The sequence below is a fragment of the Phodopus roborovskii genome, unplaced genomic scaffold (genome assembly GCF_943737965.1).
Source record: "Phodopus roborovskii unplaced genomic scaffold, PHOROB, whole genome shotgun sequence".
Taxonomy (NCBI): domain Eukaryota; kingdom Metazoa; phylum Chordata; class Mammalia; order Rodentia; family Cricetidae; genus Phodopus; species Phodopus roborovskii.
In genome coordinates, this window is record NW_026125546.1 from 1,947,451 (window position 1) to 2,019,539 (window position 72,089).

Sequence of the window (72,089 nt, forward strand, 5' to 3'; positions counted from 1 at the left end):
TTATTTATTGCTACTTCATAACTGTAATTTTGCTGCTGTTATGATTTGGGATGGAAATATCTTAAATGCAGGATATCTGATATGAGACTCCTATGAAAGAGTTGTTGAGAACCACTGATCTACTGCAATAAGAAGCTTCTCTAATGAGGTTTGTGGATGGTCTGGTCTGTGTCTTCTCTAGTGTGGCAGCTGTGGTCCCCAGGTGAGAGAGGTTCTGTGGTTGGCAGAGTCATGAAGGATTGGAGAAAGGCTGAATTCCAGTCTGTGTGACAGCTGTGGGTCCCTGGAAGACAGTAAATCTGTGTGTTATTTATGCAAGCAAATACTCACCATCTGTCCAGCATGGATGATGATGCTGACTGAAGTATGTTTATTATATTAATAAATATTACTACCTATGTACTTATCAAATTCAGTGAGGAACAAATGAACATATGGACATCAAACCTCATCAGAGAAGGTAAGCCCACACACTGGATCAATGAAGACACAATTGGCTGAATCACAAAGAGGAGGGCATGTGTCACTGGGGTTTTGGAACAGACCACACCTGTCATGAAACCACGGGTGCATGCATCATGGGCTCCACAGATGATGAACAGGGAACTGTGTCTCTAACATCTCAGTGTAACACTCATTCCCCCTGCTGATGGAGTTTCACGAAGCAGCCTGGGCCTTGCTGTCTCTCCTCTCTTGCCCTCACAGAGCTCAGAGACTTCCTCCTCCCAACAGCTTCATGGTAGAGTCCATTCCTGTCTTATCTAACCAGCCACATTTACTCTTTCTATTTATCAAGGCCTCTTTTAATTTTGAAACTTGTATTATCTTGCCTGTGCCCAGGACCTGATGAGGGGGACCTGCTCAATGTGATGGGTTTCTGGAGGGTGAGGCTCTTCTTGCCTTTCCTGTGAGTTCAGCTTCCAAGCAGGTTTTAGATGCTTAGCAGTAGGTAGGAGTAACGCGGTTGGGAAAGTGACCCAAATGCCCACATTAACAGTAGCTCTGGAGAGTCTGAGTGTGGCCTTCACCAGTGGCCAGTCTCTTGAAGGCCCTCCTAAGCTTAACAGGCAGTCTCCATACTGTTTACTCTTAGCTTTCTGGGGAAAGAATACAGCAGTGAGTGCCATTTGTACTAGTTTCTACCAAGAACACCTGTCTCCACATGCTGTTACAAATCCTACTTTGCCTGGGCAATGGTGGCATACACCTTTAATCTTTGCATTGGGAGGCAGAGGTAAGTGGATCTCTGTGAATTCAAGGCCAGCCTGGTCTAAAGTGAGTTCCAGGGCAGCCAGGATTGTTACACAGAGAAACCCTGTCTCAAAAAAACAAAACAAAACAAAAATGTTACCTTGAAATACTGGCTGGCACCTATTATGGTGGCCAAAATGGGTTAAGAGTGAAAGGATTCTTTAACTGGTGCCAGGTTGTACTGAGGTCTAGAATCCAGCAAACCATTGTTCAGAGTAGTACTGGCTGAGATGCTATAGTTTGGGTGTCCATAGCTGCCAGCCTTAGGAACTACTGGTAGGGTATTTTCTGAGCCTGTAATACTCTAGCAATCTAGACTCTGGAATACTATGCTGGAGTGATATTCTTAGTGTTTTACCAGATGTTGAAATCCAACTAGCTTTTTCATGGGATGATATTGTTATGACAGAGTGTCAGTATCGTGTTGTTTCTTCTGCACCATTTTTCTCTATAACACTTCTTTACTCTTACCTGTATGTTATACTCTCTCAATTTCAGTTCTGACAACAGGGATTATAACTACCAGAAGACAAAGGGGATGTTGGCCTGCTCTCTAGCTACACATGAACTTCCAGCACCTAAAAGTCCCGTTCATCCCTCTTGTGTCTGAGAACAGCGATAGGTCTGGTGTGTCTCCTGGAGAGATGAGGGTAGACATCTCAGGCTGCAGGGCTCACCATATGACCTTGGCTTTCAGGCTGCCAACTCCTGATGCGGTGTCTATAAACATCTTGACCATACAGGGTTCAGGGGCCTTTGCTTTGAGAAGATCTGTTTTACTATTGTGTTCAAGGACCTGGGCTGAGGAATCTTCGGTACCTTGTTTAAGAGCCACTGTAAAATTGCATCTTCATCTCTCATGGAAACACCCATACCATCCATTTCATACTTCCATAGCTTAATATCCAGACTTGTTTCCCCAGCCTCTTTATGTTCTCACTTCTGGCTTTCCTTCTTCCCATTCTAATAATTATATTCAGCCACTGTAAATTAGCTTACGCAGTCATAAACAACTCCCAAATCTCAGGTGCTTCATGCATGTCGAGAGGCAAACTGTGGCATCTTCCCACTCTATTGTCATCCCCAGCTCTGGCTTAGTGGAGCTTCTCCTGCCTGAAACACTGGCAGAAGGAAAAGTTGAAGGCAGTGAGCCACAGGAATGTTCATAATGACACTTGTCACTTCTGTGCACATGGCATTGGCAATTGCAAATAGCATGCCAACAGGCTAACAATAACATAATTCCCCTCTTGGGAGGAACCTTGAAATGTTTGAGCAAATACAGACTCCAACAAATGTGCTCCTGTTGCTGAAGCACACTTGCATGCTTCTTCCGTGTGTGTCAGCTGTCTTCCTTCCAACATGCTTGACCAAACCCTGATCTCTGTGTTCATCTCTGTGGCCTGACTTGAGCTCTTAGCCTACCTGTTAAGATAGGACTGTGTATGTCTTCCCTAATTGTCCCAGGACACACATCCCTTCCTTCACTGGACCACAATCTTTTCTCCCTCACCCAATTCTCTTTGACATTTGTCTGTTTTTGTTTGGTTTAGTCCCCTCCCCTTCTGAGCCCCTCCCTCTTTCCTTTCTTGCCCCCCCCTTCCTTTCCAGGTCTCATGCTTCCCTCAAACTCAGTATGTAGCTGTAGATGACCTTGAACTGAGCCTCCTGATTTTGCCTTCTAAGTGCTGGTGTTGTGACCACATCTGGCTATTATTTCAAAGGCTTTTATGGTTTGTTGTCCTCCTTGTTGGCTTCATATTCTTTTTCTATAAGCACAAAACCTCCTAAAAATTCCCGTAAGCCTATCCTCCTTTGTTCTCGCTGTTTTTCTATATTATTTAACATCATTGTTTAAACATTAACTGACTGTATAGATGTGTCTGTCTCTCTTGCCCCAACCTCCAGGTTTACCACACACACCACCACCTTTTCTTTTTTCCTAGAGTCTCAGAGAGAAAGTTTTTTTCCCCCTTCCCAAATGCTTTTGCAAGCTCCCCCTTTCCTACAGCACCCACTAGGCTCTGCTCCATTTGTTTCTTTGTTTTCTTTACTAAAAGGGCATCTCTACATTTCATTAGCTTCCCCCACCTGATCCATGGATGGGCTCCAGCTGTCCTCAGGGACACCCTTTCAGGTTCCCCTTGCCAGTTTCTTGCAAGCCTCTTTATCCTCAGAGGAGCACTTTCATCAACACACTGGAACCAGAACACTTGGCCAGCTGCTCAGTGTGGTGTGATAATCATTCTTTTTTAGTCATCCACTGTGTTTTTAACTGTCAAAAAGAGAAGAATAATTATTTGATAAAACCTAGATTTGATGTACAACGGATATTTTCTCACTAAAAGGTGGAAGTAGCATGCAAATTTCTGCCCACAGGTTATAGGCTCTCTGAGCTCTACTCTGAGCCACACTCACTCAGTCACTCTCTGTTCACAGCACTGTCTTTAACTCCTTAAATCACCAACTAATCTGATTTTAATTAGTGGCTTCCCTATCCATCTGCAACCTTTTACATCAACATAACCACACCCCATTTCCTCATTCCCCAGTCCTTTCAAACGCACCAAGGCACTTACTTGGCTTCTTTTATTTTAGACAAAAAAAAAAAAAAAAAAAAAGTTTGTGAAACTATGCAGTTTCTACTTACATGAAACCAGAGTCTCACAAAATGATTACCTTCATGGTCTAGGTTAATAATTGCACTTTTGTTTTTTAAAGACCAAACAGCAAATTCTAGAGTAGCATCAAGTAGAGTTGTCTTGCTTGAATACCTCCCAACTGGGAGGTATGAAATTGGAAGAGAAGCAGGAAAGGCACATGGGAAGACCAGAAGTCCCATGTTGAACTGCATTTCAGCATCAAGTGAAAGGGCTGGTAAATATACGACCAAATCTCATAGACAGAAGCGAAGGCTTCTTTCTGTGGGCCACCCCGACAGCTCACCAGTGTAGAAGACAACCAGATGCTTCTGATGAAAGGAATCAGTGGCTTGTGGACAGTCTCTGTGAGTTCCAATAAAAGGGGTCAAGCTTCGGGGATTCAAAGCGAAGCTATTTCTGACCTAGAGGTAAATCCATCTAACCTTGGACTAAAACATTTTCACTGCAGAGGCTGAGCAGGCTGATAAACTAATTCTGTTCCATGGGATGCCAGTGCTATTCTTCAATAGGTGATAGCCTTAGAAGTGTAAATGGCTTCAAAGCAAAACAATGCACCTTTGTTTCAATACGTTATTAATCTCAAAGAAGTCCTTTGTTATGAGTAGACTTAACCTTCACAAAGGATAGCTATCACTGAGATTGTATTGTATGCTTGATTACCATACATTAGAGTCAGAAAATGGTTTCCCTTCAAGGGACTCTTTGAGAAGAACAGATTCAATTTGTATTTAAAGGAATGTAAAAGAGTTTCGTTAAAAATTGATACTCTCAATGCTGAATAACTGTAATATTCCTTGTCGAAAAACAAACCCAGAGGCTTTTCAAGCGTTGGCTAAAATCGGAGCTTAGCAAGCTTCACAGTACAATTTTATTATTTCTCCATTTAGTGCTGATGTTTAGTAAACTGCAAATTCATTTAAGGGTATTGTAAAGTCAAAGTATTGATTTTGAATCATGGTGCATTTTCTCTACCAAAGAGAATATTAATAGCATACTACCCTGTTTGTGGCGTCGAGCTGAAAAAAACTTTTTTTTTTTTGAGGTGCTGAAAGGAATCTTTGTATGTATGTTCATGTGTATGTGTATGCATGTATGTATGCGTGTGTGTGTGTGTGTGTGTGTGTGTGTGTATGTATGTGTGTGGCCTCAAACTCTCTATTATAAGAGAATAATCTTGAATCCTTGATCCCCCCCCCAAGTTCCCATCCCCTGTGCACTTTAGGCCTGGACCACTACTTACAGCCCTCTAAAAGAGGTCTTGTACTTAAATGTTCAAGGTCTACTGATCTATTCGAATTTAATGTATCAACTTGATGTAGACTGGTTTGCACAAGTTTCTTAGGACAAGCCTTTGTTTATACTGTACTGTTTGTACCAGTTAAAGACTGCTTTTTTAAAAAAACATTTTTTGTTTGTTTGTTTTTTGGGTAGAGAATGGAAGCTTACATCTTTAATCCTAGCATTTGAGAAGCAGAGGAGGGAGGACCTACCTGAGACCAGCCTATGTACCAGGCCTTTTCTTTTAGGCCACCAACCAGGAATGAAGTTATGAATGCTTGGTCTAGCTTAGGCTCATTTCTTGCTAGTGCTCTTCCTCTACATTTTGCCTTGGGGCTTTTTACCTTTCCTTCTGTATGTCCTGCTCTGTCTCTGCAGGCTGGCAGCTGGCTGGCTGACCTAAGAGGTCTCCCTTTATTTCTCTCTCCTCTCTCAAGCCTAGGATTTCTCCTCATACTTATTCTCTTTGCCTGCCAGCCCTGCCTAATTCTTTCTTTGCCTAGCTTTTGGCCAGGCAGCTTTTCTTTTCATTAGACCAATCAGGTGCCTTAGGCAGGCAAGATGAAACAGCAACACATCTTTTCATAATTAAACAAATGCAGCAGAAACAAATGTAACACACTTTTACACAGTTAAAGTGATACACCACAGCATAAACAAATGTAACAGATCTTTACATTAAATATTCCACAACAAGTCAGCATAGCAAGTTCCAGCACAGCCAGACTACATAGAACAGTAGTTCTTAACCTGTGGGTCTCAATACCTTTGACCTTTCACAGGGTTTGCATATCTGATATCTTACACACCAGATATTTATATTATAATGTATAACTGTAGTAAAATTACAGTTATGAAGTAGCAATGAAAAAAATTTCATGAGAAACTGTATTAAAGGGTAGCAACATGAGAAAGGTTGAGAACCACTCACATAAAGAGACCTTGTCTCAACAAACAGAAAAACAAAACAATTTCAATTCACAGAGATTTGTCTGTTTTTACCCCATGCCTAGCTGAACATTTTTTAAAGTGTGTGCGTGTGTGTTGTATGCCACAGCTCTTGTGTAGAAGATAGAAGAATTCCCCCTCTACCATTTGAGTACCCTGGAACTCAGGCTGTCAACATGCCATGCATGGGCTTGGCAGCAGACACTTTTATATCCTGCATCATCTTGTCAGCCCTCAAATGCTTTTAAATGGTAAGTCTCCCTCTTAAACTCCATGTGAGGATTATGGATTATAAATAAGAGAAATGTCTAATTGTAGGACAACATTGTAATCTTTAAACAAAACCTGGAAAAGAAAACTTTCAGCTCTAAGATGAAACTTCATGCCTAGTGAAAAATCACTAGGTTATGCAGCTTCTTGTCCTTTTATTAGTGTCTCTAAGACAATCCAGCTATTTGGATAATGAACATGTCCAGGTCCTGGCATAGTAAGGGTGTGAGGATGGTCTTCCATTGGTCTCCAGTGCAAAAAATCCCCATAGCACGGCTATTTTGAGCCTTTAAGAGATAAACTGTCTTTCTAAGGATGAAAAAATGAATTTCTCTCCATGGATACCAATGCTCTCCCAATTTAGGATGTAGACTTTCAGGTCTGGGAAGACACCACTTAATTTCTTTGTTCTTTATTTTAAAGAGGAGAACCTAGGAATAGGGGTGTAGGTCAGTGGCAGATCGCTTCTGTAACAATGCAAGACTCTGGGTTTCATACCTAGAGCTTTCATACATACATGCATGCATGCATACATACATACATACATACATACATACACACACACACAGCCCAACAAACTCAAGACAAAGGAAAAAAGAAAAAGAAAAAAAGAAAAGAAAACCTAACCCCCTAAAGTGAATAAAAGACAGTTGTAAGAGGCACCAAAATTATCCTAAGTCATAGTAAAATTCAAATAGAAATTCAAGTCTTTTCTTAAAAGTGATACATCAAAAATTAAATACAGCAATGAGTCAAATTGAATTATGTATGTTTAGAATCTAGCCAGTGGTATTCACTCAGCTGGGGAATCCAAGGGGGAAGTCATAAATAAATACAAGGTCAAAAGCTGGCTACAACCAGAACACAACCACATTTTATGTTTGTCAGCCCTGCATATCCAGAGGAAGATTTTTCACCCTGCCTGTAAGTAGAGCATAACAAATCCACGTTATACATTTAATCAGTGTATGTGTGTGTGTGTGTGTGTGTGTGTGTGTGTGTGTGTGTATGTGTGTGTGTGTGTGTGTGTGTGCGCGCGCGCTTCCAGCTATTCCTATCTGCATTACAATCTCATTGTTTCACCAAGTATTTATGCATCCGCATCTATGTAATAGACACTCTGTTAGGGAGGGTTGAAGACTACAATTAAGGAGGGGGAGATCTACTGTTGATGGGAGGATGGGACACTGTATTCAACTGATGATGAATTCCCTAAAACATCCCAAGTACGAGGACTTCTCATTGGTCAGCTAGGTAACCTTGGGGGTAATCAGTGAGGCCCTGGGCCTGACCTATGAGGATATCCTGCACACAGGGTCACAGCACCTAAAAGAACGGAAGCGCAGGCACAGAATATCTCCTAGCTCTCGGCCCCAGGGTGCCTCTTCGCAATGGCCTCAGCCCCGCCTGGCGTCGCACGTCAGCACTGCGGGCCACACCCCTGCGCACGGGTTGGGTCCCAGCGACATGATGAAACTTCCCGCACGCGTTACAGTAGCTAGGCTGCTTGCTATAAGGTAAGAAGCAGCCTCTACCCCGTCTTGTCACTGTGCTGCCTCCGCTGCCCCTCTGGCCCTAGCCACTAGAGCGCAGGTAAGCGGGACCTGATGCTCGGCGCGGTGCGCTCTGCACGCCCGGGAAGCCGGAGGATGCTCGGTTCGCGCGGACACACAGGTCCAGGGCACGCGGGTACCAAACACACCGGCCGGCGGGACAGATGCGGTGCAGTGGGTGCCAGGGCGGGGCGGGCGCGGGGCGATTGTTGCGCACCTGGGACGGAGATTGCCAGGAAAGCTGTCCCAAGAGCGAAGTGCTTCGTGGAGGTTGGGCCGCTCCAGACCGGAGACAACGGTGGCCTTAGTCAGGACACCATAAATGTTATTATTTTTTTAATGTCTGACGTCTGAGCCTGGGAAAGTTCCGCGATCCCAGGGCCTTGCCTGGGACCAGCTGGAAGCCTGAACAAGACCAGCCGCAGTTGGGCGCCCCAGGCTAGTCTCCGGCCTGGTTGTTGCGCGGAACTGAGGCTCTCCCTAGCTTTAGAGCGAGGCTCTCTGGGGGGTGAACTGTCTGGATCCTGCTTACCGAGTCCCCACTCATCTTGCTGCCAGGCCCCCTCCCCCACTTCAGCTCCATACTTGCAAGACCGGCAGCCCCACCGAGGAGCGATCTGTTTAAGGTGACAGGCGGCCAAGTACAGAAAAAGGCAAAGGCATGCTTTTCCTTAATAATGGGTAGCTGTTCACAGGCCTAGTTTCAGAATTAACAACTTTTAAATACAAAGACAGGCTTTATTTTTCTTGGCCCGTGGCCTACAGCTGTTTAACAGTTAACTTTTCGTTGATTGTGCATAATATTGATGCAATATTAATTAGAAGTAAGAGTTGCACAAGTCCACAGGTTAATTATTGAGATTTTAAAATGAGATCCGGTGAAGTTTAGGTAGATCACCAGTAGAACAGAATTTCTGTTCAATGCATCGAAGTGGCGCTGTCCAGCTGGGGAGCCACAAGATCCATGCACTTGCATGCACTGACCTCTAGAAACACTGGCTAGTCTGAACTGACATGCATTACTAAGTGTAATTTTGATGATTTTGAAAACCGAACTTCTATCACTTTGGTTGTGACCCTTAGAATTTAATGTCTGAACTATTTCTCTAGCCTGGTTTTATTGATTTAGGTGTAAAATATAATCAATTTTGATTATATTGTATTGATTATTTTGTTTGGAGTGTGCATGTTAAGGTAAATTTAAAATTTATTTCAGGACTTTTGCCTTTTTAATGGAGTTTGTTAGTATATTAAAATCAAACATCTGATTCACATTCCCTCTGGGCAACATCATTATAGAATTTAACCATGAATGTGGGAAGCCACAGGGGCAGATAACAATGAGGAAAATGAGATACAAGGCGGGCCTTTCCCTGCATAGAGGCCTGATTCCAATTACAAAAAACGTTTGAATTTCCTTATTCCTGATAAAGGAAGATATTTTAAACTTTTCTTTCCACTTATAAGCGGCTGGCATATGTTTTGTATAACAGACAATTCATTAAAGAGGCGTAAGACCTAAGTAAACGATTTCCTGGTGATCACACTGATTTTCAAAGTGCATTGCAAATCCACTTTCTTTCTCCCCTTTTACTAAACACAGATTCTTTCCTCAAAGAATATAACTGGAATGCACTTTCATCTCCTTCTACCCCTTCTAGTTTCTCCACACCTGCTTTCCCATCAGGATCCACTCCCTTCCTATCTCTCATTAGAAAAGAACTGGTCAAAGAGATAACAGAACATAATAAAATAAAATATAGTAAGATAACATGAAAACCATCATATAGAAGTTGGACAGCATAAGCCAACAGAAAGTTAAAGCAGCCTCAAGAAAAGGCACAAGAGTCGAGATCCACTCATTTACACACTCCAGAGTCCCATAGAAGTCCTAAACTGAAAGCTATGGTATATATGCAGAGGGCCTGGTGCAGACCTGTGTGGACCCTGTGCTTGCTGTTTCTGTCTCTGTGAGTTTATATGAGCTTTGCTCAGTTGTTTTAGAGGGGCCTTGTTCTCCTGGTGTGTGGCTGAGCCGCTTTTCATTGGCATCGAGTCAAACATCGCTTATTAACAGCCACCCCTCCTAACTCTCTGCATTTTCCTACTGAATGTACAAACCCATCGTATTGTCGTTTGGACAGCATTGTGGAAGGAACTGCATGCCACTTGCATTTTGTCTTCGAGTTGCTTGGCTTGATACCATTTTTTATCATTGGATCTGATTTTGCTCAAAGTGCATCAAGCCTTCGAAACAGATGAGATATTTGGAAGGTTGTTCAGAGTGGCTGATGTGAGCGTGTGTTTTTAGAGGGTTTGTTCCTGTTATGCTGCCATTTCTTGCAGATGTTCTTTTTTAAGCAGATACAGTACTATTTGCTAGTTGGAGATTCTTTCTTAAACTATTTTGAGCTGGCAATATTCAAATGACATTTATATGAATTACTTCCTTCCTGGCCTACAGGGATCTAAGTTGCCCCTTCCCCAATGTTGCTTTATCTCTGTGTATCTCAACTATTTCACTCGCTAACCAATGCAGCTTTAAGGTAAATATTTGCGATTTTTTTTTTAATGAGGACATTTTGATACTGAACTTTTCTGTTTGTTGAGAAGAGATCTCATGTAGCATAGGCCTTGAACTCCTGATCCACACAGCTTCAACCCCCATCCACATGCTAGGATGATGTACCACAATACCTAGCCATAGCAAATATTTTATATCCTCAGTCAGCTCAAAATGCTTTTCTTTCCTTCATCACACTTAAATAAGTCATTTAGATGTTAAGCTAGAAGTCGTGTCATGATAATGAGATGTATTCTTACTACATAACAGTGTTTATAAGCTGCTATTTATTCCCTCTATTTTTGAACTTCACAAAGTGCAGATAAAGCAAGATCATTTAATCGTAGAGGCTCAGGAAGAGGCTGTACTAACACAGAGAGTCTCCCACAGCTTAGATTTTTTTTTTTTTTTAAGATTCTCATCTGGAGAATAATGAGGTTGGGATCCCTCTCTAGCTTGGAGCCAGCCAAGCCAGCCATTGACCTTGGGAGCAATCCTGGGCTGCAGAGACAATGTGATCAGGATGTTGTTGGGTCTAACTCCCACCAAATCCTAAGGTGGGAGACGTGGGCTTTGGCTGGATGCTAAGCTTATGTGTCTGGTTGAATATAAAAGTCATCTGTATTTTTTAATATTTGTAAGCAAATTAAGTCATTCTCGTGTGCCTGCCAACCCAATGGAAAACTACTATAAATAGAGATGGTTTGTGTGCAACTTTTGGAGAGACTTGTGTGAGTTTCTGGAATTTCGCTGGGTACTGAATTCGAGCCTACTGTGCTTTCCTCCACAGAGTGCCTGCAGCATGTGTGGCATTTGGGCCCTCTTCGGCAGCGACGACTGCCTTTCCGTGCAGTGCCTGAGTGCAATGAAGATTGCACACAGGGGGCCAGACGCATTTCGTTTTGAGAATGTCAATGGATATACCAACTGCTGCTTTGGATTTCACCGGTTGGCTGTGGTTGACCCCCTATTTGGAATGCAGCCAATAAGAGTGAAGAAATATCCTTATCTGTGGCTCTGTTACAATGGTGAAATCTACAACCACAAGGCGGTAAGCAGAATGAAGCTGGAGGTGGCCATCTATAATTAAACCTCAGATGTAGTGGTTATGGTGTGTATATATTGTGTCACGCTTTGTTAACCTTTTTGTGTGTTCTTACCTCATTTCCTCTGGTCATGTAGTTATATAGAAAGGTAAAATGACGTAGAAATATATATAGTTATATAGAAAGTTATATAGAAAGGTAAAATGATTAAAAGGGGATGCCAGTTCATTTCTTTTCTATTAGAGATTTTAATGTTTATTAGGGCTGTGTTATGTTCTGTTAGGTGACAGAGGTGAAAAAGATGGTTAGGGCTATACTGCAATGGACTTTGTTGTGCCAGAGACAGACAGTTACTGTATAATGGACTTTCTGAAAGAGCAAATTTAAAAGGGATACACATGGGAGAGCTATGTGCAGGAAACTTGACTTGGGACAGTCGCCCGAAAAAGCAAGACTTAAACTGAGACCTAATGGCAGAGAACACTGGGCAGTATTTCTCATGGAGAGGGGTAGCGTGTGTACAGCCCTGGAGTGGGTCGGGGAAAAGTGGGGCTGGGAAGACACAATAGTTGGTTTTGCACTGCTTGAATCTGGTATACCATTCCAAGGGCACCAGCAATTGAGAACTTAAAGGAGGGATAGAGTTGAAAACCTGGGAGGCGATGATCTTTGTAGCATTGTATAATACGGCCACTGAGAAATTTATTGCAGTCCCACACATAGTAGGAGCCAAATGGTAGAAAGGTGGCTGGAAGCAGTAGTATGTTAAGTAACTCGGCAGTGTTAAAGTTAGAACAACTTTCTACTCTGGTCTTAGAACAGGAGTGGGTGAGGGGATAGAAATGTTGATCCTGGAAGCCAGACATGATCTGAACCTCCCAATCCAGGATTATTTGAATAGTTTTTCATAAGGGAAAAATTAAATCAGTAATTCACGTGATTGCACAAATATAACTCCTTGCTATATTTCCAAGCTCATTAGCCCCTTCCTCAACCTTTAATTGCTCCAAAACAATGTGCATGGAAATTGATAATTGTTAATGTCTGCCTGTATTTATTTTATCTCTCTTAAGGTCTGCACATTCTTTTTATGCTGAATTATTCTAGTATTTCTCTACACTATGTAACTATTTGCCTGTCAAGAATTAAGACATTCTCTTAGCTAATACTAAACATAGACTCTATAATATCTATTATCTAATTCATGTTTAAGTTTCCACAAGTGTTCCCTAGAATATATTTAACAATGTTTATTTTTGTTTTGCTTTCCCTTTTTTTTTTGATGTGTATTTATGTGTATGTGCTAACTGGTGCAAATTTTGTGTGTGTGTGTGTGTGTGTGCAGATTTCCATCAAAGTTTAGTCATTTGGTTATAATGCTTCTTGGTAAAGTTTGAAATTATTTCTGTGCCTATTCTTCACTGGTATGCTTTCTATCCTAGCTAATCTTGTTCCTGAACTAAAGTTTTTATTTGCCAGGTTGCTTGCTTGTAGGAACACTTTGAAAGTAGGGTTTGACCAGTTAGCACATACGCTTTTATTAAAGGCTTACTGTATACAAAGCTAAATATTTGGAGATTAAATGGTAAACAGGGAAGTTAGGAGTGGAGGAAGGGAGTGAATTAGGAGGGATCCCGGTAGCAGTAGGTCAGGCTACTAAGTGGTACTCTGACAGTATTGCCCTGCGTCTCCCTGAAGTGAGGTGGGAAATATCTTGGTTTGTCTGAGTTTAGGACATACCTTGGTTTATTTTGACAGCATTGCTGTTTATTAATTTTGTTAAGATGTTAATATCTTTAAAAGTATATGTTATATTTGCAAAAACTTTCTTCTGTTTCTATCAAACATCCTAACATATGCTAATGAGACAGCTAGAAACTTGTTCAAGAGTAGAATGAACAAGTTTAATCTTACCTATTTTCAGAATTATAGCTTCAAAGTTCTGTCTCCATCCCCTGCTTTGATGATAACACAAAACAGCATTTGCTGGTCTAGGAGACAACAAAGATAGACCAGGGGCCTACAACAAGTCACATGCCAATGTGAGTCTAGGATGGTGGCAGGATATGGGTGCAGTATGTGCAGTATAGGAGCATCATTCCAGGAGTTAGAGTTAGTACTTGGGAATTGTTAATCAATGGGCACCTCTTTTGGGAAAAAAGAGAGGAAGTGGTGCTAATTATTTGCAAATGCTATAGGGTGTTTTTAGCCAGGGGGTAGGATTTCAAACTCCACCTCATTGAGTTAGGATTACCCTGGTAGTTCCTTAGTTGAGATGAGTGGCCAGATGGCAGTGTTGTAGAGAGGCACCACAAACCCATGTTTTGGCAGTTCTGTGCATGCTGTACACAAAGGACCACATCTTTGAGATGGAGATACCTGAGGCATATTTACAGGGCACACATATAGACTGAAAACACATTACAAGTCTGAAGTGGGGATACGATGGCTTTATTGTCGTGTTGGTGGTGTGCTTGTATAGTAGAAAGTCTTAGAATCTGGGTACAACTCAAACCTTTTCCCTTTGCCAGAGGTGACAGTAAAAGGCTCATTGCTCTTCCACTGGGGCATATGAACTGATGATAAAGCCCACGGTCATTTTGTCTGTCCCTGAGAAGGAGCTTTAATGTCACCACTGCCAAGGAAGATCTGACTGTTTTCCACCCCTAGGGACCAACAGCTTGGGTTTGGACTGTGTCGTTGTAATGGGATCATTTATTTGGCAGCAAGGAGGGGCAATTAGTTTTGTTCTTTCCCTTTATATTTTCAAGGGAGGTCTTTGACAATGAGCTAGAAGAACCTCAGCTGATTTTGAGTCCTAAACCAAAAGTTAACAGTTGCTGAAGACACGTTTTTAGTGACATGGTTACTAGGCAAACTGTTCTAGTCTGCTGGACTATCCTTAACCATATCCTTGTATTCTATCTTCAATGATAAGAACACAAATTCATGGAAAATGTTTGGTAGAAAATTATGTCTATACTGAACATGTGCACACATTTTTATATCCTACATGATATTGCATAACAATTATATTCTAAAGCATGTTGTATTAAGTATTATATATCTAGAAATGATGTAAGTATACAGGGGGAGGTGTGTAGGTTATATGTAAATAGCATTATAAAAGGCACCAAACCACTTGTCGATTATTATTTTGGGGCTGGGGTCCTTGAAGTAAAGGGTGACTGTGTATATAAATGTACATGTGTAATTACATTGTGTGAACCATGGTGTGTAATGCACTTGGATTTTTTTCATGCGTCACTGCTCTGATGCCTTCCCATCGTATCCTGTTTATCAGAATGCAGTTTTTGCCTTTTGGTGGAGAATTTACAGAAGTATGAGTTGAGGCAAGGTAGATTGTGATAATGCCACTTTTTTTTTAAATCATCAAAGCATATATATTGATTATAGGACATAAAAGTACTGAATCAGGATTATTAGTGGATGCATAGGATACTAACATTTTGCTTGCTCTGCTTTCTTAAGCTACAACAACGCTTTGAATTCGAATATCAGACCAATGTGGATGGTGAGATTATCCTGCATCTCTATGACAAAGGAGGTATTGAACAGACGATCTGTATGCTGGATGGGGTGTTTGCATTCATCTTGCTGGACACTGCCAACAAGAAAGTGTTTCTGGGCAGAGATACCTATGGAGTCAGGCCCTTGTTTAAAGCCATGACAGAAGATGGATTTCTGGCTGTGTGTTCAGAAGCTAAAGGTAATAATGGTGTTTTACTATTCTAGGTTTCTGTTTCTTCCTGAATTATATTGAAAATCCTGTTGGTGTCAATCAAAAATTTTACAAATGATGAGTAGATGGATACTCAGTGTGAAGAGGACTTGAAATCCTGATCACCCCTCTCTTACTTACTTTTTCGCACCTGTGTGTGTGCTCATGCATGCATGTATGCATGTGTACATGTAGAGACGAGAGACTGACATTGAGTGTCTTCTCTTATCACTCTTCACCTTTTTTTGTTTTGTCTCACTATTTAACCCTGACTGTCCTGGAACTCACTATGTAGATCAGGATGACCTAGAACTCACAGAGATCCACCTGCCTCTGCCCCCCCCCCCCCAGTACTGGGATTAAAGGTGTGTACCACTATGCCTGGCTCCATCTTAATTTTTGAGGCAGAGTCTTTGACTGTACTTAGAGCTCACTGATGTCACTGGGCTCCAGACCTCCACATGTCTGCCCTGTCCTGCCTGCCCTTCCTGTGCTGGAGTTAGAGATGCAGACTACTTCTACCAGGTTTTGCATAGGTACTGAGAATCTGAACTCCGGTCCCCATGTTTGCTTGATAGGCTCTTTATTGACTAGGTTTTCTGCAGCCCCTGACTCTTCTGGTCACTAGGAGGTGAGCAAGTTTCTTCTGCATACAGAGTAGTTCTGCCATGGTTTACAGATAGGGCCAAGTGACCATGGGCTTTGTCACTCTGACCCAAATGCTTAAGCTAAAATAAATATTCCCTCTAAAATACTTTATCTTGGGTATTTTTTCTCACAGCAACAGGTACCTTGCTAACACACATAGCATTTTCTGGCAGCAAATTTGGTAAGCATCTTTTGTCTTGACTAGTAGCAAGTTTCCTATAATACATCTTTGCTATTTATTGAATGCTTTACCACTTAGTTTTCAGATTTAATGTTGCTTGGAACAAGGATCTTGATCTGTTAAAGAATTCTTAGCACACTAACTATAGTTTGGGTATTAACAGATGCTTTGTTTGATCTATCAACAAGCAGCACAGGGCATTACTCATCATTTATCTAAAGTCCTGTTAGGGAAATCTGGCAGGAAATCAAAGCAGGATGGACTCCTGCTTCTGATGGCTATCCTCTGGACCCTTAGACCTAATGGCTCTTTGATAGGAAACTAATCTCATCAACAATTTATTCTCTGAAGTTTGGTTGTTTTCTGCATCCTTAACTCTGTCCTTCTCCTGACTGTCTTAATTGCTTTTCCGTTACTGTGATAAGATGTTATGACCAAGGCAAGAGTTCATTTAGGGCTCACACATTCAGAGGGTTAGAGTCATTATGGGGAATGTGGCAGGCAGGCAGGTAGGCAGGTTGTGGCTGAGGGCTTGCATCTTTATGCACAAATATGAGGCAGAGAGAGCTAACCGGGAATGATGTGGCCTTTTGAAACCTCAAAGACAACCTCTAGTGATGTACCTCTAACAAGGCCACACCTCCCAATTCTTCCCATACAGTTCTATCCACTGGGGACCATGTATTCAAACACGAGCCTATAGGGGCCATTCTCTCTTGAACCACCACACAGACTGAATGATACCACTTGGAGGGCTGCATTCCTTTATCAGCTTTTTAAAATATCTCAGCAGAGTTCTCTGCTTATCCCATCAGTGGCCCACATCCTCTACTAGGATGGGCAGTATTTGAGCTCTGCCAGCTAATGAGAACTTCCTTTGGCTTCCAAGTTCTGTATACACAGACTGGGTTAAGATACTCATAATAAATTATAAAAAGTATCTGTGTAGATAGGGTATTAATTTACTTACAGTGAAACATTGGCTTTTTGTGTCCGGTCATGGTGTCATAATGCATCTATATAAGAACTGCTTGAAGAAATTAAGTTATATGGCTTTCTCATACACATTATGTGGCAGCTACTAAGGGAGAGATGCCAGCTTCTGAGTGCCTGATAGTGGCTCATTTTGCTTGGTAAAGGTATGGGGACTATGGGTCTTTTCTTAAAAAATGTCTCAACGATGACAGAAATGCTTGGCAAGATATCATGATGTTAACATTTTGATTTCTCTATTTTCTCAGACTTATATCTCTTCTTGTTTGTTTTCTGGTAGAAAATTGACTTTCCTTTTAAAAAGTTTCATCCTTCGAAAATGTTATAGGCATCTAAAAAAATAGGTTTCCTTGATTTGAAATTTCCGGTAGATGCTGGAGATTTAAATGGAGGTAGCAAGGCCTTTCAGTGGGGGAGGGCATTTTCTGAGAAACTGTTACTGTAACAACTGGACAAACACAGGTTAAAAGGTGAAGTCTGAAATTTTTATCTCACACTATATTCAGAAATGATCTTGAAATGGAAGCAAGAGTCATTTTCTTATTGCATCAAATAACTACCAGTCCATGCAGTTTGTGTTCTGTCTCCATGACACTCTGGGTTTTGCGTAATTACTTCCTCTCCCGCTATTTTGTTTTTCTTTTTTCTTTTTGTATAGTGGACATATATTTATGTTTGTATATTAGAGGATGTTAGCCAACTGTAAAGGCTGCCGGGAAGCTCTCAATGGCATGTGTTACTGTTTTGCTTCTACAGGGCTCGTTTCCTTGAAGCACTCCACCACTCCCTTCTTAAAAGTGGAGCCCTTCCTTCCTGGACACTATGAAGTTTTGGATTTAAAACCAAATGGCAAGGTTGCATCTGTGGAAATGGTGAAATACCATCATTGCAGGGATGAGCCACTGCACGCCCTCTACGACAGCGTAGAGAAACTCTTTCCAGGTGACTGGTGCCCATGCCTATCCCGGAAAGCACACGAGCCATTCACACCTTCTGAATCATTTTGATTCTGAAATCTGTTTGCTCTTTGATTTGGAGGCGGTGGGATCTCCTTGAGTGATGGCCATCACCGTGGTGGAGGGGACTGCATGCCATACCTCAGCAAGCTCAGCTAGCTCGGCTTCTCGGGGCTGTTTCATTTACTTTCTGTGTTGATAGGCTTCGAGTTAGAAACAGTGAAGAGCAATCTTCGTATCCTGTTTGACAATGCTGTCAGGAAGCGTTTGATGACGGACAGGAGGATCGGCTGCCTTTTATCAGGTGAAGTCAATGTAAAGGAACATACCATCTTGCTGGTATTTAAATGAAATGCTGCTGTCCCTGAGCTATGTTATAGATGTGTTTATAGGCTGTATTAGTGTAAGGGCTGGTTGGTACACATTGCTTATAATCTAGTATACTAATTTCTTTTTTTTTAAACCACGTTAGATATAGTTACCATTGTAGGGACCAGTAAAATGTATGTATTTACTTGCCAAAGTTGATTTCAGTTTACAAAACTTGGATATCTTAAGAGGCAAACTCCAATCCAGATGTTTAGCAGGCATGTGATTACCTTTGCCTTGTCTAATAACCGTTGGTCTTATTCTCATGGTGTAGGGGGCCTGGACTCAAGCTTGGTTGCTGCCTCCCTGCTGAAGCAACTCAAGGAGGCTCAAGTACAGTATCCTCTCCAGACATTTGCCATTGGCATGGAAGACAGCCCGGATCTCCTGGCCGCTAGAAAGGTACATTGTAACCTGCCCGTTGTATATTTAGAACTTTAGTCTTGTTATTAGACTCAAAATCAAGTTGACATTGTCCTAATTTGCCTGCTGTTATTGTGCGATAAAGGCCAAAACCAAAAGCAACTTGGGGAGTACAGGACTTGTTTGGTTTACATACTCCCTGCCACCGTCCATTGAGGGAATCTGAGGTGGGGATGTGAGGCAGAAACCTGTAGGCAGGAACTGAATCAGACCATGGAAGAGCACTGTTTGCCCCTCCTGGCTCCGGATTCTTAGCTTTACTTCCCGAACCCTGAGTTCTTGCCTTGGTAATAAAAACCAAATGAACTCTTCCCTCCCCAAGTTGATTTTTTTTGTCACAGTCTTTATCACAGTCATAGAGAACAATCTAGGATAGAAATTGGTACCTGGATTGTGGGCTGTTGCTGTGACAGACAGACCTGAGTGTGCTGTCTGGGAGGATTGTGGAAGGACTCTGGAGCTTTGGGCTGGAGTGTTCAGAGTTCAGTGAGCTAATGTGGAAACTTGGGAGAAAACGCTGAGAGCCGTGTGCATGATGGGGCCTGGTATGTGAAGTTTCAGAGGCAGTTGTGATAAGACCCACAGCACTTAAACAAAACAATAGTGTTGACAATAGTGTTGCTTCTGTTTCTGCTGCTGGCCCTGGTATTTATTTCTAATAGAACTGAAGTGTTAGACTTTTATCTACTGGGTACTTTTGTTTTTTTTTTGAGAAAGAGTTTCTCTGTGTAGCCCTAGCTATTCTGGAACCAGGCTAGCTTCAAAGTCAGAGATCCACCTACCTCTGCCTCTGCTGGGATTAAAGGCCACTACTGCCCAGCTCACTGGGTACTCTTATCCACAGTGTCCCAAAGAATCTTGTCAAAGACTCAGTGATTACCATTTTCTTCTGAGAGTGAAGGTGTGGTCAGTGTTAACACTGCAGGCTTTGAAGTCTACTCAATGATTGAACTGTGCAAGTCTTCACTGTCATATAACAGTATTTGCAGTAGTATGATGAGATTGTATGTGTGTTTGAGTTTGAGGCAGGATCTTATACTTAGTTCAGTCTGGGCTGAAACTCACTTATGATCTAATGGCTGTAAGCTCATAGCAACCATTCATCGTCAGCCTCCCAAGTGGGAACTCCCCATGTTGTGGGATCACGGGCATGAGCCACCACACACAGGTTGCAGTGGGATAGTTCTAAAGTTAAAATAGGTATCATATGAAGTGTATGACGTAGAACTTTGTGTGTAGCTTAAGCACTTTAGTGAATGTGAGCTGTAATTTCATTTTTTATGAAGCGTTGTGGTATTACGAACTGTAAGCAGGGCATACCTTGTACCCACAACTCTCTGCAGGTATTGTTCTAGCTCTGGAAAGACCTAGAGTGACTGATAAAGGTCCAGAGAAGAATCCCAACACATGGGTATATGCTGGAAGACAGACAAAGAAAGTAGGAGACTGTTTATGTAGGACCAACATGCTAGCTATAAAATTAGGCATTTCATCTCAGCAAAAACTATGTTTAAAAGGGGACCATGTTGGACTAGAGAGAAATGGGGTAGGTTAGGTAATGTAGGAGAGATTGGTGCACTGATTGGAACTTGGACTGTCAGGCCCTAGCTTTGATTTGGAAAGAGCTGGTAGATTTGCTTCTTGTGGTTGAGTGGGGATGAAAGCCAGGCAGAGGCATTCAGCAAGCTTTAATTAGCATGTGGTGGTCTGTACTGCCTCTTGCCATGGTGTTCTAGAGAGATCTTCAGTCTTTTGCTTTGTTTCTTTTCACTATGTTAATTCAGAATTCAGAATGCCTTGAGAGGAACTGGCCTGACTCACTTTCAAAAGTAACCCTTTAACAAACATATGAATTTTTCTTCACAATCAGGTGGCAAATTTTATTGGAAGCGAGCATCATGAAGTCCTTTTTAATTCTGAAGAAGGCATTCAGGCCCTGGATGAAGTCATATTTTCCTTGGAAACTTATGACATTACAACAGTTCGAGCATCTGTAGGTAATGGATTTTGTTGTCATGAAAAGAGTTAATACTGACCAAGGAGAAGGTTTAAGATGATTTCAGTTTAAGAAAGATTGTCTAAATATGAATATAAGCAAAATTTCTATACAGTTATTAATGTTATATGTGTTTTTTAGTTTTAATAAATTTTATTTAAATTAGAAACAATCTTATTTTACATAGAAATCCCAGTTCCCTCTCCCTCCATTCTGCCCATGTCCCCCACCGATCCCCCCATTTAATATTATATTTCTAAGACTGTTTAAGAGTGTCCTGAATTTCTTTTCAACTGGAGGAAATGCTTTTAATGAATATAACCATATCTTCTGAACATCGAATTTACAAGGTCACTCTGCCTACAGTCTTAAAGAATGTTTCATAAAAATAAATAACATCTCACATTTACTAAGCACATAGTACATGCTAAGTTCTGTTTCCTACATTTCATATGAACTATTTATGGGTACTTCCATTGTAGCCAATATGTAGACTCAACACCTGTTGGGTGGTTCAGCACCCAAGAGACTGCTGCACATCTGGCATTTACGGCATCACTATAGGATGGATACATATTTGGGCTCCCCTTTCTTCCATTTTCTTTGTTTAAAGTATCTTGGATGATGTAGTTTGGTCACAATACTAAGCACCTTGACTTAGGAATATCTTATTGCTCTTGATGGTCTAAGCTGTGGGAAAATGATGCAGTATATTTGTGTTTTTTGCAGGATTGACAGTCTTTTAATTTTTAAGAAATGAACTTCCTCTGGAACAATTGTGGTGGCCTACATTTTCAGAGGTTCAGTCCATTATCAACATGGTGGGACATAGTGGATTGCAGGCAGCCATGGTCTGAGTCACACTGAGCAAAAAAACTTGAGCAAAAGGAGTCCTCAAAGCTCACCTCCACAGGGACACACTTCCTCCAATAAGCCCACATCTATTTCAATAAGGCCACACCTCCTAATAGTGCCACTCCCTATGAGCTTGTGGGAACCAATTACATTCAAACTACCACAAAAGCCAAACACAGTAAGATGAGATATGCCTGTTTATGTGTATAGGTTTTGTGCAAATACTATCACTTTTTAAGACGTTGAGGTATCTGAAGATTTGGGTAGCTGAAGGGAGGTCTCAGAATCAACCCCAAATGAATATTGAGGGAGAAGAATTTTTTTGTTTGTCTTGATTTTTCTCTAGACAGTTTCTTTATGTAGCCTTGGCTTTCCTAGAACTCACTCTGTAGACCAAGTTAGCCACAAAGTTACTAAGACCCACCTGCCTCTGCCTCCCAAGTGCTGGGTTTAAAAATGAATACCACCACTGCCCATCTGGGAACAATTTTTTATAAAATGGGGAATATAGATCTATACTATAATACATTTTCCTTAAGGAGTTCTTATGTAGATGTATTGTAATACTCCATTACACAGCTTACCCATTGCTAGTTATTATTTACATTATTACTTAAGCAGGTCACGTAAGCGATACTAGTTGTAGTTGGTGAACACATTCTGAGATTAACAGTGGACCACAAGTCAGATAGACCCAAGGTTGTTGAGCCTTTAAAATGCTACTAGCTGAGTAGGCCTCTCTTAAAACTCACTTTGGAGTAAAAAAAAAAAAAAAAAAAAAAAAAAAAAGCCCTTGAGACCTTGAGTATTAACAATGATTTGGCCTTCTGAAACATAGTTAAACAAGCACATTTATAACATGGCTGTGATTGAATTTTCATGGGGTGGAAGCAGAGTTAGGAAGGAAAAAGTCCTAAGAATTGGAGGTGATGGGAGTGTAGAGAGATGTAAAATGGGTACCAAGCAAGCTTGTTTCAATACCATGCAGAAGCTTAATCAAATGTGGAATTTCGAAGTGAGGAGTGACAGTGGAAAAGAGTAAAACAGTTAAAACTAAGTGTTTCCATTAGTTCATTTATCTGTTACTATAATGGATAACCTCAGGTGAACAACTTTTTAACAATGGTTCTTTTCTTTTTAAATTCAGAATTTTGTGGGCTGAAAGTCCAAAAGCGTGGCACTTGGTGGGTGACATCAAGGAGCCACACATGAGGGAGAGGTTTCATAGTGAGGCCAGAGGCCAAGAATAGAGAAGGGTTAGCTGGGCATTGGTGGAACACCCCTTTAATCCCAACACTCGGGAAGCAGAGGCAGGAGGATCTCTGTGAGTTTGAGGCCAGCCTGGTGTACAGAGCCAGGACAGGCTCCAAAACAATAGGGAGACACCCTGTCTCTTTAAAAACAAAAACAAACAAAAGAATAGGGAGGGGTTCTGTTTTAAACAATTAGCTCAGGAAAACTAATTTGGTTTCCTCTGGGAATTGCCTTAATGACTTCAAAGGCAAGATTCTTGAGGACCCAAGTAACCCCAAGCAGGCCTTACCCATCACTTCTCTCCTCACCATGGACCACACTTCCAACATCAGTCCTTGGGAGAACAAATTGCATCCAAATCCCTGCACTACCCAAGCCATTACTTTTCTGTAGTAATGTTAGTATGAAGCCATGGTATTTAGGTATTTGAGTGGTTCAATTTAGCACAATTTTGAAGTAGAATGTCTTGTTTAAGAACATAAGTTTGGAATGTATTTATAAAATATTTCAGTGGTTTCTAGGCTATTTTATTGCCTAAGTAGGGTTGCCTGCATTTAGATTGCTTTTAAGTATATCTGCGATCATATTTTGGAAGCTGCTGATATTAACTCAGGGTCCAACAAGACTTTCCAGCCAGCAGTTGTTTCTGAAAGCCAAGTTAAAGTCTTTCTAGAAGACACACTTACACCAATATTAGTTTCTCTTTCTTTAAGGTATGTATCTAATTTCTAAGTACATTCGGAAGAACACAGACAGTGTGGTGATCTTCTCTGGAGAAGGTTCAGATGAGCTTACACAGGGCTACATATATTTCCACAAGGTGAGCACTCTAGTGAAAAGATTTCCAGGTTGAGTTAAGAAAAGTTGGAATCACTTGATTGTTGTTTTCTATACTGTCTTTATGATGTGTAACATTTGTGTGTGTGTGTGTGTGTGTGTGTGTGTGTGTGTGTGTGTGTGTGTGTCTGTGTGTCTGTCTGAGTTGATGGTATCTGTTTTGGAAAAAAGAAGTCTCAATAGTATCAGATACTTTCCATTCTTAAACACAAGAGTTGCTTTTATATTTATTTATTGTATTTTTGTTTTGTTTTTTGTTGTTTATTTCCTCCCCCCCCCCAGACAGGTGCTCACTATGTAGCTCTGACTATTCTAAAACTCAGTATGATGCCCAGCGGTGGTGGCCTTTAATATCAGCCCAGGCAGGTGGATCTCTGTGAGTTTGAGGCCAAGCTGGTCTACAACAGCTAGTTCCAGAACCATGTAGCTAGGGCTACGCAGAGAAACCCTGTCTTGAAAAATAATTAAAACCAAAACAACAAAACAAATAGCTCACTCTGTAGACCAGGCTGGCTTCAGACTGACTGAGATCCACCTGCCTGTGCTTCTCAAGTTGCTGGGATTAAAGGCTGCACCACCAGGCCCAGCTGCTTCTGCTTATTTACATTTCTATGGAACTGTGACTCTTGCCCTGACATTTATCTTACTTGTTCCTACACTAAGCACTTTGGAGGGCGAATGGGTCTGTCTTCTAAAACATTGGTGGCCTCTGAAGTCATTTACTCCTACCCTTTACCTTGTGACATTTTCTGTCTTCCTCATCTCTCATTTTAAATGTAAAAGGGGAAGATAGGGGCTGCCTGTGTGCCAAAGCAAAGCCACTCACCTTTTGGTCTACTGAATAGGCTCCTTCTCCCGAGAAGGCAGAGGAGGAGAGTGAGAGGCTGCTGAAGGAACTCTACCTGTTTGATGTTCTCCGTGCCGACCGCACTACTGCTGCCCATGGGTAACTTTACACTCAGTTGTAAAGAAGAAAGGGAAAGGGGAAAAATTCAATGAGATCAGTTGCTTACATTTCCGTTTCTTTGCAGTTGACTGCAAGGAATGACTTTTAACTAAATTGGGCTACGGGCCTGGATACTATCATTGAAGTAGTGAGAGATGACCTTATCGTTGGGGTGGGAGACAGCATCTTCTGAGCTATGTCAGGCAGGTTTTGTGTCATCAAATCACAATAGTAATGTGCTATATGTGACCTAGAGGGAAGGCAACAGCAGCATTTCTAAGCATTTTAGAATGTCTTGAGGGGGCGGGATGAAGATGCATGAGGTTAGATATGATTGTATACTAAAAATGTTTCTTTGGTTTCCTTGGCTAGAGCTTTCACGTTTAACTGAGCTTGTTGAAGAATAGAAGGCCCTTATTGTGCATGATAACACCTGTCATTCAGTAACTTAGTTTCTTCTACTGACTTGTATTAGCTGAATGAGCTGCAGTCGTAGGTTTTGCCTGTCTGCATATCCTACCAGAGTCATTAGGACTGTGTACACATGATGTGCATTTGCCTCACGGTTTCTGACTCTTCTGCTCTTAGAGAAGCAGTTAACGTTTCATAGACACAGAAGGAAAGATAGTTTCAAATTGGAAGCTTTCAAATGCTGGTTTGATTTTGAGTATAGACTTCAGTATGTATCCAGGCATGCAGAGTGGCCATTAGGAGGCTGAAACGTGACTCTGTAATCTCCGTGGCTCAGTCTGGTGCAGCTGTTGGGACACACGACAACTGCTGACCAGCCTTCTGGTTGAGATTGTCTTCTGTTTTCTCCAAGTCTTGAACTAAGAGTCCCGTTTCTGGATCATCGGTTTTCCTCCTATTACTTGTCCCTGCCACCAGAAATGAGGATTCCAAAAGTAGGTAAATCACCCTGGATAAAAATGCCAAATGCCATTGGCTCTGCTGATGACCCCACTGATCCTTCTTTTGTGTTCATGTCAGAATGGGATAGAAAAACATCTCCTGCGAGAGACGTTTGAGGACTCCAACCTGCTACCCAAAGAGATTCTCTGGAGACCAAAAGAAGCCTTCAGTGATGGGATCACCTCAGTTAAGAACTCCTGGTTCAAGATTCTACAGGATTATGTTGAACATCAGGTCAGCCTTTCAAGATATTTTCTGGAACAATATAGTTTAGCAGAGACCTGGGATCTCTGTTTTGTATTTAGTTTGAATAACTGTGTCTATAGGAGAGTTACAGTTCCTACAAAGAGCACCTCTTTCATAAGTATTACATAAAAATTGAGGAATATGAAGTATCAATGATCAAAAGAAGAAGACGTAGAGGGGGCACTTAGTAATCATCACTGACCCTTTTACATGTGTCTGGGTACCCTGGGTACAAATAAATCACACATTGAGCACCCAAATATGAAATATGCATGAGAATTTTAAAGATATTACTGCCTCTGTTTACTATAGCTTGTTTTTTCTAAATAATGAGCAACTTAAAGGGTCTTATTAATTTATAGTATGCCTTAACTTTAGTTTGGTCTGTATCAGAGCAAATCCAAATGAAAATGTAATGTTCTTAATTTATCTTATAGGTTGATGATGCAATGATGGCAACGGCAGCCCAGAAGTTTCCCTTCAATACTCCCAAAACTAAAGAAGGCTATTACTACCGCCAGATCTTTGAACGCCATTACCCAGGCCGGGCTGATTGGCTGACTCATTATTGGATGCCCAAGTGGATCAATGCCACCGACCCTTCTGCCCGCACTCTCACCCATTATAAGTCAGCTGCCAAAGCTTAAATGCTTTCTGAACTCTAGTGTAAGTGTTTCTTCTCACACTGAAGGTAGAGACACCAAGACAAACACAGAAATAATGCAAATCAACCATCAACCGCTCAGGCTTACACAGGCATGGAAAAAAAAATAAAAATATTCCATCTAAAATGAATTCTGGTGGTGGATGCAGACTCATTAGCGGCAACTACAGACAGAGTGACATTTACTATATTCCCACCATGTGGATGACAATGAGCTAAGCTGAAAGGGAGAGCATATGATCTTCGCATCTCAGTCCTGCCTACGTTCGCAACAGCTGGCTAGATAGACAGAGATGTGAGTCCTTTGTCGGAATTCATGACAGCTCTGCATTATAGGATAAGGATTCAGTTTTTGCTTTCTTATGTTGTGTTAATATCCCCTTGTAGAGTTGGGAATAAACTTCTCAAACACAGAGTCAGATGCTACATTAGGCTTTTGTGGGTCTCTATGGAACTGTGGATTGACACTGACACACAACACTGGGTGTTATAAGACTACTTCACACAGCTGGTGGTAGGCCAGGTCTGGACCCTGGGTCGTTGTTTATTGATGCTTCTTCCGGGGGAATTGTCCAAACTATACATTACTCACAAATGTGTTTGGGGAAGTAGGAAATAGCACTTAAAAACAGAAGCTACTCATTTGAACACTTCCTGAATGCTTCAGGACAACACGGTGAGATACATAAGACAAATGAATTTAGCTGTTCAGAATGTTTGAAAAGGGAACTGATGGGAGATATCATTCTGTATATGTTTCTCATACTGGGTTCTATCCTCTCTCCTAATTCATGAACCTTATCCCTAGTGGGAACAGTTTGTAAAAGAATTCCTGATGGTGTCAGATATTTTGATTCATGATTCTCTGAGCACCAGGGAAGACTGCAGCAGGGTTAGTTCAAGGCCAGCCTGTGCAACATGGTAAGGATATGTCAAATGAAGGACTGCTTGATGGGAAAAGCTATTGAGGCCAGCTATGGGCCCTAACTTATCCTGTATAAATGTGTCGATGAAACTGAAGATGAAGCCTTACTGTAGGGTAACCTAATAAGCATTAGGTTGTCTTGCATTTATAGATATTTAAGTATTTAAACTTAGCTTGATTTGGCACTATACCTATTTTCTGCTAAAGTTTGCCCAGCCCAGCTACATGGCATTGCAAATACTTTGGATTGGGATCTGTGACTTTGATTGACACAATGCACATGCCAAGATCAAAGTGTGGCATGAAGCACACTGCCAGATCTGAGGGTGTGGGATCGGCTTTAGATTTTAACTTTAGTGACTAAGAAGTGTCCTGTTCAGATCCCATTGAGAACTTTGACACACATGGGGATAGTTAAGCCAACTTCACAGCATCAAACTTGTATGTGTGTGAGAGAGCCTTTTATCCCTTTGCCAAATGCCTAAGAAAAGTGTACTTCAGTTCATAGTTTGAGAGCTTATGGTTCATGATTGGCTTGTTATGGTCGTTGGCTACATCATTTCTTTGCCAGCGTTGAGGCAGAAAATCAGGGCAGAACACACTGGAACACATGTTCAACTCATGGAGGTGGAAAAGCAAGCAGAAGGGTTTTAAGGACAGCCCCTGAGGACATCTTAAGTGACCCACCCCAGGCCTCACCTTCAAAAGTTCCTACCATCTCTCAGTAATTGCCATTCAATTAATGAACCAATGAACTGATGTATTCATTGAATTAGTCTGAACCTTTATGCTCCAGTCATTTGACAATGATTGCTTGCACTAATTGGAGACTGAACCTTTGACCCATAAGTCTGAGGGGCAGACATCATATCTAAACCATAACAAACAAGGTTGCCCATAATGGCTACAGATAATTTTCAAATTATACATATTCATGTGGTTAATTTTTTCTTTTGCACCTTGAAAGGAAGGTTTGAAAAAAGAACCACTAGGTTTGTGAGTATGTGTGTAATCCACCAGCTTACATACTACACACACTCAGTTTTCTAGATCATCCCGATGGATCCCATTCATACAGGCCTGCTAATAAGCAGTCAGTCTGTTCAGGCACCTTTATCACTAAGGATTCCCAGCTGACACCTTGCCTCTTCAGCCTCTTGGGCACCTCTCCACAACCTACTCAGCAGAACTTTCCTTTGACTTTGTATCTGCTCTAAGAAAGGGTACCATGTACTACATGTACTACATTTTCAAGTTTTATTTTTAAAAGTGAGAGTAAAGCTCCAAGTTCTCCCTTAGCCTTTAAACAATGGTCATCATGTTCTTGCAGTTCTTTCACTGAAAAGGTACCATTGTACATGTGCAGGAGGATTTCCAAAGCTCCTAGTACAGGGGTAATATAAAGAGCTAAACCTGAGCCTGATAGGCTAGCCCCACCCCATTTTTTAAAGAAGTTTGTGACATTCTGGCTGTGGCCATGGTGTCAGCATGCTACACAATACCTTTTTGTTGGTTTTAGTTTGGTCTGGAGCCTTGGAGAAGGCCAATATGGTTCAGAATCTTTCTGTAGCAGTGTTCCTGGTCTAGCTCCCCCACATCTTTCTACTTTGTGAAATGTCTGCATCCTGAGCAAGGTAGGGGTTTATATTCATGCTGGCTAGCAGGATGTAGTAGAAGTCAAGTGATGTTGGGAGACTTGTGATTTGGTGTCACTTGTTTTTAATGTGGAAGGAAGACCCAGACACAGAGACGGGTCATTTGTAAGAGTGGACATCTCCAGTGACCACTTATTCAACATTGAACAATTACAACGATGCTTGTGAGTGAGCTTCTGGAAGATTCCAGCTGCTAGTCTGGTATTTCCATCTGTGGCCTTGGTGTGGTGCCAGAGATTAGCCAGTCTGGGACTCTGGCCATGTTCCTCATTCATAGACCCCAGAGTACAATGGGTTATCAGCAAAGTTAAGATGGGGGAGATAGTAGCTCTGACTTACCACAGTAACTGAAAACCTTAAATACTTCTGCCTTTGTTTACATAGGTTAGGGAAGCTGCCAGAGTGAACAATAGTCTAACTAGTAAGGAATTTACCCTGGGTAGCCGGGCTCTTTGCTCCCAGTGTCTTGGCAGTCCTCCCTCTCGATTACTGTATTGGGAAGCTAAAGGAAAAAGGTTCCTCTGTGGGGACAAGAACGAGGAAAACAGGGTATACCCACATATTCCTATAACTGCTGAGAAACCCATCCTGCTGTGGTGCATCACACTAGAGTTAGTTTTCATTAAAATGGTGTACCCATTTTGCCTAGTGGAGGGATTTGTTCGTTGTTGAGGGTTTTCTAACCACTCTGGTCCAGGAAGACACATGGGTTGAAACATGCATCAATCACTCATTATTTTCCAAATCAGTCATGCGGCAGCACTTTTCGTGTGTGTGTGTGTGTGTGTGTGTGTGTGTGCATGCGTGCGCGCGAGCGCACGCAAATTGGGAGCATCAAAAGGAAAATGAAGTATTTTGGGACCCCCCACCCCAAATCCATTAACTCACCATCTGGTCACCAAATAGTTCTCACCTTTGAATACCTACACTCACCCTCAAGAGGATTTCATACTGTTCTATGGCTTGCAACCAAGATGTTGGGGATTCTGATTGAGTGTGTCAGGCTGAGAAGCAGGTGGACTAATAGCCCCCCTTTCACCTGTCTGCTTTATAACAAAGAAGCAATAGCACAATCGCAGCAGCAACAACAAAACATATGCCACAGTATTGTGGGACATTTGTACACTGTGAAGACACGCTGACTTGGCAGGCTTAATAAAAAGCTGAACAGCCAATAGCTAGGCAGGAGGTATAGGCGGAACTTCTGGGCAGAGAGAGGAAGTAGGAGGTGATGACTGAGATGCCATGGAGGCATGGAAACAGTCGAACACACAACATGGGAGAGGTAAAAGGCACGTGGTAGAACACAGATTAATAAAAATATGGGACAAGCCTAAGCTAAGGTCGAGTTTTCATAATTAGTCTCCGTCTCATTATTTGTGAGCTGGTGGCCCAAAGTCAAGTCTGATTACACTGCAATGAGCGAGTGGCCAGGAAGCATGGAGCCTTCCCTGCTTAACTTCCTGCTTGAAGAACCCCATCTCTAGCAAAGAGTGGTCCTCCGGTGGCTGTTAGCAGCAAGGCATCCTGGTAGAAGGAAACAGGTAGAGGCTAGGGCAGCACCTGCCCACAGGTGAGAAATGAGACCATGGTGATTTCTGATAGAAAACCCTATTGGGCTCATGCATTATAATGTTGGTTCCCTAGAATAAGGTTTAGGAGTTATAGGTCCTCCTGTGAGTAAGGACTGCCCTGGAAACTAGTCTTATCAATGTACCTGTGTTCTGTCAAGTTCTTCGACAGCTTATGAATAAGGAAAGTAATGCACAATGGGAATTATGCCACATGGCCAGTGTCACAGAGCTGATAGCAAATGGGGAAAATAGTTGATTGCAGGTTACAGGAGTTTAGAAACTTCCTGAACCTTGTGACATTGCAAAGATTAGAAATATAAACACAGGAAAATACTATTCCAATTATATTGTAATGGGAATATTATTTCATTTTATGAATAGTAAATTATTTAGCAAGTGTACTGATTTAAACACAAGGTTATTTTAGTTTTCCAGTGGATAATGAACACATGTACATTTGCTGTGTAAATATTGCATGAGGTAGGTATTCTGAGTTCTGGCTTAATTCCAGTTGTGTCTAGCTGGTAAAAGCACTAGGGAATAAATTACTATGGAATTTGAAATAATTCAAAGAAAAGCTGTGGGAAGAAAAGCCATATCTACACATTGACAGAATATTTAAAAAGTAACATAAAAAAGTGTTTCATTTCTGAAGATGAACGATGTAACACAAAGAGCCACAAGATGGCAGCTCTGATGTATTTCTCTTTTCAGGCAAATGCTTTAAATTTCCCAAAGGCACTGGCGATACAGACCATCATAAAGAAACTTGTATGTTGCCTTGAAGAGATAGCATGTTCATTTCACAAAATAAATCACAACACAGAAGGTCTATGGTATGCATGGAAGTATACAATAATAACATTTTTGAAAGAGTGGCTCCTCTATTCTCTGGAAAGTAAAGGATGTGGAAAACCCACCTTGCCTTTTATTTGGTTTTCTTTGTTTTTCAAGATAGTTTTGCTCTGCGACTGAAGTTGTCCTCCTGCCTCAGTCTCCTGAGTGTGCCAACATTTCTAGCCTTATTTGCCTATGAAATGAAATAAAAGATCTACATGAATTTCATTTCTATAATCTCACACTCTTAACTGAAACTCATCTTAGTTTATGCAAATGCAGCTGAAAAACAAAACCTGCATCATTTCCATTGCATATAGTGGCAACCAACATGTAATGTGTGCCTAATGTTAGTCAAAGACAGTCTGAGCTGGGCGGCTGCGGTGCACACCTTTAATGCCAGGACTTGGGAGGCAGAGGCAAGTGGATCTCTGTGAGTTCAAGACCAGCCTGGTTTACAAGAGCTAGTTCCAGGATGGCCTTCAGAGATACACAGAGAAACCCTGTCTTGAAAAAAACAAAACAAAACAAACAAACAAACAAAAAAAAAACATTGTTCTGTGCAGCATCCTGAGAGAAAGTTGAAGAAATAAATGAAACCCAGAAACAGAAGATGGCCTACTGTAGCCAATGGAGGCTTCGCCTGATACAAGGGATACCACAGAAACTATTTCTATATTAGTGGAGTGTAGGAGAACCCTGAGGACATAAACATGCTGGTCTATGTCAAGAGTGAGAAGAAACACAGTTGCAAAGAACAGCTGGCCAGTGAATAAACTGGCTGAGCCTGTAGGGCTATACATCCAATGACCAGATCAAACTGTAGCTTAGAAACACAGGCTGAGCGCAACATTATCTTGATTCTATCGTATTAGTGTTTGGTCATTCACATTATGTTGTCATTAGCACTTATTATCTAGGCTGTATGGCTCTCAAATAACCCTAGTGGGATAAGGTGATACTCAACTGAATACGTTTCACCATCTCTTGCACTGAGAAGTTTCTGTCATTCTTAATATGTGTCCTGGCTATGTATGTGTGCATCTGTAGTTAAGCACGTTCCTTGGTTATAGATTAAAAGTCACAACCCCGGGTAATGAACATATAAACACCTCTGTCATGCTGTCTTGTGATATGGTATGCTACAGACTTGGGTAGTGTTTCAGACCATTTGTTTTCAATCAGTGTGCCATGGGACCCTGCTATGCCCTGTGATCCTTTCCAATTTCATGATTAACCTCGATTTAATGGTGTGAGAAAATGAACAACTCAGGGATTAAAAAGAAAGTGGCGGGGGGGGGGGAGACCATGATTCTGTACTGGGCAACAGAATTTCTGATGACAGTGGGGAATTTATGAAGCATATCATATGTCACAATGTCATCATTGCCTGGCCATTAAATCAAATTCTCAGTTGCCAAGGCATACATACAGGATGACATCTGCCTAGAGTGAGGAGCTGTAGCCAATGATGGAGGCTACTCACCTGTCCTCAGACCTAGTTCTTCCAAGCCATGTGACAATACCGGTGTCATGCATTGCAAGCAAATACAGAAATACAGATTTATGTAAAAGTTTTTTAAAATTCGGATCAAAATGTTAAAATACTAAAGAATGCTCAGGCCAAACAAAACATCCTGTGTGTTTACAATAATTTATATAATTTCATCAGTGTTAGACTCCGGAGGCCTCTTAAGTAAGGTAAAACCTGGGAACTGATGGGGGGAAGACCTTTTGAGGAGGGTACAGGTGTGAGTCACATTGGCCCTGTTCACTCTTGGGGCATCTTCACTACTGGGAAATCTGATGTACATGTGAACCTAGTAAAAAGCTAGAGTGGACAAAGCATCGACAACATCCCTGAATTTTTCAACATTAATGTCTACAAACGTGTTATGACCTTGATATAAATAATAATGTGTGAAAACAGGTTTTCTCCAGCACTCTAATAAACTTAATTTTGTAGTGTTGTGTGTGTAAGTTTCCCCTTTAACACTGCTGTGATTTTCACTAACGAGACCTAAAACATTTCTTTAGTGCCCCAAATATTTTGTTTACTCTCTAAGTTGTCTTTGGCACTCAGACAATTTATTCATCATTCATTGTTATATTTAAATACTCCCTAAGGTGAATCCTTCCTTAGTCTTTCAAAATTTGAGATAGGATGCTTCCTTGCTATTGAGTGTTTATAATCTTAGTATGTGCTCACTGTTAGCAATGCTGAAGGATGTTTGAAGGAGCTAGGTGTCTTCAGGACAGCAGAAGTCATTCTAAGCTTTCTGGGATGGTGGGGTGCTGTAAGGCGTTAGTGGTTTGTTGACTATGAAACGTACTGAAGGAACGATGAAGTTCAGGATATCCAGGAGTAGGAAGCTAACACAAAGACCTCAGTCTGAAGCAACAGAGGGACTCTCTGAAAGACGCTTTCTAGAGGTACAGCTTCTTTCTCGCTCCTGCCCATTCTGCATTGTGATGTCCTCCATGGGCAGCTCCACACTTTAGGAAGGGGATCACAAACAGGACACCTAAAGGAGGTAATGGCTTGGCCCCATTACAACAATCTGACACAGTATCTCATGCTATGTCAAAAGATAAAGCTTGAAAATAAGTCAGGGAATTGAGCTAATTTTATCGACCATCCCAGAATCAGTTTTTATCTAAAAAAGGTAGAGACCCTCTTGTTTCTTTTTCCTTATCTTTCTTTTTTTTTTTTTTAATAATACAGTTTGAGCAGAAGAAGAAGGCAGTACTGTGGTGATATATTTATGATTTCTTAAAGTTTGCCTGAAGATCAGAAACACAAAGTAGCCAACCACTAGCTCTTAAGGTGATCCTGGCCCCACCAAACCTCAGACTGTATCCCCAGACTGTGATGCTCTCCTCAACATGACTGGAGAGTCCTGAGACTCACTACTGAAGATCCTGCTCCTATCTTTTATACCTCTCTAGTGCTGGGATTAAAGGCATGAGCTCTGCTACTCTTCTAGACTGATTCAATCTCATGTAGCCCTGGGTGGCCTTGAATTCAGAGTCTTGGGATTAAAGGTATGTACCACCACTGCCTGATCTCTATACCTTGAAGCTGACTTAGATTTCTGAACCCTCAGACAAGCTTTAATAAGTCATCAATAATATATCACCACACAGTACAACACAGAACACAGGTCTGTCAACATCTGGTTATTTCCAGTTACTTCCCTTTGATAGTTAGGTGAAGGGTATTGCTGTGATAAAACCATGACCAGAGTGAACTTACAGAGAAAGAGTTCATTTTATTTTAGCATATGGTTCCAGAGGGAGAGTTCACAATTGTGAGGGAGGCATGGCAAATGGGGGGGGCAGTAAAATAGCATCTTTAACTGCAAACAGGAAGCAGAAAGAGCAAACCAAGGAGGAGAGGCTATGAACTCTCACAGCCCATTCCTGGCGATGTACTTTCTCCAGCAAGGCTGAACATACTCACCATTCCACCGTTTCCCAGACAGCACCTCCAACTGGGGACCAATGGTTCAAATACAAGAACTTAACGGGGGTGTTTCACGTTCAAACTGCCATAGCACTTGTCTACTACTTGTGCCTTTGGGACTTGGGTATCATCGGGCCCTAGCCCAATTTTCCGGAAGTTCAAATCAACAATTTAGTCATGTGCAACTTTAGCAGGAGTGACTTCAGGGTCACTTTGGCATCTACTGCAGAACCTTGGTCCAAATGGCCTCTTTACATTTTATTTAGCGTAGATCATCAACTCTCGTCATCTAGACAACAAATCTTACTCATAGCATTATGTTCTCAGTGTCCAAGGTCATGGAAAGAACCAAGTGAATGAGGAAGGGAACCAGATGAGTCTGACTGCAGTGTAAACGACCTCGCAGAGACCATTTGCCAGTGTGTGGAACAGCAGACTATCACACAGTTTGTGTTTGGTGATTTATGCTAAGAGGTAATTGCAACTCACCGTGACATATTTTCCAAAATGACAAGAGATGTCACAATTCTGAAATTTTAAATTATAGGTCTGGGGGGAGCTTTGGCAACCAGGGCTCTGCAATTGCTGAGTCCCTTAGGAGGAAGAGCTAATTCCTATACTTAATCCCTAAGCCATGCACAGTGTCTTTTGTGTATATTAGAATATGGCCACTAGGTGGTGCTCATGCTTGCTGTCTTTTTTAGACAAGGCGATTGAGGCTAATGAAGCCAGAAGTGCTCCAATTAGAAGGAAACTAACTGAATCTTCCCTCACATGCTAACTACAGTGTATTGACATCTGTTAAGAGTTAGTTCAAACAATACCTCGGGTAAGAATAAATAAAAGAATAACTGTCTAACACCCTTTGCTATGATTCTTTTGCGATTTGAGTTTCAGAACAGTTGATGCTCTTCAGTGTGTGTGTGTGTGTGTGTGTGTGTGGGGGGGGGGGTGTTGTCGTCTCCACTTACTGGTTCATGCATCCAGATACAGTGTGAGATTCCTAAGCTCTTGTCTTACTTTGTTGGTTGGTTGTTTTTGTTTGTTTTCATTTTTGTTTGTTTGTAAGACAGGATACCTCTGTGTAGCCTGCTGTCCTAACTCAGAGATCTGGCTCTCGAGACTCCCAGTACTGAGATGAAAGGTGTACAGCACTGCCTGGCTTACTTTTGAAGGATTCCCTCCCCTACTCCAGCAGGTGAATTGACTCTTGCATGAGTTCAGATTATGACTAACAGCTGAGCAGGACAAACAGGAAAAGCAGCTACAGCATGACTAAAACCTTCCCCTTTAAGATCCATTGATTTCTTTTGAACTGAGTTAAAGCTTTGCCTATGACATCTTAAAGTCATACATACTTATTGTATAAAATCCAGAAACAATAAAGAAAAAAAGAAAACACAATTAATCTGGGTCCCAACAAGTTTTATAGTCCTTTGTTAGTCATTTATTTATTTATTCATGTTGTGATAGTTAGCCTTAATAGTCAACTTGACACAACCTAGAGCCACTTGGGAAGAGAATGCCAATGATGGGCTACACGGGTTGGCCTGTGGGCACATCTGTGAGGGGTGGGCTTAAAATTAAGTTCATTGATGTCAGGGGTCTTGAACAATACAAGGATGGGGGAATAGAACCAAGTGCAAGTAGGCAAACAAGAGACCATGTAACTATTTGTTTCTCTCAGCTGTTGACCATGAATGTGACTTGATCAGCTGCCTGTCCTGACTGTCCCACAATGGGAGCCAGTGACCTAGAATTGCAAATCAAACCCTTTGTCCTTAAGTTGTTTCTTGTCAGACTATTTTATCGCAGCAGCAGAAACAAAATAAGGACACATGATTAGTCTTGTGTACTTTTCATATACTCTCAGTATTGCAGGTATCATGTTAGATTTTTCAGTTCACAAACACTGGTTGGTGTCTTCTAGTTGGACAACATTGTTTGTTGGTTTCACTGTTACACAAACACACACACACACACACACACACACACACACACACACACACACACAGAGTACAGAGGTCAGAAGAGAGTGTTGGATGCTCTAGAAATGGATGACTGTTAACCACCATCTGGGTGGTAGAAACCAAACCTGGACCCTCTGCAAGAGCAGCAAGTGCTATTAACTATTGAGTCATTTCCATTTTTCCAGATCAGCTCCACTGGTGTACATATATTTAAAAAAAAAAAAATCTATCATATTTTCCACACACTGTTTTAAAATTTATATTTTATTTTCTGGATAAATTCATCTAATTTTTCTATTCTTAAACTATGTAATAAAATAATAATTTAACTCATAATATTTCAGCCAAATCTTTGCTCACATCTGCAGTGGTAAAGCTAAGTTCCCTAAGGTGGGGATTTATATCGCCGGTTAAGACTTTGACATTTCTTCTTACACTTTCTGCACGAGACATGTATCGATTTGTCTCTTTGAATCCTTGCCATCAATGAGCATCTTCATTTAAATATAGTTTCTAGTTCTAAAGGTAAAAATAGTATTTGAAAATTTTATTTATTATTACTGTGTGTATAGTTTATATAGGACATGGTGTGTATGTGTGTGTGTGTGTGTGTGTGTGAGAGAGAGAGAGAGAGAGAGAGAGAGAGAGAGAGAGAGAGGGAGAGACAGAGAGAGAGAAAGAGAAAGAGAGAGAGAAGAAGGGAGAGATACATGTTTAGAGGTCAGAGGACAACTTTCAGGGGTTGGTTCTCTCCTCCCACTGAGTTCTAGGACTGGAACTTTGTCATCCGATTTGTACAGCAGGCATTTTTATTAGCTGGGCCCCATTTATATTCCTTTGACTACTAACAAGGTTGAATATGTTTTCTTGTTAATTGTTCTTAATAGTTTTTTTTTTTGCACTGCTTTGCTGATTTTCATTGTCATGTTTTTATTGGTATAAACTTTTTCTTATTGTCATAAAGGGATTAAAATGTACTAATTATTAATTCAGTGATCATATTTCTTAAGTTTCTATTGTGTTTCTGTCATGTAGAATTTAACATCTTATGAATTAAATCATTTTTGCTATAGTTTCTAAGGTTGGATTCACCATTATGTATCACTTAGAAATCAAGGGAGGCGAGAGAGGGTATTTTATGGCCGACAGAAGTAATTTTTCTTTGTGTCAGTAGACTATCATTTCTCTAATGAATCTTTGGCCAAACACTAAAGAAATAACTGGAAGTCATTCAACTCCTACTGGGAAAACTTAACAAGTTGGAGAGAGGCTAACACTATTTCCCTAGAGAACACTTGGAAATATATGGGGTCTTTTTTTTTTTTTTCTTATTGTTGTTTGATTGAATCTACTAGTACTTCTATCAAGGTTCCAGAAATACTAAGCATTTTAGAGAATTTAGAACAAGGGATTGTACATCCCCAGTGCTTACAGCAGTGCCCACCAAGAAACACTGAGTGAGACCATCATCCAAAGGCATCTTTAATACATACATTTGTTTGTTTGTTTGTTTGTTTTTGTTACTATGATTGATTGAGATAGAATGTAGCCTAGGTTGAATTTAACCTTGTGATTCTGCTGCCTCGACCCCCTGAGTGCTGGGATCACAGGCTGTATTACCTAGTTTTGTTTTAAATCAACAAATTCCTTTCCTTAAGACATTTGAAAACCATATTCCACCTTTTATATCAGTGGTTCTCAACCTGTGGGTCACGACTTCTTGGGGGAATTGAATACTCTTTTACAGGGGTCACCTAAGACCATCTGAAAACACAGATATTCATAAAAGTAGCAGAATTATAGTTATGAATTAGCAACGAAAATAATTTTCTGGTTGGGGGTCACCTCAACCTGAAGAACTGTATCAAACAAAGGGTTGCAACACTAAGAAGACTGAGAACCACCATTCTATGTGGTCATGAGAGAAAATGCACCTGTATTTTAAAAGTGAAGCAGCTTGAGTTAAGTGTTAGCGTTGGACTGACCTTCAGAATGCAAGTGGTCATCAATTTAACTTAGAGGATTAGTTTAATTATCATTTTTTCCAGAAAGTATTATGGAGGGAATTGAAAATAAATTGTTAACTTGGTAGTTACATTCTTAATGATGCCCCCACAACTGCAAAAATGCCCGATGGGGACATATCTTCTTTCCATTCTCCTACTGTTTCCAGTCCATATTTTCTATCAAAGATGGCAGCCTCAGCCTTGCCAATGCAACTGCCTTGGCTCATGTTGTCCTGTTTCTTCTAGGTGCTGTTTGTTTCAGTGAAATGTGGAGGGCAGGAAAGAACCAGGGGTTATTTTTATCGGTGAGCACATTGTTCTTGGAAATATAATTCTTTTGTTCACTTGAATTTGCCTTTGATCAAACAACAAAGAGGTGTAAGGCAGAGAGTTTTTTTTGTTGCCTGCAGATGGCAGTAGTTATTAACTTGTCATTTTAAATACAAGGTGTTGGTTTTCTCTAGTTCTAAAGAGCTATATTAATGCAGGGTTGATTGTGTTCTAATAAAAAAAATTAAAGATGCACATACCACATTTGGAGTAGAGAACTGAATCTATACACTTTATATAATGTCATTTAAAATATTAATAATCAGAAATTGAACACAAATGGTTTATTAAAGTAATACACTTCCCCCATTTGACAACATATTGAAAAATGACATAAAAGTTTAAGGACAGGATTTGATTAATGTTGGCCTGTGATTAAACTCAATCAATGTATGTTGGAAAATTGCATTTCAGAATATGATTACAATATGATAAACTTTATGATACTTAATTTTAGTTCCAGAACAGAAAATAATAGTAATGTTGATTGTTTTTTGAGCGATACCAATGAAATGTGTTCTGGAGTGTGGACACTAAATAAGGCTTTCCACTGAGCATGCTATCCAAATTGTAGACTATAGTAAGGTAATGAAAATCAAGTTATTACACCAGTGCCGTCCTCCTTTTGTGTATGCCATCATGTGGATATAGTATGCAATTCTGGTGCCATGAGGAATTTAGAGTGGGACTGCAGTCATCTGGGAAGAGTCCACTGAAATGGAAAAAAGAAACTGAAAGGAATTGCCTGAAGGTGCACTCAAGAGGTAGGTACATCTATCAAAAGTGGTAAAGGGCACAGCAATACAGTTGGAACCACTCCCATCCCATCTTTTTATGACAAAGTAGTTTCCTCTGAGAATAAAACATTGCATCCTCCAGGATGCTCATTAAGACTGAGAGTAAACAATTCCAAATAGCTTCAGGAAGTTCCTGAAACTGACCAGACTCACTAAGCCCCTTCTCTCCTAAGCTTATGTAAATAGTAAAGAGCATTGTACTTACTCTCTGGAGAGCCAGGCTTCAGGAAGACTTTCAGACAAGCCCAACAGCCTGAAAAAAGGAGAGACCAGTTGAACTGCCCAGAGGAAACCAAGACCAGGCAGATCTTGCCAGGAAGGGGCTCAGGCCAAGTGAACCACAAGGAAAGGACATTTTGCAACCTGTTAAACTGCCTGGAGGCTGTTCCAGGTTTTCAAGCTTTGTGAACTGCCACTCATGCTAGGATAGACTTAGTGGTCCATCTGTCTTAGAGTAATTTCCTTACCTGTATAAGAGTAACCCCTTACCTGTATTCTATTAAGTAACGCCAGCCAATAAAACTCATTGGTTTACCTCAATGGAAATGCAAGAGAAAATGTATGCATTATATAGAGACTGATTAGAATTGTATTCTATAATTGTTTTTTGAAAGAATTGTTCAGAGAGGAAAATGAGGGCCATGTATGTGAGGGGGGTGAACATGAATATACAATGCTGCCAGCTCTCTTTACTTCCCTCCTAAGTTGAACTTCCATTTATTTATTTAGTAGATATTTACCAAGCTCTTTCTCCAAGCTGGTGTTAGAAGCCAACAGTCTGTCAAATCTTTATGGTTGGTAAATTATGATAATTAGAAGTAGAACACAGAAGGAAGAGCAAACCATAGTTTCTCTCCTATGTGAGTTAAAGACAATCTTGAGAAAGGGAAGGACAAAACAGAGGCACTTGGATATAGATGCTAAAGAAACATGTACAGTAAGTACACAGTGCTGTCAAGTATTCTGCTCCAGCAGACTATAGAACCCTCTTGTACACATTGAAATATGGTCTTTTCATTTTTGCCTCTTCCAAATACTTTCTAATTTCCATTAATTGAATTGTGGGTTTATTATAAGTGTTTTATTTATTTTTCCAGTATTAAGGAAAATTTCCCAGATTATTTTATGTAGACTTAAAAATAATGTAGTTAATGTTTAATGTATGCTTATATGAATTGTTTTTTGAGATAGGGGTTCTCTGTATTGTTTTAGAGCCTGTCCTGGAACTCTGTGTGTAGATCAGGCTGGCCTTAAACTCACAGAGATCCACCTGCCTCTGCCTCCGTAGTGCTGGGATTAAAGGCATGTGCCACAAATGCCCAGCTTTTATATGAAAATTTTTGCAAAGAAAATTTAAAAAGAAGAAATATGCAGAATGCTGCTTCTTGGACTTGGGTAGTCACTAAACATATTTTCTGGTTAAGTAAAACTAATTGCTTAGCTATTGTAATGAATATATACAACGTCCAATAGCTTAACATATGAAATGATCTTTATTATAGCTAAGAGTGTTTGGTGGCAAACTTTCCTGTGATGCAGGTACGTAGACTCCATCATTCAGGCTCCATCATTCTTCAGGATCTCTTGGACTTTCTGTCCTGTAACTTTTATATTCAACTGCCTAAAAGAACATGGATGACCACACAGAACACTCTGGATGCTGAATTTGGAAGTGGTTTATATCTGATCTATTTATATTATTACTATCTGGGCCCAATTACATAGTCCAACCTAATAGCAAGGACAGAAAATATTGTTTAGGGGTGTTCAAAGGAAGAGGAGACAGAAAGGTTGAGGAAGGACCTGGAACCATTGATGAAGAAGGATTTGGAACCATTGCCATCAATAAAGAAGAAGGATCTGGAATCATTGATAAAGAAAAAGGATCTGGAACCATTGCCATTGATAAAGAAGAGGGATCTGGGACCATGATAAAGAAGGATCTGGAACAATTGATAAAGGCAGGTATTCCTTAAACTTTCTGAAGCTACTGGTTTCTTTCTTCTTTAAACTAAACCTCAAGCTTTCTTCCCATGAGATGGCAGAATGATGCTTAGATTCTGTAGGGTAATTCTATAGGTTTGCTGTTTGTCATCTGTCACCCACCTGTCAGGTGGCCATGGCTTTTGATATTTCCTCTCTACTGCTCCAGCTTGTCCAGGTCAGTATAAACACAAATGCAGAACCATTTCCCCATCCTCTTGGGCAACAGTGAAGCAAACAGATAGTAGTAGTCTAACTAGCAAACTTCATTGAGAACTAGGTAATCAAGTAGGAATTCCAGTTTAGAGCATGAAGACAACAGGCTCTGCACTTTCAAAGTTTTAGCAATGAAGCCCTGATCTAGAACCTTTCACCTGGACATTTCCTTCCAGGTTTTAGGGGATGGTGTATTGACAAGAATCTAGAAGTCTGTCTAAGCCTAGCCCCAATTTTCAGTTTCTTCCTTTCTGTAGAAGCCTTCCCATAAGCAAGAAAACCAGACAAATAAAAAACAAAACAACTCAAAATTATTTGTCTACTGAAGAAATAATTCTTTACCTGAGTACACTGAATAATTTTAACCCCTTAAGAGTCAGTGTTTCTCATAGTTTTTTTCCTATTTTTTTTATTATTTGCCTTTGCTTTGATCCTCTAAAAAGCCTTAATAATTTCCCTCAAGTAGCAATGTTTTCTCTAAAATGCATGTCCGTTTCCCAGAATAGCAATAATTGTTTTGCCCTTGTTTGTTTATTTGCCTGATTCCCTTTGCCATTTCCTTCCACCTTCCTACTACATTCTAATAGCATTCCCACAACTTGGGAAATTATTTAAAAAGTAGATGGGAATCTGAGCTATTAATGAACCCATAGGAGAGCACAGCAGATGATCCCACCTTGTCTGCACATCAGAATCCCCATTGGCTTCTAACACTCTTGCTTCCCAGACCACAGCCCAGGCCAATTAGATAAGAATGGTGCAGCTTTTGAAAGTGCGTTACATGACTCCAGTGTGCAGCTAGGATTGAAAACTAGCAGCTTGAAGAAAGATCCATCTTCAACTTCAAAGAGTTAACTTTTTAGATGATGGCCAAATTGCAGCAAGATATATGTGTTTTCAAAAGGGAAGTACTAAGTGTACCTTTAGAGCCACTTCTCTTGGGAAAGAGCCTACAATTTCTTTGGACTGTCACTGTTTGAAGATTTGACACTGGAGTATGATGTATTGGCTTCCAGATGGAATTATACTGCCTTCTCCCCTGCAAGTAATAGCATCAATCATGGCAATATCTTGACTGTCAAATTTGTACATTTCAAAGTTAAGAATAATTCCCATTACCAGTAGAATTTTATCTAGGGGTAATTAAAACATTTCATCATAAATATCATTTAAAATAGAAGAAATTTTATTAAGCTTTGTTATGTTTCTCTTGATTAAGATTATTAGACAGCTAGAAAAGCTTTTAGAACCAGTCACACGAAGAAAATGGGAAAATGATTAAATGGCTTTGCAGAGCTCCTACAAGCTTATCCCACCCAGTGTATTAATACATTATTAACTTCACTGTTACTTTCTGAATAATAACTTCTCTGCCCTGAATGATGGAAACCATCTGAAAACCCTAATTCTGTCTGTGTTAGTAAAGGCTGGAGAAACACAATACCACACACACACACACACACACACACACACACACACACACACACACAATGCCATTCAAGATCTTTCTAAATAGACCTCCACTGCCTACTAGTTAAGGAAAGGTTGATGGCCACCTTCTGTTTGCTAGGGTTCCCGTTCTTCTTTTTCCCCAAAAGGACTAATTCCTTTTAGTCTTCTACATCAGAGAACCTTGTTATCTTTCACTCCTTATTATTCCCCATTTCTGCACTTAAGGGCTACTGAACAAAGATCTTTCTCACGTTTGAACATCTTCTAGATGCTTAGCATTCTCTACATTTTAACTACTTTTTTTGGGAGGGTCAGCCGGTTGCTTATTATTGATCTTCTTAGCTGTGTCTCACTTTTAACGCTCCATGCCTTTTACAATTAAACCTATTTTTCTGTGGATTTTATCTTCTTGACTTTTATTTTCAACAAAGTCATGAGTTATAAAATCTTTAGCCTAGTTGTTTAGGAATATTCCCTGACTTTCCCATGCACTTTTTGTAGTCCAATACCTGTTTGTGCCACAAGGCATAAAGTTCCTGCTGTAAAGTATTAAAGGAAATGAAGGAAAAGGGGAAGTAGATCTGATAGAGAGTTATTAGGTATTTTGAAAACTGCTTTCAATGCAAGGTATTTCCCCGAGGATGTAATTTAGTTCATTTACACAAATGCAATTCATGTATTCCCCTAGAACCAATTGTTGTGTGCCTTGGGGAAATCACTTTGGCACTTGTCTGGTTGTAAAGGGATGATAGTAATTTCTGACCCTCTTCCAGTCCTTGTGAGAGTGGACAGTCAGAGAAGATAATTGACAAATTAGCATCCAGGAGGAGTTCATAAGTACAAAGGATGTTGTTTTTGAAATTTGTGTGAAGTTCATCCATTAATGGCCCGTCTCTCCTGTGTTAGCAGGTGGCACAAAGGATGCTCATGTGTAGACAGCTCCCTTCAACCCTTCTGCTTCATCCCTGCAGAAGTGGTAAACTTGTGTCAGGTAACCAGGCTTTTCTCTTGTTTCCTGTTTCTGCCTCTTTGACTCAGTGGCTTAGTCTCTTACTGCTCTAACACAACATCAAAGATGAGCTAGTTTCTAATCAACAGAAGGTTCTGTTCCAGAGTCTGGAAGGCCAAGTCCATGCTGCTGCTGACTCTGTGTTTGGTGAGGAACTGTTGTTTACAGACACTTTAGCTATTTTACATGGTTGTGGGAGAAGGAATTCTGGCCTTTTGGCCCCTTATAGTGATATTAATCCACTTCTTGGGGGTCTGTACTGTGAATGAAAGTTGAAAACAAGCTCTTTCTGTAAAAAATTATTGACAGATTAGATTGCAGTACTTTGGAGGTAATGCTGGAGGTTCAGAGGCTATACCTGTGTCTTAGGGTAGTTCTGGCTGGCTATTAGGAACAGCCATTCCTTGCCCATCTGTGTCTGAACTAACATCTGTGACTGATAGAAACCTTTTGGAATCCATTAACTTAACAGGACACTAGTTTCCACCAACCCTGAAAGTAAGAATGTTATCAAATAGTATCTTTGGCCTATAGAAAAACTTCCCCCATCTTGCTGTAACTGCCTCTATGGTATACCCACTAATATATTTAAAATTGTACTGATTCATGAATTTCTTTTTTCTGTAAAACTATAAAACCTCATGAAACTCCTTCCATGTTGAGACATGGAATTTGGGGTAACCTAACTCTGAGTTCCCAGGCCACAATCACTCTGAATGTCTCCACAATAAACCTTCTCTTATTCCGTTTAAGATGAACTGTGGTCTCCATGTCAGCACCACCTTTGGTGACGAGTCACAATGGCAGTCCATCGATCTGTACTGAGGCCACGTAGTTTGTAGTCTGAGGAGGAGGAGGAGGAGATGAGAGAGGGTAGAAAAGTGGAACTCTGCTGGAGGGAATATCTATAAGCAACAAGAGGGAGCTGAGAGAGAGCATCGTGGCTCAGATAGGCTTAGAGAAGCTGTGGGACTTCTAGGAGAGAACTGAGAGACAGAAACCATGGATGTAGGCAGTCACAGGTGGGACTTCAGCTCCCAAGGGGAGGTGAGAAACACAGCTGGGCTAAAGTGGATAAAGTGTCGCGATAACAATAATTTTCATCTGGGGGTGTCCCCAAGTGAAATGGGAAACTCGTCAAAGAGAAAAGTTCCAAATCACAGAGGGAAGATGTCCCTTGTCTTCGTCACTGGGGTCCAGTGGGGGATAAAAGGAGCTTCCTGGCACATCAGTGTGACTTTTGTAGTACTAGTAGACAAAGCAGGCAGCTCCAGGATGATACTTACCTTGTAGAAAAAAAGAGACCGGATGGCTGTAGCAAGTAGAGGAGAAAACAGCTGGAGAGACAAGCTGGGAGAGGTTTTTGGTGAAAGGGAGGATTTCAACAGAGAGAAAGAAAACATGTCTTAGTTTGGAGAGATGCCCAGATGGTCTTGGTAGGCCCCAGGAGCCATAGATAGTGGAAGAGAGTTGGATGGTTAGGGCAGGTGTGGGGTTTGGGGGTGGGGTGGGGGAGAGCAGGTAAAGAATTGGACTGTAGAATTTGGAATAAAATTTGGTGAGTGGCAGAAACCAGCAGAAACAAATGATCTGTAGTTATCTTAAGGAAGTTCAATGAGCAACTTGGTTTGGAGCAACTGAGTCCATTGGAAGGGAACTTGTTTATGCCACTCCCAAGTCTCTACAACACATGGAAGGAAAGGGGAAATAAGAGGAGGGCATGACTGCTTCTAAGGCATTGAGGGTTTTATTATAGCTACAAGGAAGAGCACATGCAGAGGCAGAGACACAGGGGAGAGTCCACAGGAACATGACTGCCTGAGAGGAGATGGGAAGGGAGACAGGAGGGAGGGAGGGAGGGGTGGAGCCAAGAGGCCAAGAGACTGAGAGATCAGAAAAGGGCTGGTAGCCAAGGTGGCTGGGGTTATGTAGGAAAGAGCAGCTGGGGGAAGAGTGGCCCGGCCTCTGGGCTGGAGTGTTCTTGTTGGCTGGGCTGGAGTGTTCTTGTTGGCTGGGCTGGTGTGTTCATGGTGTGGGGCTGGGTATGCCAGCCAGGAGGACCCTGTATCAAGTCGGGACAAAGGGATGACCCCGGAATCTGAAGGGCCAGCATCCACTTTGAAATGTTAATAAGCCCTATCCAGCTGTTTGTCCCTGGTTTGAGACCCAATACAACCAAGTTTCAATATTTAATGTAAAAGTAAGCAAGCATATTCGTGTCAATAGTGTGCAAATTTTTTAGATTTTAAAAGTTTTTACATTTTGTTGATTTATTGAGACAGAGGAAAAAAGAGAGTGAGATTGGGAGGGTGAAAGGGAGAGATAGAGAAGACAACTAATATATTATTATGAAAAGATTTAGGCAGAAAGATGAAATGACTGTGGGACATTAGGAAGTGAAGCCTCATTGGATGGAACTGGTCCCTGGAGGCTTAACCTGGAGCCACAGTAAACCTTTTCCCTCCTATGTTGCTTTTATTAGGTATTTTGCCATAGTAACTAGAAAAGAAATGAATATACTTTCTATTGTTATGTTTTATAGATCTGATGCCTACACAGAAGCACCTTTGATTATTATTTCTATTTCTCTTGCCAAAAGTGACATGGTAAATGCATTTAAAAAAACTTTCTGATTCTAGTTTTCATATAAAATTATTTGTTTTATCAAAGTTTTCTAGTATGGTTCATTTTTTTGCCAATAATATCGAGTAATCACTTATGATTTTGATTGTTCCTGTTTGATTATGGCATTCATCATAAACTTGGAATTTTGAGTTGAAAGGTTTTCACAACTTTCCAAGATCCACTGTCTGGGGGCCATGAATTCAAAAATATGAACCTATGTGACATTTCTCATTCAGATCATCACTAATGGATGATCCAAATAAATTTCAAATGCATAATGATATGATCACTACATTGTCACTAAAACCTTATGTCATCATACTTTATGTGTATATATCACATAAGCACACACACACACACGATGCACAAACACAATAACACATAAATAAAATTTTAAGTTAAAAATAAGATAAAAATGAAATCTTAAAGTAGTTTGATTAGTAATGGCTAAGGATATTGAACTACTTTGAGATTTCATCTTACAGCTGTCAGATTGGCTAAGATCAATAAAACAAGTGACAGCTCATTCTGGTGAGGATGTGGAGCAAGGCAAAGACTCATCCATTTGTCGTTATTTTATCTAAGTAGTTCTATTTACCAATAGAGACTCAGGAGGCAGATATTGGGGGTAAAAACCTGCTGGATCAGAGAGGTCAAGAAGGAACCAGCTAGCCTTCCTTTTTGGCCAGAAACCCAGCAAGAGAGCATCTCTCTACATTGTCCCAAGCTGAAAAGGCCTGTGAATCTCTAAGTACCTCTCCCCTTCTCCTTTCTGTGCATCTCTCTATTGGTACTCCATATTCCCTATGGCTAACTATTGTCAACTAGTCCCTGGTTCCACTCCTGGTCCATCCTAGGAAACAGAAATAAAATAGATAGTTACAAGTGGATACAGGATTGAGGGGGGCTGCTTGATGGGAAGATCAAGTGAGGAGGGGAGAGGGAGATGAGGGAGGGAATATGGAGGGAGACAGCTAAAATTAACGGCTACTTGATGCATATTACAGAAACATAATACTGTAGAAACTTCCTAAAATATACACATACATGAAGGTGATCTAAATACAATTGCCAAATAATGGGGGAGAGAAACTCCCAACTGATTATCTCTTGTCACCAAATGAAGCTTCCAGTATTGGGACTGGGTTACAACCAATTGAGCTGTTGGCCAAATGGCTCCCATTGGACTCCCCACACAACCCACTCTGTTGCAAGGATAATGGATTGCTGTCTACAAACAGACACCAAGTCTTTCCCACACAACTCATTGAACATGGAGAAGTAGAGCTGATGCATACTTAGAGCATTCACCCTACATTCTAGCATCTTTGTTGTCAGAAGGTACTCTGCATATCACCAAGAGAGAAATGTAAATACCAAGCAGCCACAAACCTTTTGATTTATAATGCTGTACCACCTACAAGATATGCAAGGGCAATGGTGGTACAAAGCTTATGGGAGTAGCCAACCAGTATCTGACTTGACTTAAGGGCCACTCCATGAAATGGAACCCATATTTGACATTGCTTGGGTGACCAAGAACCAGAGACTACATATCCCAGAAACCTAGGGTAACAAAACAACAACAACAACAACAACAACAAAAAGCCATAGTGATAAAATGTCTCCTAATGACATTCTGCTATGCTCATAGATATGTGCCTTGTTCAGCTATCATCACATAAACTTTATTTTGCCACAGATGGGAACAAATATGAGGTACCACCCCCACAAGCCTGACATTACACAGGGAGTGAGAGACCCTGGAATACTCACCTCTAAATGGGGTATCTCTATCAAATACCTCCCCTCAGAGTCAGGGAATCCTACAGAAGAGAAGACAGAATGAATGTAAGAGCCAATGAGATTGGAGGACACCAAGGAAACAAAGCCATCTACATCATCATGAGCAAAGCTCATATGCACTCAAACAGACTGAAGCAGAATGCACAGGTCTGTGCCAGATCCTCCGTGTATATATTATAGCTTCAAGTGCAGTGTTTTTATGACATTCATGAGTCTGCAAACAAGTAAGTTTTTGATTCTTGTGTCTTCCTTGAGCTCTTTTCCTTCTGTCAATTTGTTTTGCCCAACTTTGATGTTAGTTTTTATCCTATATTATTATATTTGATTTTATCGTATTTAATTATTATTTCTTATAAGTCTATTTTTTCCCAATAAGAGACAGAGAGTGTACCTGGAAGGGAGAGGGGATAGGGAGGTACTTAGAGGAATAGAGGGAGGAGAAACAATAAAAAGGATATATTATATTAGAAAAGAATCTATCTCCAATAAAAAGAAAAAATATAAAAAGAAAAGATAAAAATGGGATTGTCACAGAAGAATCACCTGCTCTTTATAAATGACAAAATCTATTGTTTCCTAGCAAAAGTTTAAACTATAAATAAAACTACTTCCTTGAGATGAATCTGTGATGTCTATATACATGTATAATAGCTAGTTTTTATATATTTTCGTATCCTGTTTTGAACAAAAATAAGCTTTAAATTCTACACATGCTAGGACAATTTGAATATGGGTAAGATAGTGTATAATGCTAGGAAATTATTGCTAATTTTCTTGATACTGATGGTAGTGTTTGAGTCCTAATCTTCTTGTTAGGAGATTCACATTGAAGGGTTAGAGTCCAAAATATCATTTCTAAAACTTAATCCTAAATTACTCATAAAAGCTATACGTAAAAATTCCTACATGGGCTGTGAATGTACAGTTGTATTGTTTTCATCTTTTATGTTTAGATATTTCTCATAATAAAATATTATATATTAACACAATTTATAAAGTAAGTAATAATGGAAACTTTGTAATAAAGTTTTGCTCAGTAACTATTATATTAGGTGATTTCTCTCTTCTTTTGATTGGTTTAGATAATTGGATTTTCACACTTAAAATTTTTACCATTAGTAAGTTATTAGTTTTTTTAATTTTTATATTATTTTATTGGAGCAAAATTCTTGAGGATACAGTGATGCTCTTATCAAGTAGAGTTCTGTGCTGAAATTACACACCATCCATCTAGACAGATTTTAGTTACAGTTTGTCCATTGATGGAGTAGTTCCATTTATAAAGTTCTGCACATCAAAAAGCTTTGACTCTAAGCTGTCCATTAGTCATCTCTGAAAAAGTGGCACCAAAGTTTAGCTCCTCTGTTTTTATTGCATTAAACAGCTTATGCATCAGGTGTCTTCACTAAACAGTATTCTCTGCACAATGTTGTTGAGCAGACAGAGCTCTTCACCCGCCCAGGTTCACTGTCACACCTTGGACAGAGCACCCCATGGACTGCATACTCTGACAGCCCGCCTTCTTGGCCAGTTCCCACACTGCCATTGAAGACACACTAGCATCTGCTCTTCATACAGGTGGTGTTAGAGCAACAGGAGTAGGTGCTGTCATAATATCCAGGTAACTAAATTTAAAAATGCCCAGTGGAGATACGATCCAGATCTCTTTAACTCAATCTGCAAAAGCCTGAGGTCACCCTTCAAAGTATGTATCAAAAAAAAAAAAAAAAAAAAAAAAAAAAAAAAAAAAGAAGTTAGGAAGACAAAGTTTGACATGATGTCATTAGGTAGGTCAAACTTGGAAGGCCATATCGAGCACCTGCCTTGACATAAAACCATCTGGTCCTTTTTCTTTTGTGTACACATTGGTTTTATTGTAACAAAACAACTTACACCTTTCAACATTTAAAATTAGCATCTTTTCCTTCCAGCAAAAACAAACAAACAAAAAAATTAAAAATGAAGTTACAACAGAGAATGTGAACTCCAAATAAAACCCTACAAGTTCCTCTGATTCTCTCATTGAATGGTAAGGCTCAAGTCATCGTTAGGAAGGAATTTAATTTTAAAACTGTCATCTTAAATGCTAGGATGCTGGTTGAACATCACAATCAAGCATGCCAAAGGAGAAACAATGATCTCACAAAGCCAACTTACCCCCCCCATGCCTCAAACCCAACTTTGCCCTTCTATATCCTTTTTTTCTTTTTATTAAACAAGAGAAAGTAGACAGATACATGTTGGTAAATGCTAACTGTATCCACATAGAGACACAGTGTAATCTCCTAGCTCAATAAACAGAAAGGAAAAGAGCTAGAACTCTGTGCACTATCGATATGTAAAATAAGAAAAACAAACAAACAAACAAACAAATAAAATAATAGAAAAGAAAAGAAGAGAGAAAAAAAGAACTTTATGCACTATGGCACAGGGGCCTAGGGACCTAGCTCTCCCACTCTCCAGCAGAGCCCAGGGAGCTGAAAGGCTCCCCACCCACACACAGAGAGCACAGTGGTGCTATTGAATCTATAGTTTTTGAGACAAAAAAGGATAAAAGTGAATTTAGAGCAGAAAAAGTGGATATTATTTTCCTGTTGTGCTTTGCTCAAGGAATTTCCCCAAAGTAAGTTGAGAACCATGGTGTTGAGAAGAAAGAGACCTTGAAAACTGGGCGGTGAGCACAAGAAGGAAGAGGTGGGAATGACTGCAACTTGCTCCCAGGGACTGGAGACAATTAAAATGAAATACAAAGAAGGTTGGAATGCATCGGTCTTCTTTGCCAGTCAGCCTTGTCTTCATCTTCCTCTCCTTCCTGCCCTTCATCATCATCTTCATTATCTTCATTCTCATCCCATTCTTCATCAGTATCTTCCAGTCCTCCATCGTCTTCATCATCATCTTCTGCCTCTCCTTTTTCATCGTCCATATCAGGAGCCAAATAGTACTGCAAGGGATGGGGCCAAATCCCACCTCCGATGACCTCTCCTCCCTGGCTTTTGGTGATGCCTCTTCCTGCTGGCCTTATTCAAGTGGTTTTGTTTTGTTTTGTTTGCTTTGTTTTTTGTCAAATCCTTTTCAGGTTCCCATTTGATTTCCCTGGGCTTTGAAGATGGGTCATCACTCTGATTCAGATGAAATTCTTTGAAGAGAACTTTGTTTTCAATGTAAGGATTTTCATCAGAATAAAAAAAAAAAAATCTATTCTGTTGTTACCTCCAAATTTGGGATTTTGGCGATCAATTTGGACCTCCTTTGAAAAAAATGACTGGCAGACTTTGTTATATTTTTGTTCTACTTTCAAAATGTCGTTACCGGCTTGATCATTAAGTCTGTCTGTTTTATGTTGTACTTGGTCAATGTGTTCAGTTGCTTCTTGCTGTTCTTTTTCTCCCTTCAGCAGGCCAGGAGGGGCCAGCATGTCCTCCAGCTTTGGGACAGGAACTGTCTGGATTTCTCAGGCTGAGGGAGAAGCACAGATAGCTGTTTTAGGGCATGGCCCAAGGGAATGGTGGGAAGCCAGAGACCAGAGCCTGATGTTCTCAGCAGGAAGAACTCACAGGAACTAGTAAATTATTGTTAGTGACTTGTTCCTGATGCTCTTTGAGGTGGTTATTTTTTGTGTTCTAGTTTTTAAAGAAGGATATTTAAGTTAGATGATTTTATTAATTAATTTTATTTAAATTTAATGTAATTAATTTTTCTGTGATCAGTGCCTTAATTGTACCCAATAGATTCTGACACATAGACTATTTGCCAATATTATTTAGAAACTCTGAAATTTCAAGTGTGTATTTCTACTTTGATCTAAGAATTATATAACATGTCAAGGTCATATGTCCAGATGAAGGGCTTTGCATTTCTAGTGTGAGCACAGGGTTTACTATTTTCTGATTTGGGATAGATTTGTTTATCTCTACTTTGTTGAGACTTACGTATTTTTTTGTGAGTTGTGTACATTCAATTTTTATTAACATGCTGTGTGCACTTGGGAAACAACATGATGGTATATAAGTGTTTACCATTTTTACTTCTCTTATAGCTGTTGAGTTTTGAAGGCTGTTCTGCTATTTGTGAAACTAGAATGTCTTACCGCTTTTTATAATTTTTCGCCTTTAGCATTAGAATTCACACATCTTTGTCCTGTCTTTGTGCACACAACTGCATCTGTGCTGATGATGCCCAGGTCTTCAGTTGTGTTTGCATTTTTCTAGTATAACTGCTTCTCCTTGTATCTCCAGCTTTTATGAATGCCCTTGAGTATGTCTTATGTTTGACAGTAGGTTTTGCTGTCTTGTCTTCAGCTGGACCTTATTCAAACACTTTTTAAATTATGATAAAAGAAGTGTGTTCTCCTTTAAGTAACACAAATGATAACTACACAGCACACAAAGGAACCCTCAAAGCTCTTCTAATTCTGCTCTTCAAGGACAACTGCTATTAGCATTGTGCTGTATTTCATTTAGTTATTTTCTGTCCTTTAAAAAGTTGTTATGAAGTAGTTCTACTTTATTTGTCACCTATTTTAAAAAAGGAGCATTACTTTTTTCAGGTCATAAATTCACTTTCTACATGTTTTCAGAACCATCAAGCTCAACATATTCACCTTTTGTATGTTCCCACATCCAGCCATTCACAATGCCCACTCATGTGTTAGTACTAAAGTTCAGACTAAAGAAAAAAACTCCAACTAGATTTTTTTCCTCTGAAAATTTCAGCCCTATGAAGTTTGTTATATTCTCTGCTCTGCTTTCATTAATATGTCCTATAGCGGGGTCAAGATGAGCTGGATGACCACATAATTTATTCTTTAAGCCAGGAATATTAAAATTTAAAATGAAAGGAGAGCTATTGCTATTTATCTCAGGATGAGAGACTTTAACTAAGGGTGTTTGGAACAAACTGGGTCTTTTAAGTATCATATATATATATATATATATATATATATATATGGGCCATATATATATATATATATATATATATATATATATATATATATATGGGCCTCCATTCTCAGGACACCTATAGGAGGGTATTCTCTCTCTCTCTCTCTCTCTCTCTCTCTCTCTCTCTCTCTCTCTCTCTCTCTCTCTCTCCCCCTCACTGCCTCCTTCCCTCCATCTGTCTCCCTGGAAGTCTTAATTCTTATTTAGCTAGCTGGCCATTTCATTGAATTAGACAAGAGTCATCTGCTTGCTTTCAGTATTGATCTTGTCTTGATGCTCTTCAACTTCCATTTTGGTCTTCACGATGAATGTGAACAATTTGGGTGAATCTTAACAACTAACCCATGGAGCTGGAGAAATCAATGGTTAACAGTGTTTGCTGCTCTTGCAAACAACCTAGGTTTTGTTCCTAACACCCACATCAGGCAGCTCATTGCAACTTCAGTCCCAGAAGATCCATCCTTTTCTGGTGCACATAAACTAATGCCAAGACACACACACATGCACACGCACACGAGGTTTACAGTACCAGAGAGACAGAAGCCCATCAAAGCCAGGAGCGGTACAGCAGCCAAGCATGGTACTGGTACAGCTGAGCACTCATACAGGGATCTGAAAACAGGAAGCAGAGAGTACTACCCTGCTACCCTGGGGATGGCAAGAGACTTTTGAAACATTAAGCCCATTGCAGTGACACTCCATTAACAAGACCATGGCTTCTAATCATTTTCAAACAATCACCAACTGGGACCAAGTTTCAAATATGTGTATGAGTCTGTGGGGCATTCTTATTTTAACCACCACAAGCCAGCTGATGGCTGGAGTGATTTTGTGCTGGTTCAGGCAAGTACTTCACTGGAGTGGATACCCCTCATCAAAGACGGGACTGTTGGGAGCAGAAGAAGCACTGAGTATTCAAAGTCCTGAGTGAGGTGTGTGGGTGACATGAACACTGCCCCATCAAGGACCTAGCCTCAGACCTAGAGGGAAGATCAGAAGGATGGCAAGGCCTTCCTCTGGTTCATGTGTGCATGTTGAGAGTATATGCAGAAAATATCTACCTAGCTCCTTCCCCCACCCTGGATATTTACAGACTGAACACTGCTCCCATATGGAGGCTACTCCTACTGAGATTAGCTAAGCCTGCCTCCTAGATCCTGCTATGTACCATAAATCCCACCTCCTTGTTTGTCTGTATGTAATAACCTTGCCTCTTGCCTCCTTGTTCAGCTGCGACAATCATTGACTCTGCACTGCTATTCAGTTGTCTGTAGGAAATGCTCTGAGCTTCCCCTCCAGAGAGCCCAGCCTACATGATCCCAGCCTTTCTGTGGCGTCTGTTTTTTTCTCTATTCCCTCCTCACCCAGTTATGTCTGTCTCTGGGTTGTGCAAGGATGCAGCATTGAACACTGAGGATTTCATCTTCAAGACTCACGAAGATTATCATAAAAGTGCAGCCTAACTCCAGGGTTCAAGATCAACACGCTGCATCTGATAACAGCCATCCTGTCCAAAGCAAAGCAATAGCAGTAGCATTGGCTTTTTGTTCGTCCAGAGACAAGGGATGCTTCTAGCATTGGTTTTGCCCTGACAGCAAGAATTATGAAAGCAGCTAGGTGGTGGTGGTAACGCATGTCTTTAATCCTAGCACTTGGGAGGCAGAGACAGGCAGATAGAGCTCTGTGAGTTCAAGGCCATCCTGGTTTATAGATCAAATTTCAGGACAGCCAGGGCTACACAGAGACCCTGTCTCTGCAACAAAAAAAAATATGAAAGCTTTGGTACCTTGAAGATATTGTAGCATACCAAATTAGCCTCTCTAATTTTAATGCATCTCTTCTCACCAAGGTGTAGACAGAATTTTTTTTTTATTTCCTTCTTATGAAACATCCAGGTCTTTGACCTGATTGACTTATTAGAGAAGCAAATAATTAAAACTTTCCTAATCCTACATTTGACTACAAAAGTCACATTCCGATATTAGCTGTAACTGGTTACTTGCTGTATCAGTGATTATTTGTTACTATAAATGTAACATGGCATCTCTGATGGCAGTGAGATCAAGTCTTCTCAAGGGAGATAACCTCCTAGGAATTCCTTCTATCAATGTCAACTCCAAGTTTCTTCTACATGACTCAGGACAGACTAATGGCTCATTAGAGACAGATGTAGAAGCCAGAGCTACTGCGGTATTCAACAGGCATTATTATTAACACATAGAATATGGAAATGGATTTCCTGCTCCCTACCACTGCTATCCTTTAAGTTTGCTATAATGAGGTTCTTCATGCTTTCAGTCTAGCTCTTCCTCCTTCTCCTGTTTTGTAATTCTTCTGAAGTTGAACCAGCAGTGCCTTGGATGCATTCTGATGCCTGGCCAATAGTGAGGCTGAAAAGATGAGTCTTTGATAATAACACCAAAGTTAGAACTGGTGACACACCCCTGGGAAATAACCATCCTGTAGGCAGGAGGTTGACTTTCAACCATAATTTCTTTTCCTGTATTTTCTGTGGGATCAAATTCTTATTGCCTAAGACCAATTGCAGAACAATGTTGGATAGTCTTTATAAACTTCAGGTGGTTGGCTTTGTGCAGAGGCATAAACTATCATCTCTGGTGCCTTCTGGAATGAATAGATATGATGTGAGTACCTTGAGTGACAGCTGCCAAGGAACAAAAGAAGTACAGCATCAGCTTCCTCATGAAGTGAAGCCGTAAACATGATTTTAACACTGATGCCTGTAGTAAGACTTTTTCTTCTTTCCCAAGATACAGGAGCAAGAAGTGCATACTTTTTCGAGGCTCAGTTTCATCAATAATTATTCTGTCTATCCTTGATGAGTAATGACACATGTTAACTGCTTAAATGATTTCTGAAATTTTGGATAATATACAACTATAATATGATATTTAAACTCTCTTAATGAGTTAATTTCAACTGGAATTGCCACTAGAATTTTGTGCGTGAAGTTATATATTACTTTATGAAAAGTAGAAAAACAAGATAGAGGCAAGGGCCTTTTGAATGGTACTTCAGTCACTCAGGGAACAAAGCCAACAATTCACAAATGAGACCTCATAAAATTAAACAACCTCAGTACAGTGAAGGAAGCAGTTAATCAAGTGAAGCAACTGTTTACAAATATGGCCAAAGAGTAGAGTATGATGAATGAATGCTTCTCAGTTTATTTTATATAGTCTGGGGTCTCATGACCAGGCAACGGTACCCCCTGTGGGTTGGTCAATCTTCTCACTCCCCTCAGTCAGCATAGTCAAGATAACCCCCTGCAACCATCCCCCAGGACCATCTTCTGTTCTCAGTCAGCATAGTCAAGATAACCCCTTACAATCATCCCCCAGGACCATCTCCTGTTGACAGTTCTCACTGCCCATTACAACTCCACTTTGAGACTCAAAACTACCACTTTAAGCTATTTACACCTCTTGCTTCCAAGGGCTCATGGTCACTTTATAAAGTGTATTCAGTCCAACTTTAAACATCAGCCTCCTCTTTAAAAATTCCAACACTTTAAAAGTTCAAAGTCAACCATGAGCTCCTTCCTATACAAGTAAAAACAAAGTTACATACTTTCAAAATGCAGTGGCAAAGAGAAAACACTATATTCCAGAATGGAAGATGCCAGGCATAACAAGGAACATTCATACTAAATCCTGCAGCTCCGTGTCCCAGTCCTCCAGCTCTGCTGCCCACAGCACATCTTTCCTGGGTTGGCTCTGTTCCAAGACTGATGGTCCTGGGATTGCCATAGTAACTTCCCTCTTACCTTCACAGCTTCATACAATTGGCTTCTTGGGGCCTCCTTACAAGGATGCTAAAGCATTTCCAGCCTTAGCTATTCTCTGATATCATGGACCCAAGACTTCTTGACCCCATCAATCCTTCATCTCCCATGCTTGCAAAACCACAGGGATCATGCTGCCAAGCTCTATTAGCTCAAGATGCAGCCTGACCCTGCTGGCCTGCCGGTGTCTGAGCTTCTATATGCTGACTCTGATGAAACACATTCTTAGGCAATTGCTTTGAAGGAGCTTGGAATCCCTTCAGTTCAGGCTTTCTTCATCAATGAGTTTGGGCCATCTTTAGGGAGCGTCTCTGGATGGATGGGGTTTTGCCCTGGGAACAGTTTTTCTGTTGTCTCAGTATAGAACACAAAAGGTTTCTCTTCAGTGAGGCTGATCTTTTCAAATAATTGCAACAGCTTTCTCAGCAACGACATGAATGTTCCCCTGACTTAAATTTCATCTGACAAACACACCATTCTATCATTTCTTAAATTTATTTTTATTTGTTTTAAAGGTTTAAAAATTATTTATTATGTATACAGTGTTCTCCCTTCATATATGCCTGCAGCCCAGAAAAGGGCGCCAGATCTCTTTATAGATGTGAGTCGCCATGCAGTTACTAGGAATTGAACTCAGGAGTTCTGGAAGAGCAGCCACTGCTCTTAACTGCTGAGTCATCTCTCTATCCCCCCAATCTATTATTTTTAAGTTCAATTTTACTTGGGTTCTTAGGACACAGGAAGAGTGGAGCCAGATTTTTAGCCATAATATGATGGCACTGGCCTCAGGCCCAGATCCATCGAGTGTCCTTGTTTTCCTTTGAATATCATATGTAAGGCCACCAGTGCTGTATTTCTTACAGTGTCATTGTCTTCTGTCACAGTTGGAGAATAGCCTCAATGCATTGTGTGTGTGTGTGTGTTTGTGTGTGTGAAAAATGCCCATATGTAACATAGTACTGTGTAAATTGAATATACACAAAGAAATAATAAAAAAAGAACTGCATGACAGCAAACCTGACTTTGAAATTTAGTATCTTTCCCCCATACCTTTAAACATCTTAGGATAATGCATCTTAAGTGTTTCTATGGTATATGTATTTGTTTATATTGCTTGATATCTTCTACTTGCATTTTCCAGTCAGACTTCTGTTGATCTGATTTACCTATAGTGATATATGTGGTCTAATACATTCGCTGTGGCATAGCCTTCTATTGTTTGAATGGATCCAAACCGATTCACTTTCCCATTTTTCTAATGATGTGCTATTAGGATGCTTCCTTTTTTATTGTTATGAACAATGCTGCTGTGATCATGAAAGCAAAGATGGATGCATTTAATTATATTAAACTATAAACTGCATTTAAAAAATCTTAAGAAAGTAGAAAAGGCAATTGGGTGGAATGTATTTTCAGTGCATATAACCAACAGAGGGCTGGTATTCAAGAATCATCAGAAACCTATAGAAATCAATAGGAAGAATATAAAGACAATAACAATCAGAAATAGTTACGGGATGACTTACCGTGGAGCAGAAGACTAAACCTGAGTGTCCAGTATAACAGTGACAGATGTCTCACAGGGCAAAATGCAGATTAAACTTATAGTAGCTACACCTATTACACCATAGGAAGAAGAGAAAGAAATCATGCTGAGAAGATGTGGGTTTATGATAACACATTTTCCATGACTTGGGGAAGTTTAGATTGATACAATTATTTTAGAGAACAAATTGACACTATCTCCCCTGAGTCTGTAGAGGTGTGTGAAGGACCTCCGGTCCTCTAACTAACTTGGATCGTGCAAAGCATACTGAGTTAGAGTGGTTTTGTTATCTCTGTCTCTGTATCATGAGTGTGTGTTGATTTTTTTGGGGGACTTTTATTTGTTTTTTAAATTTTGTGCTGGATTGAATCCCGGGTCCTTGCATATTCCTGGCAAATGTTCTCACAAGGATATGTGGTAGGTTAAGTGGTGAGGGAGGGATGCTGGGTAATGCCTGAAATCTGAGTTAAATTGTAGTTTTTCTGCTTAGTTTCATCTGTATATTTAAAAATAAATTTTGAGTGTAAAAATATCCTGAGATATTTAATTATTCTTTCCTCCCTCTCCCTTTCCCCTCCCTCTCTCTACCTCTCCCCTCCCTCCCTTTCTCTCTCCCCCCTCTCCCCATCTTTCCCTCCCTCCCTTTCCCTCCCTTTCCTTCTCCCTCTCTTCCTTTTCCCTCTCCCCCTCTCTCTCCCTCCCTTTCCTTCTCCCCCCCTCTCCCTCTCTCTTCCTCTCCTCTTCTCTCTCCCTTTCCCTCTCTCTCCCCCTGTCTCTCCCTCCCCCTCCCTCTCCGTCCCTCTCTCTCTCCCCTCCCTTTTCATCTCCCTCTCCATCCCTTTCCCTTTTCCTCTCTCCTCTCCCCCTCCTCTCTCTCCCTCTCCTTCTCCCTCCTCTTCTGAGGTCTATTGTGGGATGTGTAGTGTGCAGAAGTAAAGGAGGTACAACAGCTACTGATTATTGCTTTTAAGTTTTATTTTTAACTTTTTTTTAAGAGCACAGAGATCTGTGCTCTTATGAACATCTCTATCCAGAAAAGGCAAATAGAACTTCTCAGGGAGCATCCCATCATCTGGCTTAGCCTACCCTGTTTCCTGTCATCTCCATGTGGTCCTGCAGAGGATGCTCTGTAATCAGTGGATGAGAGCGACCCATGATGCACTTCTAACCTGCTCATCTCCTGGGCTTTTATCTGGGAAGAGATATTAAAGACATCCACTTAGTCACTAGAAGGAAATGAATACACAGATTCAGAATGGCTTGTGAAATTACCGAGCACAGCCAAGAATAATTCCCCAAGGTTCCCTCTCTCTGCTTCTATGAGTCAGGGGAAGTAAGCATAAGAAAATATGATGGCAGGGTAGTAGAAGAGGCATTTGTGGTTCTCTGTGTGCTCTAGTATATTGTTCCTGAAACCGTTTCAGAAGGAAAATAAAATGCATTTTCTGAAGTTCCTCCCCTCTAACCCCAAACCAAAATGGTAACACACAACTGTTGGTACCCGTGAGGTAAAGGAAGGAAGACCACTCTAGAACACACGGTAAGTTGGAGATCAGCCCGGCTGTGTAAGACACTTCTTAAAAACTAAAACCCAAACCCAAAACAAAAAAAAAGTTTTTGTCCCTATTTATGTCAGACAGGACTACTTAAAAATTTTTTTAAATTTATCCTCTGGAATTTTATACATGAGTACAATGTATTCATATCATATCTAGGCCCACTCCCTACCTCCAACCCTCCCAGATCCCTCTCTCAATTTGTTTCTCTATATCATGCCTTCTTAAAAAAAAAAAACCAGCACAGAATTGGGCAATGATATCATTTGGTTTTTACATATCACATACACTGAAAAAAAAATCTGACTTTTACATCCCACATATTGACCAAATTTGTGAACACTTCTTTCTCAGTTAGAAAATTGGATTTTAATATGATAAATGAGATCTCAGAAAGTGCTGTGTACAGATGATCAAAGTTGCCAATAGTATAAACCCTGCAGGCAAGCAAGGTCTTCTATAATTTATATCATTCCATTATTTATGAACAGCTTTTCAACAGTTTTGGAAATAATACCTCAGACTGAAGACACCATGAATTTTCTACCATGATAAAATGACACTCATGTGTCGCATACTTGGTTCTCCATGCTTTGCTGACTGAGTTTTCCCTGCTTTCTGGGGGGGACAATGAGACGCACATGTTTTCTCTGCTTCAGACTCTAGTGATGGTTATCAGATCTGGAACAACAAAGAGGTTAAGCATGCATGGCAGAATATCTTGGGTATCTACCACCCACTGAGACCTCTATTGCTCTTCTTATTGACCCAATTCCATGGGGCCTAGGGAGAATGTACCTCTTCTGCTGAGGTATATTACATGTTGTTACCGCTCAGGAGATGGGCCTCCACTGAGCATTTAATTTGGGTACCAAGATTAATGATGCAGTTCACATGTGGGAAGCACAGTACACTTATTAGCCATGTAATGTGGCCCTCTGAGGCAAGCAAGTTAACTGCAGAGAAGGGTAAGAAACGAGTAAGGACTCAGGCTCCAGGACACCGGAGTGCTTACAAAAGCTACCTACTTTTCTTGGAAGCTTAGGGAACTCCATTCTGATTGTGGGAAAGGCAGAGGACTTGGGCTAGCTCTTTCTGCTTGTTCCAGTTTGTCCCATGGGAACATAAAACACTCCAGGTCTTCTTGGGTGACAGCCACAAAACACGGACAGAAAGGCAGAGACCTGCCCACACTGGCAAGGCTTAAGCTACTGTACAGCTAAAGGAGGGAAAGGAAGGTTCTTCATTCAGGGGTGTGAACTGAGGAAACCAAAACCTCAAACACTGGCACCAGCACCCAGCAATGCTTTTCTTAGTTCCCTTTTACACCATTTTAATTTTCAAAATCAAAAGTTCCTTTATAACCTAGAGAGATGGCTCAGTAGTTAAGAGCACCAATTGCCCTTCTAAAGGACCCTGATTACACTCCAGTCCCCCATGTGGTGGCTTATGACCATCTGTAACCCCAGTCCAAGGGGTTCAACTCTTTATTCTGGCCTCTGTGGGCACTAGGTACTCAACAGATGGGCATATACATACACACACACACACACACATACATACATACACACACACACACACACACAATACATACATACATGCATACATATGCAGGCAAGACATCCATCTATAGATATACAATATAAATATTAAAATAAAGTTTATTTACTTTGATTCAAGCTGATACAAATGTCCATGGCAGTGTGAAGGGGAAAGCTCACCTTCTATCGGGAACCAGATGGGCCCCTGAGCAAGCTGTTTTGAGGGCATGCTAGAATGAAAGAACAGGTTCTCGGTATGAAGACATGCTCAGTGAGCTCATGGTCAGGTAAGACCACCATGGCAATTCATGCTAGCTGGAGTCAGAATGGATTGAGAGGCACAGGAAGTGTCAGACTCAGGAGGTGGTGACAGAAAAGGGAGGTAAATCTGTGGTCACTGTGAAGTGCTCGGGACACCAGAATGTGACTAGTTATTACCCCAGCAGTCAAGTCTTTGATTAGGTTCTTTTCTGTTTTCAATCTACATTTTAAAATATTTGTTTATTTTTATTGTATTTGTATGAGGATTTTGCTTGTTCATATCTCAGTGAACCATGTGGCTGGCAGAGGCCAGAAGACGAAGCCAGATAAATTAAAACTGGAGTTATAGACAATTGTGAACCACCATGTAGGCACTGGAAAGCAAACATGGTTCCACTACAAGGTCACTAAGTGCCCTTTGGTGTCTCTCCGGCCCCTAGATGTTCATTTTTTTAAATTTCTCCACTTAAAAAAATGTATGTTTAAGAATTTTATTTTCAGTTATCTTTGTTCTCTTAGGTTGATTTCTCTTTTGGTCAGCATATTGAGTATGACAACATCACTCTGAGTGACTAGAACTAAAAATTTCCCTCTAAAACATCTTTGCTACTTTTCAGAGAATTCAACTTTCTCAAAAACGAAAACATCCTTTAGCAGTAACGGAGGCGTGTTAGGCAGCAGAAACTTCCCGAAGATGATGCATTATAGCATCGTTTCACCAAGTGTTCATTCAGCTCTGGGTATTGTGCACAGAAAACACAAGGAAATAGCTCCAAGGATGGCCATAAAAATTTGCAGCATTTTGTGCTTCACTATTAAACAGAGTTGTAGATATTTAGGCAAAGTATCAAATGGGAAATCTAAAGTTGCACAGGAATAAGTGTTATTCAAGAAAAGTCACTCAGCAGACATCATGCAAGGCTCAGTTAATGAGCACAGTCAGTAAGTGCTCATGCTGGGAGAGATGTTTTATTAATACCATGCCATGGATTGTTTTAAAAATGCCTGAAAAGTTGCTCCCAAGACATTTCAAGAAGTTGAGGTATGCACTCAAAGAGCATAAATAGTGGGTGCAGGCTGTCCGCAGTCTCCTCTGGTTGGTACCTGGTTGAACAAGCATCCGTTGTGGGGTGGGTATGTCTAGGAGGATTAAGAGGACATGGCACCCAGGGACTGGCGCAACTTGAAGGCAAAGATGATGAAGAAGCAGGGATCTAGGTCAAGGACGGAAGACTGCAGTGGGAGGCAGGGGCTTGTCACATCTGGAGGGTCTGCTATAAGTACAGAGGAGGGTGGTAGAGCCTGGTCCAGGGCTTCAATGACATCTTCAGTAACTTCAATAACATAGTATTGGCAGGACTCTATTATAGACACAATGTATTTTAACCATAAATAAGAAACATTAGAGGCACATGAATGCAAATAAGATTTGAGGGTTTGGTAAAGATCCATGCTCACATAGACAAGCTTAAGAAATAATATTAAGAGGTAGGCATCACATTGGAAATGTTTACCATTGTTTCTTACATTGTCACGTTTCTGTGATGTATGGGAGTGTTTATGCACAGCATCGAATATTGTGTCACATTTTTCAAAAATTTCATTAAGAGTGTGTGCTTTCTGAAAGGCTCTTTCCTCTTTCAACTGTGTGTGCTTGTGGTTTAGTAATTTTAACTATTGTGAAGCATTTCATTGGCAAAATATTCCACAATTCTTTCCTCATCTTCCTACACATAGACTTTTCTATGGTAAAGGATGAAGAGAAGCCATCCTGAATCATTGAATTTGTGTCTAGAACTTTCCAAGCTAATTATGTGAAAGGAGTTATTAACTTATAGGAGTTATGTGTTTAGACATTAACTCTCATTAGTTATGGGCATTGCAATTAGTCATTTCTCTTTTATTTTCATGATTTCATTCTATTGACAGACAGATATTGTTCAATGGTGCTGAATTTATTGCCACATTCAGCTATGTTTTTAAACTTTGAAACTATTCTTCCAAATTCTCTTGTTAAGTTTGGAGTCTTGGTTTCCCAATCATACATTAAGAACTCAATACATTTAGAATCTGTTGCTGAGTAGAATGCCAAATCTCAAGCAAACATTTCTTTGGTTTGGTTGACAAGTTGGATCCATTCTCCCTCCACAGATCTGTAAAGTAGCCTGTTTCTACATGGTATTGGGTTTGCTGCCACTGTCTATACTGTGCACTGTATACTTGCCAATGCCAATGTCAATACTATAATAAAAATTATAGCTTTGTAACAAGTCTTGACATTGGGGTGTATTTTTATCTGAGATTAAGTAAGCTCAACAAGTAAAGACAACAAGATCCTTTACATAAATATTTACTTTTAAGAGTCAATTCCCTTTTTGAAAGATTATCTTGGTTGCTATTTGCCCATTGCTTTCCCATATAAGTTTATGAGATTAGAAAATTTCTTAAAACCCCCCTGATAAAGAGTTTGATTTATATAAATATTTACCCCTCAAGTCAATTCCCTTTTTGAAAAATTATCTTGATTGCTATTTGCTCATTGCTTTCCCATATAAGTTTATAAGGTTATAAAATTCCTTAAAACATTTCTGATAAAGAGTTTGATTGCCAGCAACTCCAAGCATTCGACACTAAGATGCATAGATAAGTATGGAACATTTTTAGTAAAATACTGCACCATGGGGAAAAGGAATCAACTTCAGAACACCCATCAGTATACAATGGTCTTCAAGGCATAAGCTTAAACAAAAGAAGCTCTTTACAAAAGGAGATGGAGAGAGAAATCTATTGTAAATGTTCAAGAAGAGAGAATCATGAGTCATAAAGACAAAACAAAAACAAAGCCAGATGAGAGATTATAAATGAGCAGAGGGTTGCAATCACTTCCAATGGGAGTAAAAAGGGGAGTTCTGTCACCAGAGTGGCATATGGGAATAGTGATATTCTATTTCTTGGCCTGGATGGAAAATACACAATGCCCATTTTATCCTGGCTCTTTATGAACTCTCAAGTTGCATTTTATAATTCCAACAAAGCCCCTGTAGATGGAGAAGTCAGTTTCCTCAGTACTAAGATAGCTAAACTTGCTCTTCATGCTATTAATTTTGTTCTTGCATTTTAGGCCTCTCCTCCCCTCCCTGCAGGCCTCCCCTTACCTCCCTGCAGACTCCTGCTTGTTTGCCAGTCTTCAATAACCACTGTCTCCTGACTCCTTTGCAGTCTACTCATATGCCATATGTGAACACTGCTCACACATCTTACTCTCGGAGTCCACCCCAGAAGTAGCCCTACTTTGTCCTGGATAGCAAGAAAATACAATACGCCCTAAAGAGACAATGCCTACCGAATCAGAACAGAATTTAGTGGCTTTGTAAGTAACTAACTGCATAAACACATTTCTGGCAGAGACTTTGTGAATCACACTGTCTGCTAAGCATTACAATCCAGGTCTTATTCTCTATGAAGGATCCACATACCCTATTGTACCTTGTCTGCCAATGCTGATCAACCATAGCTGATGCCACTGGCAAGGACAGTATAAGGAAGATTTTTCTGTAGGCCGTAGAGAAAGAGGTGGTCAAGATCTAAGCACAGAATCCAAAAAGCAAGACTAGAAAGGCTGGGGGTCAATTCTAGAAGTGCTGTCTAAATGCAATGACACAAATATATGTATCCAAAAAAATCATACGTTTTAATGACACTAGAGGAGGGGCTGGAGAGATGGTTCAGTGGTTAAGAGCACCGGCTGCTCTTTCAGAGGTCCTGTGTTCAATCGCCAACAACCAAATGCTGGCTCACAACCATCTGCAATGATATTTGCCTTCTGGCCAGCAGGCATACATGCAGGGAGAACACTATATACTTAATAAATAAATCTAAAGCATGGGCAAAACAACAGGAGAAGAAGTCAGAGTTTGTTCAGTAAATTCATCCTTTGAAATCATTCTCCACTGAACTTCTATGGCGAAGTTTGTGTTTCCCATTTATTCAGCCTTAAACATGAACCCACTTATCTCTTATTTGTCTATTCGACTCCATTCTACTCCAGAATTAGCTTGAAGTTGCATTTATGTGTCCTCTGGAAATTAAAACATAAATATGCATGCTATACGTCCGAAAGCATACTTATGTGACTGATTTCTCTGACATATTTCAGCTCTAGGATTGAATCAGAGGCAGAGTAACACTTAAAAGCAATGGTTAGAAGTGAACTAGTTCGCTGGTGGCCTTAGCTAAATTTGATGGCATATGTTTCTTGGAAATAAAAGCTTGAGCTACTGAGAGTGTGTCTTGTAAACTTTATAGTGATAAACTTAACAACATGCATGGGGAAACTGCAAATATTCAGTATTTAGGTTATTCTCCCCTAAGGCTTTTTATGAATTCTGAATAGCATGGCAGGGTACTTCTTTTTATAGCATCCCACCTACATGCTATAATTTAAGGTAAGTGCTGTATTGCATATTTCAAATATAGGTTGTCATCTTAAACACCCTTTATGTTATTGCTGGAAGTGGTTAGATACCTGTGTCACTACCAAGCAGCACCATGATGTCATCCTCTTCTGTTTCCTACACAGACAAGCATGTAAACAGAAGGCTAAACGACTCCGTCACAGAGAAAGCATGTGAGCATAGTATGCTTGTAATATGCCTCTGAGTTTTGATTAAAGATGGAGATTTGGGAAAGTCTCTGTAATGAAAATAGAATTAAAATTAAAACATTGCATTTGAAAACAAGATACTGAAAATATTAGAGAAAATCATCTATTATTTCTCCACGAGTTGGGGGGCATTTTTTTTTTTAGTCTAAAAGGCCAGGTTTATGTGGATCAGCCACTCTTCAGCGGCTCTGGTATATCTAGCCCCATCTGAGGTTTCCCAGGACCATTCTTCATCCTGATTGTCTGCAACAGCTAACAAGCCATTCATTCTACTTTTGAAATTATGAGGTGTTCCCCTAGGAGAATGTGATGGTGATTTAAACTCCAACAGAGGCCTCTGTTACTGAAGCTAGATCCTTACTTAGAGCAAGTGTAAATATATGCAGCAGAAGGTGCAGGAAGCAGGAAGTACAGAATATCCACAGTGGAAAACATTTATCTGTTATGATATCTTACTCACGCTCATTGGACATTCAAAAGGCTTGAAGTCATGAGTGAGGAGAACCTTGAGGGCAGAAACCCATCACTGGTGACTTGCTCACCACATCTCATGCTGTGACTTGCTACTGTGGTGTGTGAAATGGCATCAAGGAAGAGCACCATTTCCTAGGGTGGGTTGTGATGGTGACAAGCATGAATCAGGATAAATCCTGTTTATCTTTGGGAGCTCTGTTGGAGAGTACCTGAGTGGTGTCTATGGCAACATTATTATGCCGGTATAAACACAGGAATTAGTGTTCCAACAGCATAGTATATAACCTATGTACTTAGCAAATGGGTAGATTAGTATAGCATGTGATAACAAGCAGTTTGGTGTCACTTGTGTAATAGATACCTTGCTGAAATATTGGAAAAGTTGAAAACAAAATTGTGCTTTCGACAGCACAAAGAAAAGCAATGTAAGCCGTGTCCAACTTTCAGAAGGGCAGTCTTAGGATACATGTTTCTGATATAAAAATGCCTAAAGTCCACTGATTAGGTCAAGTACTGCTTAACTGCATATCAGGAGCACACAGTTTTCTTGGCTCTTTAAATTCTCAGTATTTGCTATAGAGAGAAAGGAAATGGTATTGGATTTTTTCTGCAGAGAAGAATTATGGTCAGATACCAATTAAGAATGGTAATGACACCCCTGAGTGTATGGATTTGGAGAGAAGGATGAACTCCAACCATACTGACAACTCACATGTTCACATGACTAAAAACAAACCCCAGTGTTAAATAGTGTCCTTAGAGTCCCTGTTGTGGTTCAATGACTCCTGGGACACAGTTGAAACTAGGGCAACAGCAGGAACCCCAAATTACTCAGGAGAACTGACTTTTCCTTTCACTTTGGTAATAGAGGTGGCCATGGTAATATTCTTATTAAGATGGGCAATGCACCACCAGCTTAAAAAATGAATAAAAGGAGAGGTCAGTGTACATTACCATTTTAGGAGAAATGTATAGTAACAAGAGCACAGTAATAGAATGAAAAAGAGTTACATGCTTTGCAAAAATGAGAAAAAGTAGGAATCAAACATCAAGAAAACTATCACAGTGAATAAAAAAGGAGCAGAATTCAACACAACCAAACAACCACAGCCTTCACTGGCAACAACAGCTGGCACCTTGGGACTGGAAGAAGGCTCAGTCTGTGTGCTGTGTAAATGTGAGGCATGTTTTTCATTTACCAGTACACATGTTAAAAAAAAAAAAAAAGCAAGGTATGGTTGTGGGTATCACAAAGAGCGATGGGGCTCAAAGACAGATGGATGCCTGGAGCTTGCTGGCCAGGAAATCTAGCCACTCAGTGAGTCTTGGGTTCAATGAGTAATCCTGTCTCAAAAGAGATCAGTTGAGGAAGATACCAGCATTGACCTGTGGCCATCTTGTACACACACACACACACACACACACACACACACACACACACACCAGGGTGCAGGGAGAAAGAGGCACAGCTTGTGCATTTAGGAGCAATTCTAAGTACTTCAGCCTGGGTCCTAGTGAAAATGATGCTACATGCAAAACACCATGATTAGCATCAAGCTATTCCCTAAAAGGGTGCTGGTGGAGGGGTGGTGGGGGGATGTATTGATGGAGTCAGGTGAGCTCTGTACCTCTCCAAGAGTTTAGACCTGGCTGAGGTTGTGACAACAGAGAGATGCAGCCATTGCAAGAATGAGACAGAACAGGGAAGTAATAGAGTTAGCTTGCCTCTTCCATGAATGTTTACTTAACATCATGAAAATACTTAGTAAAAGATTGAGTCTAATAAATAGAGTTTGAAAATTCTGAGAGAACAGAATGAGATGCAAAGAAATTTGCAAGTCCAGAGGAACAGCAGAAACTAAAGATAAAAATTACACTATGAAAAAACAAATCCTTATAATGAAAGTAGAAAAATTCAGACTGAAAATACATAGTGCATCAGCTTGGCAGCACACACCTTTAATCTATTGTCACTTACTATTTATGCCACTGAGGTTTGGTGCCAGAGAAGTGGCTCAGCAGTCTCGTGCACATATTGCTCTTCCAAAGGATGTGAGTTGCATTCCCAGCACCCATGCCTGGCAGCTCACAACCACCTGTAACTACAGCCCCATGTGATCCAACATCCTCTCCTAGCCTCTTCTGGCACCTTCACTTTTGTGTACACACACACACACACACACACACACAAAATTTAAAATAAACCTTTAAAAAAATACAGTGTTCATGATAGCCTTTCCACGGAAGCTCAAATTGTTAGTTGGCGGCAGTCTTGTAGGTCTCTAGACCTTTCTTTAGGTTCAATTTTATCTTTAAACCAATATTGGCTCCCTCTTTTATGTTCTCTGTCTCTGTCTCTGTCTCTCTCTCTCTCTCTCTCTCTTTCCTATCTTCTATTCCTAACCAGGCTCAATCCTCCTGGTCGCACATGCCTTCCTCTCCTCCCTCTCATTTTCCCCTACTTCTCTCTCCATTAGCTGTCCTCCCCCACTTCACCTGAGCTCTGGGGAACTTGTCCCTTCCCAGTTCTGTGAGGGACTTTATATGAATCTCTTAGAATACACCTTGTATCCTAGTTCCTCTGGTGATGTGAATTATAGGCTGGTGATCCTTTGCTCTAGGTCTAAAATCCATATATGAGTGAGTACATACTGTGTTCCTCTTTTTGTGACTGGGTTACCTCATTCAGGATGGTTTCTTCAAGTGCCATCCACTTGCCTGCGAATTTCAAGATACCATTATTTTTTTCTGCAGAGTGAGATCAACAACTAACTTCTCTATGGAGCCCTCAACTAATGCCTGTTGAAAACAGGATCAAACACCCATACATAAACATTGAGTAGAAATAGAACCCAGATTCAGATGGAGAGGACAAGACCAGGTGGCAGAAACATAGAGACAGCTTAACCTAACAAGGAGGGGCTAATGGGCCACCAGACTGATAGTTGGGAACCCAGCATGGGACTGACTCAGGCCCCCCTGAATATGGGTCTCAGCCAGAAGGACTGAGCAGTCTAAGAGACCTCAGACAGTGGAGCCAGGATGTATCCCTGGTACACAAGAGGACTTTGCGAACATATCCCCCATGGAGGGATAACTGCCTTAATCTAGAGACAGGAGAGAAGCCCTAGTCCCTACTTCACATGACCTGTCAGATCTACATGACCCCAACTGGATGGCATTCCCCTACATGTGGAACTGGGGTGGGGGGATGGGAGGGGAGGGTGGTTGGAGTGCATGTGAGAGGGCAGAGAGGGTAAAAGGGAGGGAAGGAGGGAGGGAGGGAGAGGGAACTGGGATCGACATGTAAAATAATAAATTAAATTAAAAAAATGCTTTGACTCCAAAATTTAAGTTGAAGGACAAGTTACTAGGGAAAAGGATTTCTATTTTTGTTTCCACAGAAAATGAAAAGATGTGGATTCCTTCCAGACTAACGTGGTTTGATCACGCCAGACCGCCTGAAACAGAGTACAAGGTGATCCTACATTCAAAACAGCTGGACAAAGCAGCCCTACAGACTACAGCCAGGATATCTGAATCTTCTTCGAATCCCCCCAAGACAGTGCCCCTTACCAGCAGGAAGTAGTTTGGAAAGAACGACGCCCAAATTCCCAAATATTGTGTATAAATGTTTGTTTTCATTTAATTGGACTTTGTTATATAAAATTAAATAAAATATAATAAAAAATACAGTGTTCTTGCTTCAATGAGTGCCCTGTGTGTTATATTATACTGTGTATGTGTGTATCTTATTGATGAGCCTCATCTCCTGTGTTAATTTACTACAAAAAGATGAGTAAGCAGTCAGCTATATAGATAGATGTCTGCCCAGTGGACACATAAAGCTTTTTCTGTGATTGAGTTTCAGAACTGAGATCCTTTTTAACCCAAATAGAGGATAAATCAATATTCTATTTGCTTATATATTAAAAGATAAGACCAAAAAGCCCATTTCTTAACAAATCTGAGAGAATGTGCTGCTTCTAAAACCGTGAATGAAATACATCCTTCCCAGGAAGACAATATCCCGCCTTTATTAGACTTACTAGATA

General features: G+C 40.5%; 1 protein-coding gene and 1 pseudogene across 3 annotated transcripts; one reads left to right on the forward strand and one right to left on the reverse strand.

The window, feature by feature from the left end:
- The first annotated feature begins 7,779 nt into the window (after positions 1 to 7,779).
- On the forward strand, positions 7,780 to 26,578 carry Asns (asparagine synthetase (glutamine-hydrolyzing)). Of its 3 annotated transcripts, none has more exons than XM_051177133.1 (12): positions 7,780 to 7,927; positions 11,317 to 11,577; positions 15,065 to 15,302; positions 17,893 to 18,078; positions 18,295 to 18,396; positions 18,736 to 18,863; positions 20,755 to 20,881; positions 23,703 to 23,809; positions 24,672 to 24,772; positions 25,596 to 25,677; positions 25,763 to 25,918; positions 26,368 to 26,578. In XM_051177133.1, exons 2-12 carry the CDS (start codon positions 11,329 to 11,331, stop codon positions 26,575 to 26,577), a joined length of 1,686 nt encoding a protein of 561 aa, XP_051033090.1. In that variant the 5' UTR covers positions 7,780 to 7,927; positions 11,317 to 11,328; the 3' UTR covers position 26,578. The 3 variants fall into 3 exon arrangements, with proteins under 3 accessions (XP_051033090.1, XP_051033089.1, XP_051033091.1); XM_051177132.1 differs by having other exon boundaries at positions 7,866 to 8,003; XM_051177134.1 differs by lacking the exon at positions 7,780 to 7,927 and adding an exon at positions 10,941 to 11,083.
- A 25,401-nt stretch (positions 26,579 to 51,979) lies between these two features.
- LOC127216490 (protein SET-like) lies at positions 51,980 to 57,958 on the reverse strand (annotated as a pseudogene).
- Positions 57,959 to 72,089: the final 14,131 nt, after the last annotated feature.

Bases quoted from the DNA above. Each gene is read 5' to 3' on its own strand.
- Asns (XM_051177133.1), top strand. From the start codon at position 11,329: ATGTGTGGCATTTGGGCCCTCTTCGGCAGCGACGACTGCCTTTCCGTG. The intron at 25,678-25,762 runs GTAGGTAAATCA...TGTTCATGTCAG, and splicing joins CAGAAATGAGGATTCCAAAA to AATGGGATAGAAAAACATCT. The intron at 25,919-26,367 runs GTCAGCCTTTCA...TTTATCTTATAG, and splicing joins AGGATTATGTTGAACATCAG to GTTGATGATGCAATGATGGC.